This window comes from Gopherus evgoodei, chromosome 3 (genome assembly GCF_007399415.2).
Source record: "Gopherus evgoodei ecotype Sinaloan lineage chromosome 3, rGopEvg1_v1.p, whole genome shotgun sequence".
NCBI classification, from domain to species: Eukaryota; Metazoa; Chordata; order Testudines; family Testudinidae; genus Gopherus; species Gopherus evgoodei.
In genome coordinates this window covers 85,933,511-86,005,599 of record NC_044324.1, presented here as the reverse complement: position 1 = coordinate 86,005,599, position 72,089 = coordinate 85,933,511, and the positions used below count along the sequence as shown (strand labels likewise).

The 72,089-nt window shown below is 43.0% G+C and overlaps 1 protein-coding gene across 1 annotated transcript; it reads left to right on the top strand.

Moving 5' to 3' along the window:
• Nucleotides 1–16,731: 16,731 nt before the first annotated feature.
• On the top strand, nucleotides 16,732–69,088 carry MCHR2 (melanin concentrating hormone receptor 2). The gene is made up of 5 exons (XM_030554225.1): nucleotides 16,732–16,913; nucleotides 30,885–31,094; nucleotides 62,193–62,387; nucleotides 66,379–66,498; nucleotides 68,762–69,088. The coding sequence occupies exons 1-5, from the start codon at nucleotides 16,732–16,734 to the stop codon at nucleotides 69,084–69,086; spliced, it is 1,032 nt and encodes a 343-aa protein (XP_030410085.1). The 3' UTR covers nucleotides 69,087–69,088.
• The last annotated feature ends 3,001 nt before the right edge of the window (nucleotides 69,089–72,089 follow it).

Genomic DNA, 72,089 nt, shown 5'->3' with positions numbered 1-72,089 from the left:
AAAGCACTGGACACAGGAGACATGGGCTTAGCCTCAGGTTTACCAGGAACCTGTTCTGTGAGCTTGAGTAAGTTGTATGTTAACCTCTCTCTACCTCAGTTTTCTCATCAATAAAATAAGGATATTTGCTAGCCCTTGTAAAAGTGCTTTGAGATCTCCTGCAGAAAAGTGCTATAAGTATTAATATTATTCCCATTTTGTCCTCTAGACAGGTATCTAATTGCAGTGGATTTCTGAATTTTGCACATTTTCTATAGCTTTTTTCAGATGAGGTACCATGAACTAGTAGATACATGACCTCTACATTACATGGAATTCTAAACAAATGTCCCAGGAACAGATTGTTTTCTCTCTCTTCCTCTCTCCCTTGAGATCTAAAATGAATTAAAACATATGGATAAAACATTGCTTGTAGAATTCATTGTTTTATTGATTGGGCTACACAAGGTAGATCAACACTCGAAAAAATAATTTTAGAAGATGAATGGCTTCACATATGACCAGTCCCAGAGCTTTTATGATGCTGTGATGGGTTGGACCCCCTATCCCCCTTTCTGGGATGCCACCTGATGTACTTGGATTTCACTGAACCTCCCCTGCTCAATCAGCCTTGGTTCCCTGTCCCTGCTTTGCTGAATTAGGCTTTCCAGCCTCTTGCAGCACACACATACAGGTAGGGTTATGCCCTGCTGCAGACACAGACTCTCCTTTTGGGGAAAGAAAGCCAAAATAATACTGTCTTGTGCTGTATAGAAAAATCTATATAGCACAAGGTCATAAAAATCTGCCCTCTTCCTTCATGTGGAGAGAGATGTGCACACTTTTTGCCCTCCCCAGTTAAAAATTGTGTAAACTGGGTTTTATTACAAAGAAATAAGTGAATATGAGATAACAGACAGAACAAGGCAGATTACTTAGCAAATGAAACCAAACATACAAAATAAGCTAGTAGTACTAAAGAAATTGGTTACAAATAGTATTTCTCACTCTAGATATTTTTGCAGGCAGATTTCAGAAAGTCTTGAAAGGCAACCACACTGGTCTCCCTCTTGAGATCTCAGGTATTATTACTCACAAGCTAGATGCCTTTCCAGCTTGGGCTCAACCCTTCTCCCCCCAGTTCACATCTTGCTTCCAGATCTTTTTTTCCAGTGTCTCTTAGGCCCCTCCCCCATCTTCCCCTCTCTCGCAGAGCCGCAGTGCACCGTGCCTCCGGTGCCAGCGCTCTGGATGCTCCTGGGCAGCTCTGCAGCTCCTGCTGCTTTGAGCGGCATGGTAAGAGGGTGGGGCTGCAAGCTCCAGCAGGCTGTGCAGCATCCATACATGTTGCCCTGAGCAGCATGGTAAGGGGGCCAGGCTGGGGCTGGGAGGAGGGGTTGGATATGGGGCAGGGAGCAGTTGGAGGGGGCAGAGGTTCTGGGGGGACATGGGAGTTCCGAGAGTCTGTTGGGGTGGTGGTGGATGGAGGGGTCAGGGCAGTCAAGGGATAGGGAATGGGGTGAGTTGGGTCAGGGGACAAGGAGCAGGGGGGTATGATGGATTGCGGGTTCTGAGGGGGGCAGGATGTGGGTGGGGGTCAGATGGGGGGAGGGATAGGCTGTTTTGGGAGGCACAGCCTTCCCTACCCGGCCTCCAATACAATTTTGCAACCCCAATGTGCAGGGCCAAGCTTTAGGAAGTGCAGGGCCCGATTCGAACAGTTTCAATGGGGCCACAGCAAGGATGACAAAAAAAAGCGCATTAAAAAACACATGTGGGTCTTATACTCACCAGGCAGTGCTCAGAGTCTTCGGCACTGAAGGACCAGCGGCCGAAGTGCTGCCAAAGACCCGGTAGGGAACCAGTTGTTAAGATTTTGGCAGCTCATTACTGATCATAGCAATAGATAAATGCCACAAATAGCTCATCCATGCATGAATCAGCCCTTGGCAAGGTGGGGTCTAATAAGAGGGTGATATCTATTTGATTAAGGTGCCACAAACTCCTCATTCAATTTATATAAATTATAGGAGAAAGCAACTAATCTCCCTGCTCCCTCTTTCTAGCTGTAAATGTGTGATGTGTTATTGAAAGCAAATCAGTGTTAGGCCAAACTCTCCCATATAATACTCCCTTACAGCTATGAGTAGTCACTTACAATGGTAGGGAATATTTAAAAATATAACTATATCCTAGCTCTCAAATCTGTGGGCTAATTAAAAGCAAGCAGGAAGTCTGTTAACCAGGGGAATATTTGTATGTAAATATTAATAGGCTAATATTAAAAAACTGACAAAAAAAAATAGATAAAAACAGACAAACTATTAGGCAGTAACAATGAACTTTTTGCTCTAAGAAGACCCATAAACTCTTTAAGGGGCTCCACATTTAATTTAGACAAACCACTGATGGATCCAGGGCCGCCCAGAGGATTCAGGGGGCCTGGGGCAAAGCAATTTTGGGGACCCCTTCCATAAAAAAAATTGCAATACTATATTCTCGTGGGGGCCCCTGCAGGGCCCAGGCAAATTGCCCCCACTTGCTCCCTGCCAGAGGCAGCCCTGGGAAAAATAAACCTTCCGCATCTCGGCACAAATCCAGCTTTGAGAAAACTTCTTTACAAGGTATCGCTGGTTCTCAGCATCAGCTAGTGCTAAAAGGCACTAAAAGCTCATTAAAAGGGCTGGACAAATATTTTCCATCAAAACTTTTTCTGGATAGAAAAGTAGGGGTTTTTAAAAAGCAAAAAATAAACAATCACGGACAATGTCTGCTTTCCTTCAAAATTTGTTGTGGTTTTTTTAATTAAAAAGCTGAAATTAGTCTACCAAAACCTGAATATGGTTTGGGGTTTCAGAAGTGTGTGGCCAAATGTTTGCTGCTTGCTGTGTTTGATTGTTTAAAGAAATACTAAAAAATTCTGCTTAAAAAGATCCAAAACTTTTGAACCACCTCAGCTTGTGACCAAATGCCTGAGCTCATCCAGTCAGAGATTTTTCCAGGTTTCTCATACTCTGCTGGCTTTCTTGACTCATACCTGTCTCCTTAACTTTGGGTTCATTTAGGTTAGAACATAAGAACAGCCATACTGGGTCAAACCAAAGGTCCATCCAGCCCAGTATCCTGTCTACCGACAATGGCCAATGCCAAGTGCCCCAGAGGGAGTGAACCTACAGGTAATGATCAAGTGATCTCTCCCCTGCTATCCATCTCCACCCTCTGACAAACAGAGGCTAGGGACACCATTCGTTTCCCATCCTGGCTAATAGCCATTAATGGACTTAGCCTCCATGCATTTATCTGTTTCCTAGAGACTGGCTCCATGGGGTCCCTCACAAACTGGAGACGGTTACTGTGCGTTTGTCTTTAGAATAGCTTATGTACATACTCCACTAACTGAGCATTTGAGCTTGTTCCAGAATCTGGGATGAGTCTATGTTGTGAAAACTGACATGCTCAAAATAGCACATGCATGTGAATGGACACAGGGTGCTAAAATTAAATTAACCCAGGGGTTCTCAAACTGGGGGTCGGGACCCCTCAGGGGGTTACAAGGTTATTACTGGGGGTCGTGAGCTGTCAACCTCCACCTCAAACCCCGCTTTGCCTCCAGCATTTATAATAGTGTTAAATATACAAAAAAGTGTTTTCAATGTATGGAGGGGGAGTCGCACTCAGAGGTTTGCTATGTGAATGGGGTCACCAGGACAAAAAAGTTTGAGAACCACTGATTTAAATCCTCTGAAGCCTCAGGGAATGCCTGGGGCGGGGGGAAGGTGTCTCCCTTGGTAGGGTCAGGAAGGAGGTAGGTGGTGTAGGATATTTGCTCTTCTCATGTGATCCCTCCCCCAGTGGCTAATTTTAAATGAAGCTACTCTCCCCTGACATGAATCTACCTATGGCACTGAAATTAAATATAGACTATAATTTGGCATTTGAGAAGTAAAACAGATGGTAGCCCTAATGGAAAAGCTAACAGCTTGGCTCTTCTGCAAGCCTCAAACTGCTGAATGAGCTTTAGGGTAGGGAAGGCTGTGCCTCCCAAACAGCCTGGCCCTGTCCCCTATCTGGCCCCCCACCTTCCTGCCCCCCAACTGCCCACCCCCCTCAGAATCCCCGACCTATCCTGTTCCTTGCCCCTCACCATGCCCAAGAGACCCACCACCACCACCACTCTGGGACCCCACCCCTGCTCCCTGTCCCCTGACTGCCCTGACCCCTATTCACCCCCCCACTGAGTCCTGACAAACCCCCGGAATGCCCACAATCCAACCCCCCCATTCCCTGTCCCCTGACCGCCCCCCCCACCTCTGCCCCCTCCCTGTGCCCTGACTGTCCCCAGGACTTCCTGCCCCTTAGCCAACGCCCCCCGGCCCCTTACCCCTGGCGCCCCGCTCACCCGGAGCCTTAGCACGTCGTATCCAGCAGTGTCCCTGAACAGCCGTGCAGCATGGCTCCGGCGGGGCTCCTGAGTTCCGCCCCGCTCAGAACCACATGGTAAGGGGTGGGGCTGGGAGCTCAGGAGTCCCGCCGGAGCCACAGGGCACTGCTGTTCAGGGACGCTGCTGGATCCATTGAGGTTCCGGGTGAGCGTCAGAAGCAGGATGGGGCTAGGGCGGGAGCCTCGCCCATTCTCTTGGGGGCCTCTGCGGAGCCCGGGGCAAATTGCCCCACTTGCCCTCCCCTCTGCGCGGCCCTGATGGATCATTCTTTAACAATTTGGCTTGCAGACTCCAGAGAAATCCATGGCTCTGTTGTCTAACAAAGGACCCTGCTAGAGACTTCAGTTTCTTGCTCTTCAGGCTCTGTTTGAAGCTTAAACCACTCCACTTTTAGTCCTCTGAGTTGAAGCTACTCTGGATATGTCTACACTGCAATTAAAAACCTGCAGCCTGAGCCTGAATGCCTGCACTGTAGCCTGAGCCCTGTGAGCCTGTCAGTTGACACGGGCCAACTCTGGGTGTCTAACTGCAGTGTAGACATAACCTGTGACATAGGGTGACCAGACAGCAAATGTGAAAAATCAGGACAGGGGAGAGGGGTAATAGGCGCCTATATGAGAAAAAGACCCACAAATCGGTACTGTCTCTATAAAAATCAGGACATCTGGTCACCCTACTGTGACATTACAGGGTACAATCCAGACCACCAATGAGCTGTGTCACCCCTGCCCTTCAAAAGTGGGTTCCTCACAATTCTTGTTGCTGTAGCTGCCACCTGGCCTGCTCACAAATAGCCTTCCAGCATGCAAGTGACACTTGAGTATAGCTGCAGCCCACCAGCCGCAGATCAGTCACACTGTGGCTTCCACCAGCCTTTGTTTCCACTTGCAAGGTGACCCCAACATACTCCCAGACCCGGATTTTCCCCAAAAAAACATGTATTCTGCACTGTCCAGGCCTCTCCTACACAGTTCAGATATATTAACGTCTGTTTCCCTTCTAAGCAAATCAATACATATCAGTTTGCTACCATAAACTGAGTTTCCTACACAGTTCAGTTTAAAGACAACACTGGATTAGTTTTAATTAAAGAATCAAACAAATTTATTTAACTACAAGGAGATAAGTTTTACCTGAGTACAAATATACAGCATTAAAGTTGGAAATGGTTACAAGAGAAATAAGATACGTTTCACCATTAGGAAGCATTTTAACAAACTAGACTTGGTTCAAGATAAAATGCTAACTACATGCTCCCAGCAACAGGACTGACCAAACTTCAGGTCAGGATCTCTCTGTAAGTCAAATAGGCTGGTTTCTTTTGTTGTTTTAGGTGCAAGAGCAAGAGCTGGACAGGGAGAGATACCTTGGAGTGTTTTTGCCCCCCACTTTATAGTCCAGTTGCTATTTGAAATGCATTTTCCTGTGGGTCACCCCTAGATGAAGTTCATTCCTGATGTGAGGAAGGAGACAAGGCGTCTTTCTTGGTGAAAGAGGTTCCATGCTGCTGTTTGCTTAGATGTAGATCTGTTTGTTCCTGACCCCCTTTTTTGCCGAAGTATGGCCACTGAATAGGTGATGGCTCATCAATTTTGATGACACCTGGCTAAGGCATCAGCTTGTTCTTTGTCTGAGAAATTGGTTTACCCACACTTGTCTGGTAAACACATTTCAGACCTAATTTCAGCATATGGTCATCATGTTGATACACACATTTCATCATGATATTATTGACCAAGGAGTTATTTGCTTTGTACAAGGCATATTTTGTACACAGATTACTACAACAGTGTTTAGGGTGTGAAGATAGGTGTGCATCCTGTCACAGCCACACACACTATCAATGAAGTCCACAGCCCCAACTGACTTTACCTGACTCTTGCCAATGTCTTTCATTTCATTCTATTTTCCCCCATGATTTACAAAGGCATTTGAGACATATTCCATCACATTAAATCTTTAAAAGCTTGAAATTAAAGTAGTTTCCATAAAATTACCAACCTGAAATCCTGACTGACAGGTTTCATAGTCGTCAAGGTCAGAGTCATGAAAAATACATTGTCACTTGGCTCTAAGCCATACATGCAAGAACTCAAGAAATAAATGGGAATAGAGAAATGGGCTAGAAAATGTCTAACATCTGAGGAACCAGCACATTATGAAGGGGAAAGAGCATTGTAGAAATAAGTAAAGTGTGAATAGAATTTCCTTCAAATAAATAATTTAAACAGCAGCAGAGGGGGAAATTTCAGTGTTCAGAACAAAGAGTTAGTAATATTGCAAGTGTGTTCTGCTATAAGAGATTCCAGAGGACAACAAATAGTTTACTGCTTTTGTTTGCTCAATGAAGCTAATGTGTGCGTACTAATGAAATTAGCAATGAATGAAACAGAAAACAAAGGAATTGAAAGATTGCAGAGAGCCTAGCTTTGCAGCAAATGAACTCCTCAATTCTGTGTTTCAAACTAAAGTAGCAAATTCACTAGGAAAAAGTAGGATAAAGTAACATATCCAAGAAGGTTTGAGAAAAAAAAGCCACACCCACATAATCCTAAATGGCTTGCAGGTGTGTATGTCTGTTAGTTATATCTGTGACTTTTTCTCATGTTATAGTGAAAAAAGATCACAGAAAAAGATGCTGAACAAGGAACTTTTAGAATACGATATTATTCCTAAGACTATTCCTCCTCTCTCTCTCTCTGCTTCACTATAGAACTTCTGTCTAGAAATTTCCCCAATTCTTTCCTCCTCATTTCCTACAAAAAGAGTATAATATAAACAAACAGTACACAGAGCCCTGCAAATCTCCAACCCTCACAAGTTTTTTCTTCTGTCTTTATTAAAATTAGTATTTAATAATAAATTACAGATATTGTGAACCTCTTGTTCCTCAGACAGTCAAACAATCTCTGTTTGGGCATACTTTGTCTTGGCATTTGAAAGCCACCTAGACCAACATGGCCAGGTTTCTAGTCATCTCTATATAATTGGAGTGGTTAACTGTAGCTGCAAACTTTGGCTGATGCAGCTGTAGCCTCGGACAAATGGTAAGACATCAGCACTGGGAATTCTGTTCTATTTAGGTTTTTACATCGAGTGCATATAAAATTTCCACTTTTTCTACAATCGTTATCTATATGAATTCGCCTCCCCAAAGCTGCTCCTCTATATAATGGAAATGTCTTGATTCTGTTGAAAATGGAATCCTTCCATACCTTGGACATGAGGACAGGATTTGTCATTAAGAGTAAAAATTCAATGTCCCAATATTATCTTGGATTTTTGCGCTTTTTGACTCTTGCTGTACTTGCTTAAGTTTGGTCCTTTGCTAGTGTTTGTGTGGGACTGAGAAGTGGCATAGTCCTTGCCATACAATTCAAGTATCACTTGGAATAAAAAATTGTTTGTCCATTTTAGCAAAGCAGAAATTATGCAGTTTTGTCTTTGTAGCCGAATGCCAATTTATGTTATGACACCAGACATAGATGATTTGATTATGCATTAGTTTTATGACTCATCCAGCCATTTGTAAGGTAATGTATTGTCAGACTGAATATCCTAGATATGGAACAGAACTTTAGAATTTGAGATTACAAAGAGAAGCTGGCAAACTTGAACTCTTTGAAATCAGCTCTTTTTTTATTGTTGACTTTCTAATACAACACTTAGAATAATATGTCCTGAATGTTTTGGGGAAAAAACACATTAAAAATGTTGAGTTTTCCTGCTCTACTGTTGATGTTTATAAGAGTTTAGTGCTGTCAAAGGCAGATTAAAACAACTCTCTTTTCTGCTAACTTCTTTCAGGTACTGTAATTTTAGGTGTTACGTGTAACTACAGTAGATCCCAAATTGAGACAGAAATGTGATTTTGAAGTTGACTGTGTCCCTTTAAACATTCAGAGCTCAGTCTTGTACCACACTGGCATATAGAACCCCCAGTGATGTCAGTAGATGCACCAGACACACAAAATTCCCTTTTTAGTCAAGGGGAGTTGTTTAAATGGAATGGTTATAGGACTGAGAAATGTAGTTCAAATGAAAAACAAAACATTCTACTTTTTACAAAATTTCCTATCAACTGTAGCCCTCTAATATATTTAGCAGTAGTGCCTCTAATGTAGTTAATACACTTGAGTAATGTACAGTATATGAGCAAAATCTAAATGTTTTGTAATAGTCAATTTTTATTTAGCTTGACAGAGAGTGATGTTTAATGATTAGAGCAGGGGCTGGCTACATTTTATTCACAACATGGACAAGTTAATTAAGCTCTTTATCCCTCAGATCGCTTATCACTTATGTGTATAATATTTACTTATCTTCTGGGTTGTTACCTTGTGATCCTAGTCTGACTGTCTGTATCCATCTGTTGTCTCCTGTTTTGTACTTAAATAGTAAGCTCTTTGGGGCAGGAACTGTCTTTTTGTTCTGTGTTTGTATAGCACCCATATATAGTGGGGTCCTGGTCAATGACCAAGGCTCCTAGATACCATTGTACAAATAATAATTTGTAATTCATGTTTGAAAAAGTGCTCTGATAATTTTGAATTAAAGGCAGTATAGAGGGGTAAATAATTGTTACTTGTTCACATGAATGCTAGCAGTAGCAAGTGCACTATTCTGGTGTATCTTATTTATATAAAACATAAATAAATAGGAAAGGAAGCTTTTTATGTGCATTAGAAATGCTGCAAATGACTCTTAATTTTTAGATAATGTGTTTTAGAAATCTTTGTGCCTTTCAGTTTGATTAATTTGTGTGGTGTATGGCTCCTGGTTTTTGCAAGAAAACACCACCTGTGCATTTTCATTTAACGAGTGCCTGTCTCACATTTCATATAATGCTAATAGTACCAAGTCTTGGGCTTTTGGTGACAATGAATGGCAGTAAAACTCTTCCTCTTGAGAACTGGTAATAGAGTGCTTTTATTCTCCAAAACATAAAGGAATTATAAATTTCCAGTCAGAAACCTTTTGCCCTATCTTAGTGAGATAAAATATTTGATTATGCATGCGGTCTACACTAATGAGGTTTGGCATGAGCAATTCAAGTGTCACTGCCTCCTCCGACGAGAAAGTATCATTCTAATAATAAACCCAACTGAGTATAAATTCTTTAGCAAGTGGAAACATACTGCATAGGGGGATTTTTTGGTTGGTTGTTTATTTTATTGTAAATGTTTCTCACAATCTACAACAAACATTGGTTTCTCATTGCAGGCTTTTATTATAATTTATACGGCAGTACCACCTCGAGGCCCTAATCAGGACTGGGGCCCCATTGGACTAGGCACTGAACACACGTACAAGATGGCCTCTGCCCCGAAGAACTTGTAATCAACATACATGATGAGAGACACCGTACATCTATTATTGCATAGTTATTATGTCTTTGGCCCAGATCCCCAGACATATTTATGCTCTTAAATGCCATTGATTTCATTGAAAGTTAGGAACTTAAATGCCCTTGAGGACCTGGGACTTTGTTCTTATACTCTGAGGGCCAGATTCTCTGTCAGCCCTTGGCACTGCTCAGGCAGAGTAAAGGAGCCAGATGCAGCCAGACCTGGCCATTGAGATCCCACACACCTGTGAATGAGCTCTCAGGTGGCTCTGAGTTGATGTAGCCAGCACCTGTACCTCCAGCCCATCCCTCACTCACTCACTTCTGTCATTGGTGTTGTGCTGAGGACATGGCTGAAGCATGCTGCATTCTTGTTAAACTCAACTGGTGTACAGTCCTTTATGGATTGTTAGCAGCTGGCATAAATGAGCTCATTGGCTCTCAGCCTTTCCAGACTACAGTACCCATTTCAGGAGTTTGATTTGTCTTGCTTACTCTCAAGTTTCACCTCACTTAAACTACTTGCTTACAAAATCAGACATAAAAATACAGAAGTGTCACAGCGCACTATTACTGAAATATTGCTTACTCCTCATTTTTACCATATAATCTTAAAATATACCAATTGGTATATAAATATTGTACTTGCATTTCATTGTATAGAGCCGTTTAAACAAGTCATTGTATGAAATTTTAGTTTGTATTGACTTTGCTAGCACTTATGTAGCGTGTTGTAAAACTAGGCAAATATCTAGCTGCGTTGATGTACTCCCAGGAAGACCTCTGTGTACCTGCAGGAATACACCATACATAGGCACCAACTCCGTGGGTGCTCCGGGGCTGGAACACCTATAGGAAAAAATTAGTGGGTGCTTTGCACCTACTGGCAGCCAAGCTCCCTGCCTCCCCCCACCTCCACCTCCTCCCCTGAGTGCACTGCATCCCTGTTTCGCCCCCTAGCTCCCCAGCACTTGCCATCGCAAAACAGCTGTTTCATGGCATAACAAACTCCGGGAGCGAGTGGGAGGAACAGGAACGTGGCACACTCAGGGGAGGAGGCAGGGAACAAGGGGACTGGGGCAGGGATTTGGGGAAGGAGTCCAATGGGGCAGGGAGGAGGCGGAGTTGCGGATGGGGTTGGAATGGGGGCAGGGCATGGGCAGGAAGGGGTGGGGCAGGGGTAGATTTGGGGTGGGGCAGGGGCCAGAGGGAGGGTCAAGCACCCGCCGGCACCAGCAGAAGTTGGCACCTATGACACCTTACCCCTGGTTGAGTATTAGATTACCCCAGGATGATATAACCATTTCAGAGCCCAGATTAGTCTAGAAAATCAGAGAGCCATAATCAGACCCATGTCAGGTTCCACCCACCCACCCTCCTTCCAACTCAACTGCACCAAGCAGAAACCAGGCAAAGCAGAGAATCTGAGCTGAATGTCCAATTGAAAATGTCAGTGATAAGAGATCTAAGTGAGACTGAGCAGAGGTGATGCCAGCAACTCCTCAATCCTGATAGGATGATGTAAATGGCATAGCACAGCCCATGTAACTGCAGAGTACTATTTTTACATATATTGCCCCACAACTTAACAGCTTCCATTTGCTTCTGCCTTGCAGGGCTGGCTCCAGGCACCAGTGCAGCAAGCAGGTGCTTGGGAGGCCAATGGAAAGAGTCGGCACATCCGGCTCTTCGGCGGCAATTCAGCAGCGGGTCCCTCTCTCCTTCTTGGAGGGAAGGACCTGCTGCTGAATTGCCACCGAAGAATGAGGCAACGGTGGTACAGCTGCCACCCGAAGAGCTGCTGATCGCAGCTTCTTTTTTTTTTTCGCTGCTTGAGGCAGCAAAAACACTGGATTAGCCCTGCTGCCTTGCCAATAAGTGACTATATTTAGAGATAGAAGGTGGGCATAGCATGAAGGAGAAATAATTGTTCCATCCTAGAAAGACCTATGAGGTAACAGGAGAAATCAATTAAGCTACGTAAACAAAGAGGCAAGGGGCAGAAAAGGCACGAGAATGGTACTGCACTAAGGTGAATTCTGGCAAAACCTCTGGAACGAACTCTTTGTAAGCTACAGAAAAATATATATACCGAAGTCTAGCCTATTAATCACAAGCAATTAGACACACCTTGCCTATTACACTCAAATAATCATTAGACTTAATCTTGTCTGTCATATTACAATAAAATGGCCTTTTCTTCTGGAGTTAATTCTATACTTGTCTCTGTAGTGATATACCCCTGCCAGTACACTAGGAATTATGACTAAAATAGTACACATCAACAGCTCTTGAATAGCTACCTGACATCTTAAAACAAATATCCATATATTTCTAGAAGACAAGAGGGGTAATTAGTATCTTGTACAAGAGCATCAGCTTGGAAATAAAGATACGGGATACTCAGAAATAACAATACTGTCTCTTCTTATTGTGCTTTTTGAGTGATTTAGTTATATTTTGGTATGAGTCTTCATCTATTTGTGCTACTTAAAAATCACATTTCTAGGTCTTGGGTAAAGCTTTACCAACCTATTATCATAAACTACAAGAATTTTAATGCGTGAAATGCTTTAAGACAACAGAAAATCCCAAATCTGTTGACTTAATCAATCATCTAGGGACCAGATTCTACCACTCTTTTCACATTGCATGAAACAGATGTGTCTATACCTATACTACTGGGAACTGCTTTTCTAAATGCCAGATAAATTAATACTGTTTTTCCATCTCAACATGGCCGCTAAAATCAATGACTAAAGTGACATTCATCTGCCAAGCACCAAAGCATCCAATTTTCCTTGTACGCTTTCTACTGTTACATTTAAGATATCTGAACACATGACATTGAAAGAGAGAACAAGATGGATAACTGGTAACTTACAGAATAGGAAGACAGAGAAATCATGGCCACAATTTTCAAACTAGGAACCTAAACTTGGGCTGTTAATCTTAGATTTTATGTATCTAAATATTGGTCTGGACTTTTATTTTAAGTGGGAGGTCTGTCAGCATCTACAGATTTCAACCTGTAATGATCACACATGAATTGTGGGTGGGTTGCTTCCCCCTAAACATTAAAAAAACAGAAGGTAGATGAAAAGCAACATGATTTATTATTTTTTAAAATCTTATGATTTTAAGCCAATCATGTATTGTATTAATTTAGATGGAATATATGAGCTAAAGGTGTTAACATGACCATGACTGTCCAACATTAAACAGTATTAAACAAGATTTGGGATTTAGTATTCAGAAACTTCAGCCTGCTTAGTTCCACGGCGCACACACCATTAAAAATCCTTTTAACCTTTTATTAAAGATATATAAAAAATAAGGGAAAACAGTTTAAGTAATTGAAATCTAAAATATTAAACAAGGCTTTTATTTTAACATCTCTTGTTCCCTTTCTCTTTAGCTGGAGAGAGTTTTTCAAGTGAAAAAGACCATTGTTTAACAGTCATTTAGATGGTATCAAATTTGGCAATAGCTGTTCTTAATGGGGGAAAGAGGAAAGTTGAGATGGGCTGGAGAGGTCATTGCTGCTGCAGTTGTTAAAATTTGACCCCATTTCCTAAGACGACGAAACAAGACACAAACACAAGATGGAGAGGAAAGAACTGCAATGAGAAAATGCAGCTTCCGTGCCTGGTGGTTGACTTTTACTAGCAACTTCACTCCTAGACCTGGCAAACTTGTGCCAGCATTGGGCTATTTAGGGCACTGCTGTTAGCTGCCTCTTCCTGGTCACAGACTCACAGCAAAGTTGCAAAATACACAGTCTTGGCTGGCTAAGCCAGACTCATTTTAAACAGGAGGGAAAGGGGGAGAGAGATAGGAAAGAGAAGAAATAAGGTAGGGAAGGAAAAGGACACCTGGGGGGCAGACAGCCTCACATCCCAGCTGGAGTTCAAGATTTAGCAGAGACTGGTGGAGATGGTGATGTCATCTGTCTCCCTCTCTCTGGCTCAGTGTGGTCAGCACATACTTCAGGATTAGTATCGAGGAAGGCCTGGGATACCAGAATATGATGGGGGTAGCAGCAATGATGGTAAAATTCACTCCAGTAGACATTTTTTCCTCCCCAATGTTTCTTTAAGGACCCCAAAAGGGAGTGTGAGTGGAACAGTCCATCTCCTCATTATTTTGTCCACCAATTAGGTCTAGTTTCCAACACACCAATTTGGAGTCACTGGTTTCTGGTTCCACGCTTCTCTTGTTTACCAATGATGATCTTAATACAGTCCTTGAATTATATCAGTAGATCTTTTTGTATAATTTAGTCCATCTACATTTATTATCATAGCTTATGTGGATCTTATGAACTTTCACATCCTTTTTATGTAGTACTACCAACTTTAAGCATTTAAAAATCATGAATAAGCCCACTCCTAATCATGTGGTAATAATGTGGACTACAAATTTACCATAATGGTGAGCTCAGCTGTAAAAAGTATTTTATAGTGGAGACACAAAACTAGAATTAATGCAAAGAGAAAGTTGAAAAAAAACACACCAAACAATCATAAACTAGGAATTCAGAATTAGGATTGAAAGCTCAACATTAATTGTATCCCTCTTGTTCTTCTGCCTTTCAGATAAGGTTGTTCTTTGTAGCATTCTAAAGCATTTGTTAGATAATGTGATTTATAATTTCATACAAACCAGAATTTACTAAACCAGTGGATTACACTATCATACACCTACTGAGCAATTGATCAAATCTTCATAGTCTCGAAATCTGATGCTCTGATCAAGACTGGCTCTACAGTTTTTGCCGCCCCAAGCAGCGCGCAGAATTGCTGCTGCAGTCCGTGTGCCCTTAGGGCGGCAGGTGCGTTTCCACAGCGGCGGCAATTTGGCGGCAGCTTCTATGTTTAGCTGAAGCCACCACAGACATAACTAAACATAGAAGCTGCCGCCAAATTGCCACCACCATGGAAACGTGCCTGCCACCCTAAGGGCACATGGACTGCCCCGCTGTCTGTGGTGGCAATTCAGCGCGCTGCTTGGGGGCAAAACAGGGACTGCCGCCCCTTGCAGATTGCTGCCCTAAGCACCAGCTTGGAATGCTGGTGCCTGGAGCCAGCCCTGCTTCTGATGAACTTCTGCATTTCACACCTAGGCCTTCCCAGAAGTCAGGATTAGTTCAGGATGGTTTTCCAACTCAGGGACATCTATATTCCTTCCACACAGAGCTGTCAGGCAAAGGTCTCAGAGGCAGAATTGAACTCAGAAATATTTATGACACCACAGAATGGCTTCCATTTTGACAGTGGTATTTCTTAGAAGTTATTTCCCTGACTCTTCCCCTTCACTCCTCTGAGGCACCCTGAGAGACAAAGAGATAGCTTTTATCCCCTTACTGTGACTGGGACATCAGAGCTAGATCTTGTGTAGCTGCTTCTCGGCCACTTGCTCTGAGTGACCAGGTACTGCTGTTTATCCTCCATAAAGGAGTATGCCCTGATCCCAGTTTACAGTCTGTTGGCACAGATTGGACAGTTCAGAAGGGGACTCCTGCAGTCTAGTTTCAAAACAGCTACTCCTAGTTAAAAACCTCTCCTTGTTACCCTACAAAATCAGAAGGTTTACCCCACAGAACTCAGACCCACTCATTATTTTTACTTGCAATTGTGTTTGTGTTAAATGTGAGAGACTATGGATTGTGAATGAATTCAATGTGGTTTATTGTTAACATGTCTAATAATAATTAATAAGTTAGTAATACCTTGTCTCCAGCATTTCTCGCTGCTGGGATTTATTTATTTATTTAAAATGGAATTGTTCTGCTAGGTGTCTCCTTTAGGCTATAACTTTCCAAGGTTCATCCCCTGCACTCCCTCAGCGTGTGCAGCTGACAGCTTTGTGAGGACAGAATATAGATCTCTTCAGGCTGATCCTGTTTCAGTCTCTAAAACACCCTGAGGCAAACCCACTACACCAAACTTTGCAGAATTCAAGAATCCCCCATTCCCTCTGCACAAATCCTGCCAAACTCCCCAAGTACCTCAAAGCCACTATTCTCCTTTGAACCACATCAGACAGAACATACATTTTCTTTATAACCCTCTTTGCATTGTTTTCATATCATTTTTGACAACCTGCTCCCTTAAGCTAGAAGGCATCCTTACAAATATAATGTCCCTCTTCAGCAGCAAAAAACAGCCAAATTGCATCATTGTTTCTTAGCCCAGGCCACAGGCAGCAATCCATTTCACTTGTGAAATCACATTCCTCGTCTCTCAGTGAAATGGGAAATATCCCAGAATTTACATTCCAAGCACCAGAAAAAAAACAAATAAAAAAATCCACACATAATCTATGGAGAATCTGGCTAGACAAATTCTGACTGGAAAGATATACACTTTAAACAGTGAAAGCAATTAACCATTGGAATAGCTTACCATACATCTTCTAATTTTGGGATTCTCAATTTTTGGGTACACAAGGTGAGATAATATCTGGGGATTGCTTCTTGGAAGCACTAATCACCCTCAACACCAAATGAATTCCAACTGAGAGGCTGAGCACCTCTGAAAATCAGGCCCTGATTTGACTCAAGTGGGGCACTCAAAATTAGAGCTCCCTTTTGAAAATTTGGGCCTAAGTGACTTATTCAACATTTCATAAATCTGTGGGAGATCAAGAAATAGATGCTCAGGGGATTTCCATGTTGGAATGAATGCTGTGACCTAAACTGACCCATTAAAAAAGTTCTGTATATTTTAATATACATACAAAACATGTCCCAGATTTTTTTTTAAAGCAATACTATCTAAGTCTGTTGAGTTATTCATGAACTCAAACAACCACTTGGAAGATTTTATTCATGAAATTCAAACTGTAATTAAAAATCATGTATCTCAAGCTACTTGACTAATGAAACATTCAAATTGTAAGTCTATGAATAATTTATTTTCTGTTACTGTTACAGATTTAAGGCTCTAACATCTCTGAAGAATGAATGAAGTCCAGCCTTCCTGTTGGAATAGCACACCTGTCTTGTTCAACAAATCTTGGAGTGGAGGGCATTACTACCAAGTGATCAGTGCAGCAGAAACAATCATCCTTCCCTCTCTAATTGGGATTATCTGCTCTATGGGATTAGTTGGCAATATCCTCATTGTGTTCACTATAGTAAGGTATGGAATTTAGCATATGTGCTGCAACAGAGACTTACTGTTGTAAACAAATCATTTGAATACATTGAGGAATGGAATTGTCCAGCAAAGACTAGTACAATAAATGGCTACGTAGAGCATGAATTATTTTGATACACAGTTGTGTCTAACCAAATTTGGGCCATGAGTCAAGAAAGCACTTAAACATATGATTAGGTCCCTCTCTTCACAGGGAAGCACTTAAACACGTGCTTCACTTCAAGCACATGTTTATTGAGTTCAGTGGGACTTAAAAGCACACATGTAAGCTTTCTTCCTCAATAGGGATGCCTTTTTGAATTGAGAGTTTAGAAATTGATTCAGCTCCCACTGAATTCAGTAGCAAAATTCCCATTGACTCGGATAGCGTAGAGCCTTAAGCTTTATCAAAAAAATTTAATCACCTTCCCTCTCTGCTAACAATGCAGTTTGATCCAGTTAGCATCTTCTCTCCTGACTCAGAATGATTTAGAAGGATAATCCGTGCAAGAGATTTGCTACTCTGTGACATTCAGACAAAAAAATATAAATGCAAACATCTGACCCTTGCATACATACTATGTTTTCTTGCTCAGACATCCATATTGGAAGCCAAGTGACCTATTCTGAGACTTTTTAGAGTAATAATATTTTAAAAGTAATTCTATAAAAACAAAAACAAATGAAACATTCTCCATTTTCTATCTAGGTAAGCTTATTTTTTATATCAGACTGCTATCTACACTCTCCTGGTTAGTAGTAATGGCCTCCCAGAATTTCATCACTTTCCCCAGCATGACTCCCTATTCCCAGTAACAAGAACTTCTGTGCCAGCTGAGGATTCCCTTGCATCTTTAAGCTTGCTTTGCTATGATCTAGCAATGTCAAGCAGACTTCTTGGACCTCAGGATCTGGCCCAATCATCAGTTTTGTGCAACAAGAAAATAACTTTAATCTTCTGATTCTACCAACAGTTTTATAGTGAGACTCAACTGCATGATTTCACCACAGAATTGAAAGACATGTTTGATCAGAAGCTGATTTGATCTAAACACTTGTAATGCAAATTATAATAAACATGATAGACTAAGGCTAATACATGTCAGCATCAGCAAGATTTAATAAATGAACTCTGTCCATAGACACAGTTAACTTTAAAGGGGGAGATTTCCAATGACACAAAAAGGAATTAGACACCTAATAGCCTGTTCTGCCTTTGAAAATCTCCTTTTGATGCACTAAGACTAGGCTTCATTCACAAAGGAACTTAGGTGTGGTGACATTGACTGCATTTTAGGAACCTAGAAAATCACTGGGATTTATAAACCCTGAGTTTGGCACCTAGGCTCCCTATACAATGAATGGGGAGAGACAGGTGCCTCAGAATGAGAGTCACAGAAGCCAACAGGCTAGGTGGGGAGACATCTAAGCTAGCCAATAGGAGATGCCAATGTGAGGGGTATGTCCTAAGTCCTATCTCTACTATCCCTCAGGGGAGTATCCTAGTCACTGGCCAATAGGATATTCTGATGTGGGACTCAGTCTTTTCTGAGAAAGCTGGTCTACTATGAATAACTAAGGAAAGGCTCACTAGGCCAAAGAGAGAGGTGACTCTGTAGCCTGGCGATTAACACACCCAGGATATGGGAGAGCCAGTCCACCTGCTCCAATGACTTTAAATTATGTAGTCACAGTAGAAGAACTTCAGCAGGAGAGACTGAGGGATGCCAATAACAGAATGTCCCATAGCTCAGGGGTTAGAGCACTCTGAGAAATGGCAGTGCCTAGTTCAAATTCCTCCTGCCCCTCAGGCAGAGGGAGGATTTGAACTAGGGGTCTCCTGTGGCCCAGGTGAGTACCTTATCTCTGGGCTAAAAGTTATGAGGGAGGCCCTCCTCCCACCACTGTTTTGCATAAGTTCACCTATAGCAGCCTGTGACAAGATGCACTCACCACTGTGGCACCTCCTGCTGGTTGTTCTGGAGATTACCTCTGCTCACCAGTGCATCCTCATCTGCTGGTGTCTTGCTGCTATCACTTCTGCTCCAGGACCCACATCACTCCCAGGACTGTGATGTCTTCTTTAGGACACAGCATTGCAGCTGTGCTGCACTCTGTAATCCCCCCTTCCAGAGGACTGTCCTGCAGTCTGATGGTCCAGCCACTTCCTCAGTGGTGAGTGGTGGTGAAAGGGGGACTCAGGCCCCCCAGCTACTCCAGGTCCTGGCCCAGGGACCTTGTAAATGGTAGCCAGGTGCTGCGTCCCCTCCAACCTCTCAGTCTACTTCCCTGGGTAGCTTCCCCACAGCCCCAGCATCTTCTCCACCCTTATCTCAGAGCCTAAACTTGCCAGTCTTAGCAGTCATCCAGAAGCTTGCTCTCACTCCCCTGATTCTGCCCAGCACTGCTAAGTCCAGGGTGCTAGCTTTCTTCCTCCTCTAAGGCAGCCCACCCATGCACCCCCCCTCCCTCCTCTGGCTCTAGGAAACTACTGCCTCTGCTCTGCCCTACAGCTCTTCTTATATGGGCCTACTCAACCCTGATTAGCTGCTCCTCACAACCCCTCTCCTATTGGCTGCTTTCTGTGCAGCTTCCCCAGGGCTCCATTAATAGTTTACCGGCCAGTGTGGGGTGGATGCCCCATCACAGGACCCAATCCAATAAGCAAGCTCAGAGCATGCTTACCAGATTGAGCCCCTCAAGGTAAGTGGAGAAAAGCCTGGTCAGGGGCTGCATTGCGCATGCACAGGTCCCTAGGGAACTTAGACTGCAAAAATTTAGATGCCAAGTGAGGTTAGATGCCTACAGAGTTCAGCAGCAGCTGAGCAGAGGTTCTGTGAAGCCCAGTGGGGCCTGATTCTGGGACTTAGGCACCTGCAATGGCAGTTAAGTGCCAAAGTCCTTTTGTGAATCTAGCCCCAAATGTCTAATGCTCCCAATCTTTGTGGAGAAGACCAAGGAGTTTGTATGGGCTGGAAGTAAGGGGAATATGTCTGTGAAAATGAATGAATGGATATAAAGGAAGAGAATATTCACTGAGCTTTTAAAATTCATAATATAGTCTCTGAAATATTATAATAAAAGAAAACTAAAAAGGAACAAAAGGTTTTTTTTCCTTCTTGAAAGGCCTTTGTCTGGCATGAATAACAAGATGAGGCAGAAGAGAATAGAGACAGACAGTGACATTAAAAACTAAGTGTTGTAATTATTGACATTGAATGTGCTAGATAAGCAATCAGAAGAGATTGTAGAAAAATTTATATTTAAAGTTTGGCTCTACACTGCAACATGTGGTGGGAGGGATAGATCAGTGGTTTGAGCACTGCCCTACTAAACCCGGAGTTGTGAATTCAGCCCTTGAGGGGGCCACTTAGGAATCTGGGGCAAAATCAGTGCTTTGTCCTACAACTGAAGACAGAGGATTGGACTTAATAACCTTTCAGGGTCCCTTCCAGCTCTATGAGATAGGTCTATCTCCATACAGTGGGTTGTGGGTTTTTTTGGACTATATAAAATGTTCATCTTTTGCTGAAAAGATCTGCTTCCAATATGTGTCAGGTCATATCTTCTTTCTTTACTGAATACATTTTTTTTTACCATTTTTTCTTCAGTAAGCATCAAAGAGTCAACTGCTGAAATAGGTGGATTCTGTCCCTGCTATTATGTCATCAACAGGATTATTAACCAAGTTCCAGTTGCAGAATTTTTATTAATAGTGATACAAGATCCAGAAAGAATCTTGTATTTTCAGGTTGCAGTTTGAGCTTGCAGGGTTGGCAGTTAGAAAATACTAATTTTTACGAGCAAATAAAGCTGATTCAATCTGGACCCTATGATGGGACCTTATGATGTGATTTTTAAAAGCTCCTCAAAAATTCACTTTGGGCAAAATTCATCCATATGCAGAAGGTCAGGACTAAAGTCCCATTTAAGCCCTTCTAAATGGCTCATTGACCTTTTCCTGGTCTTCTGAAAATGAGTGGATTTCACCCATAGGGAAGGGAGAGTAGAGTTTCTCTATACTCAAGTACAAAGAAGCAATACAGAACATGCTAAGAAAGGTTGAGAGCCAATTTTTGATGGCACATGGGGCGGGCTGAGCTGCTTAGCCCGCCGCCGCTCTGGGGGGTCCCACCCCTGGTCCCACTCAGCACCCGCTGCTGGCCTGGGCAAAGGAACCCCAGGTTTCCAGTGGGCTGAGACCCTGGCTGGCAGGAGCCAGCAGCCGAAACCCCAGAGCGGCTGCAGGCTGAGCCGCTCAGCCCACCACCACTCTGGGGTTTCCACCGCCGGCTCCTGCCAACTGGGGTCCCACCACCGGTCCCACTCAGCGCCTGCTGTTGGCCTGGGGTTCCTTCCCCCAGGCTGGCAGTGGGCTGAGACCCCAGCTGGCAAGAGCCAAGGGTGGAAACCCCAGAGCGGCAGCAGGCTGAGCTTCTCAGCCTGTCGCCACTCTGGGGTTCCCGCTGCTGGCCCCTTGCCAGCTGGGGTCCCACTCAGCACCTGCTGCTGGCCTGGGTGAAGGAACCCCAGGCTGGAAGTGGGCTGTGATCCTGGGTGGCAAGAGCCAGTGGCCGAAACCCCAGAGCCGGGCGGGCTGTGTGCCGCTCTGGGGTTCCCACTGCTGGCCCTTTGCCAGCCAGGGTCCCACCGCCAGTCCCACTCAGTACCTGCTGCTGGCCTGGATGAAGGAACCCCAGGCTAGCAGTGGGCTGAAACTCCAGCTGACAGGAGCCAGCGGCCGAAATCCCAAAGTGGGGTGGGCTGAGCCACTCAGCCTGCAGCTGCTGTAGGGTTTCCACTGCTAGCCCCTTGCCAACCGGGTTCCTGCCACTGGTCCCACTCAGCGCCTGCTGCTGGTCTGGGTGAAGGAACCCCAGGCCGGCAGTGGGCTGAAACCCCTGCTGGCAGGAGCTGGCGGCTGAAACCCCAGAGCGGGGGCAGGTGGAGATGCTCAGCCCACTGCCGAAACCCCAGAGCTGGGCGGGCTGACCCTCTCAGCCCACCGCCACTCTGGGTTTCCAGGTGCTGGCCCCTTGCCAGCTGGGGTCCTGCCGCTGGTTCCACTCACCTTGCTTCCTGTTGGAGTTCCAGCGCAGGCCCCCTGCCAGACAGGGTCCAGGCCTCCGGCCTTGCTCAGCCCTACCAGCCGCCAGCTCCACTAACCTCAGCTGCCGATCTGGGGTTCTACACGGTTAGCAACTGATCATTCAGAAGCCTGTGTGCAGCTTAAAGTATCCAAATACATGCCACCAGACATTGGAAAACTCAGCAAGGAAAAGCAAGGGCAAGGATCACACTAAAGTAATAAGATCTGCATTTTAATTTAATTTTAAATAAAGCTTCTGAAACATTTTGAAAACCTTGTTTACTTTACATATAACAGTAGTTTGGTTATATATTATAGACTTATAGAGAGACCTTCTAAAAAATGTTAAAATGTATTACTGGCACGCGAAGCCTTAAATTAGAGTGTATACATGAAGACGCAGCACATCACTGCTGAAAGGTTGCCGACCCCTTGTATAGATCATCTGTCTGGTCTTTAAACTGAGAGGAGCCAATGACTGGGAGCAAATCCTTTTGAGATTCAAAACATCTGCTGAGATCTCAAGGTGCTAGTTAGTGCAGTCGCTTGGACTGGAATAGGATGAATATGTGACAGCACACAGTGCACTTTCCAGGTCCCCCAAAGTTGTTATTGAAATGACAATTAGTGTATGAATTATTGCAATATCAGTTCAAAGTACTATTTAACACTCCTTTTTGTAAGAGAATTGGGATCAGTCTTTCAAATCCTTTCCTCATTAGTATGACCGGGAGGAAGAGTGTTAGCTAGAAGACTGAACTAGCTAGAGAAATGACACATTTACAGAATCTGTAGAACTGAAATCTTGATTATTTAAGTTATCTCTCATGGAGCTATATGAATGTGTCAGTTATTGAACAGCAAATTGCTCATATGGCTTATCATGGTTTGGGGAAAAAGCTCTGATTGTCAATGTAATTTCTGTGGCCTTAGCAATTTCTGAAAGAGTTTTAAACTCAATAGAGGAAAAGGAAACATAACTGAAAAGAGAGAAAGAGAGTTTGCAATCAAATCTATAGGCTGCATTTTTTAGGGTGTTTCATTGATATAATGCCACTATATAAATCCATGGTACCCATGCATCTTGAATACTACATTAAGTTCTGGTCACCCCATGTCAAAAATGATATATTGGAATTGGAAAAGGTGCAGACAATGGCAACAAAAATTATTAGGGGTATGGAACAGCTTCCATATGAGGAGAGATTAAAAAGATTGGAACTGTACAGCTCAGAGAAGAGATGACTGAAGGAGGGCGTAATAGAGGCTGATAAAATCATGAATAATATGGAGAAAATGAATAGGGAAGTGTTATTTAGCCCTTCACATAACACAAGAATTAGGGATCAGCCAATGAAATTAATAGGCAGTAGATTTTAAACAAACAAAAGGAAATACTTCTTCATACAATGCCGTGTCAACCTGTGGAACTCATTGCCATGGGATGTTGTAAAGGCCAAATGTATAACTGGGTTCAAAAAAGAATTAGATAGAATCATAGAACCATAGGGTTAGAATGGACCACAAGAGTCATTTCCTCCAGGGCAGATTGGACCTGGAGGTTTTTCGCCTTCCTCTGCAGCATGGGGCACGGGTCACTTGCTGGAGGATTCTCTACAGCTTGAGGTTTTCAAACTACAATTTGAGGACTTCAATAACTCAGACATAGGCTAAGGGTTTGCTACAGGAATGGGTGGGTTAGATTCTGTGGCCTGCATTGTGCAGGGGGTGAGACTAGATGATCATAATGGTCCCTTCTGACCTTAAAGTCTATGAGTCTATGAGTCTATGATCAGAGGGGTAGCTGTGTTAGTCTGGATCTGTAAAAGCAGCAAAGAGTCCTGTGGCACCTTATAGACTAACAGACGTTTTGGAGCATGAGCTTTTGTGGGTGAATACCCACTTCGTTGGATGAGTCTATAAGTCATCTAATCTAACCACCTACCAAAATGCAGGATTTATTCCTAGAGGATAGGTCCATCAATGGCTATTAACTAAGATGATCAGGGACACAGTCCAATGCTGCAGGTGTTCCTAAACCTCTAACCGCCGGAAGCTGGGACTGGATGACAGGGGATGGATCACACGAAATTGCCCTGTTCTGTTCATTCCCTTTGAAGTATCTGGCATTGGGAACTATCAGAAGATAGGATCCTGGGCTAGATGGACCACTGGTCTGACCCAGTATGGCTGTTCTTATGTTCTTATGATAGGGGTAGAAATGGCGGTGTTGATGGATTATAAACAAAATTTCTTAAATAAAATATAGGTAAACTGTAACCAATACATTGGTATTAAAATGATTTAGGCAATAACGTGTATCAAATGGGTCTCCACTTCAGTATTGTGGCAGCTCTGACAAACTGCAGGACTTTTCAGTATCTCTAGAGAGCTGTGCAAAATTCAGCATGCCCCATCCTCTGGTCTCTAATTAAATATTTTTCTAATTAAATTCATAGATCCTTGTACCTTGCACATACAGCATGGAAGAAAGCATGTCGTCTTTCCCACCACAATTACTGTGTTCTCAGTATGAGGGGTTATCTTTGTCTTACACTCGGTCCCAGGCTTCAACCCTCTCTGACAATTCCATGTTGGCGCTAACAGCGGGGAGAGCCAAACAGAAACGGAGACGTATTTTCAAAACATCCAGAGAAAATATTTTCACTTGAAAGGTTCACATCTTTTAGTTTCATTTATTCAAGATCTCGTCTCTTGCTCTTTAGTTGCACTGCCTCTAATAGTACTTCAGTTGCCTTGGGATGCTTGCTACACATTCTTTGCTGATTATTGTAACATAAAATTTGACAGAGTAGAGAATTTGAGCTTCTAAATGTAAGTTCAGAAATGCCTGTCAGGCTCTCTCCCATTATTGTGCATGAAGCAGTGCACAAAAGCCCTACAACAAGGAAGAACCGAATTTCATCTTTCTGGTAAACATGTTTACATGCAACATACAAAAGATTTATTTTATCTGGAAAGTCTGAGTGTTTAAACATAATAGCACCACTGGATGCCTGAAGAGCAACAGGGGTTTTCTGGAGATCATCTAGGCTCTGTCAGCATAGACAAGGTTATAGGCTGTTTGTCTACAAACATGGGAGGAAAGAACAAACAAACACAAATAAGCATCTCCACAAGCTCCAATTATCAATGCCAGCAAACAAACATTATAGCTTTGTACCTCTGTTTTTTCCACATCACAGTCAGATGAGGTAGAAGCATACTTCATTATTTATTAGAGTCGTGTGAAACAACCATTTATGTCTAGCTGGCTCCATTGAACTCTCATTTGTGTCTTTGGAAATACTCTTATTTCATACATTTGAGGACTTAGTGGCTGCAGTACAAATAAGAAGAAACTTGGGACACTGTTTGTGTGGGTGTTATTAATATTATTTGGGTAATAAGCAGGAAGAACTGGAAGTGCTAATAAATAAATACAACTATGACATTGTTGGCATCACTGAAACTTGGTGGGATAATACACATGATTGGAATGTTGGTGTGGATGGGTATAGTTTGCTCAGGAAGGATAGATGGAAAAAAGGGAGGAGGTGTTGCCTTATATATTAAACATGTACACACTTGGACTGAGGTGGAGATGGACATAGGAGACGGAAGTGTTGAGAGGGTTAGGATAAAAGTGGTAAAAAACAAGGGTGATATCGTGCTAGTAATCTACTACAGGCCACCTAACCAGGTGGATGAGGGGATGAGGCTTTTTTTAAACAACTAACAAAATCATCCAAAACCCAAGATTTGGTGGTGATGGGGGACTTCAACTATCCAGATATATGTTGGGAAAATAACACCGCGGGGCACAGACTATCCAATAAGTTCCTGGACTGCATTGCAGACAACTTTTTATTTCAGAAGGTTGAAAAAGCTACTGGGGGGAAGCTGTTCTAGACTTGATTTTAATAAATAGAGAGGAACTCATTGAGAATTTGAAAGTAGAAGGAAGCTTGGGTGAAAGAGATCATGAAATCATAGAGTTTGCAATTCTAAGGAAGGGTAGAAGGGAGTACAGCAAAATAGAGACAATGGATTTCAGGAAGGCGGATTTTGGTAAGCTCAGAGAGCTAATAGGTAAGGTCCCATGGGAATCAAGACTGAGGGGAAAAACAACTGAGGAGAGTTGGCAGTTTTTCAAAGGGACACTATTAAGGGCCCAAAAGCAAGCTATTCTCATGGGTAGGAAAGATAGAAAATGTGGCAAAAGACCACCTTGGCTTAACCACGAGATCTTGCATGACCTACAAAATAAAAAGGAGTCATATAAAAAATGGAAACTAGATCAGATTACAAAGGATGAATATAGGCAAACAACACAGGAATGCAGGGGCAAAATTAGAAAGGCAAAGGCACAAAATGAGCTCAAACTAGCTATGGGAATAAAGGGAAACAAGAAGACTTTTTATCAATACATTAGAAGCAAGAGAAAGACCAAGGACAGGGTAGGCCCACTGCTCAGTGAGGAGGGAGAAACAGTAACAGGAAACTTGGAAATGGCAGAGATGCTTAATGACTTCTTTGTTTCGGTCTTCACTGAGAAGTCTGAAGGAATGTCTAACACAGTGAATGCTTATGGGAAGGGGGTAGGTTTAGAAGATAAAATAAAAAAAGAGTAAGTTAAAAATCATTTAGAAAAGTTAGATGCCTGCAAGTCACCAGGGCCTGATGAAATGCATCCTAGAATACTCATGGAGTTAATAGAGGAGGTATCTGAGCCTCTAGATATTAACTTTTGAAAGTCATGGGAGACGGGAGAGATTCCAGAAGACTTGAAAAGGGCAAATATAGTGCCCATCTATAAAAAGGGAAATAAAAACAACCCAGGAAGCTACAGACCAGTTAGTTTAACTTCTGTGCCAGGGAAGATAATGGAGCAAGTAATTAAAGAAATCATCTGCAAACATTTGGAAGGTGGTAAGGTGATAGGGAATAGCCAGCATGGATTTGTAAAGAACAAATCATGTCAAACCAATCTGATAGCTTTCTTTGATAGGATAACGAGTCTTGTGGATAAGGGAGAAGCGGTGGATGTTGTATACCTAGACTTTAGTATGGCATTTGATACGGTCTCGCATGATATCCTTATCGATAAACTAGGCAAATACAATTTAGATGGGGCTACTATAAGGTGAGTGCATAACTGGCTGGATAACCGTACTCAGAGAGTAGTTATTAATGGCTCCCAATCCTGCTGGAAAGGTATAACGAGTGGGGTTTCGCAGGGGTCTGTTTTGGGACTGGCTCTGTTCAATATCTTCATCAACGACTTAGATGTTGGCATAGAAAGTACGCTTATTAAGTTTGCAGATGATACCAAACTGGGAGGGATTGCAACTGCTTTGGAGGACAGGGTCAAAATTCAAAATGATCTGGACAAATTGGAGAAATGGTCTGAGGTAAACCGATGAAGTTCAATAAAGACAAATGCAAAGTGCTCCACTTAGGAAGGAACAATCAGTTTCACACATACAGAATGGGAAGAGACTGTCTAGGAAGGAGTATGGCAGAAAGAGATCTAGGGGTCATAGTGGACCACAAGCTAAATATGAGTCAACAGTATGATACTGTTGCAAAAAAAGCAGACGTGATTCTGGGATGCATTAACAGGTGTGTTGTAAACAAGACACAAGAAGTCATTCTTCCGCTCTACTCTGCGCTGGTTAGGCCTCAACTGGAGTATTGTGTTCAGTTCTGGGCACTGCATTTCAAGAAAGATGTGGAGAAATTGGAGAGGGTCCAGAGAAGAGCAATAAGAATGATTAAAGGTCTTGAGAACATGACCTATGAAGGAAGGCTGAAAGAATTGGGTTTATTTAGTTTGGAAAAGAGAAGACTGAGAGGGGCCATGATAATAGTTTTCAGGTATCTAAAAGAGTGTCATCAGGAGGAGGGAGAAAACTTGTTCACCTTAGCTTTTAATGATAGAACAAGAAGCAATGGGCTTAAACTGCAGCAAGGGAGATTTAGGTTGGACTTTAGGAGAAAGTTCCTAACTGTCATGGTAGTTAAACACTGAACTAAATTGCCTAGGGAGGTTGTGGAATCTCCATCTCTGGAAATACTTAAGAGTAGGTTAGATAAATGTCTATCAGGGATGGTCTAGATAGTATTTGGTCCTGCCATGAGGGCAGGGGACCAACGTCACACAAGAACTCTGTGGCAGAGACAGGAATAGAATCCAATTCTCCAAGGCAGTATTCAGCTGCCTTAACCAGGAGACAATCCTTTCTCTCCTCCAATCCTTTCCTGCCTCTTTCACTACACAACTTCCAACTGCTGCAATAAATAAGGCAGAGGTCTTAGAGACAACACCCTCCGTCAGTACATGACCCTGACTCACGCCTCGAAGCAGCAATACGGTGGAAAAATAATATGTGATCTTGTAATTATAGATTTCAGAGTAGCAGCCATGTTAGTCTGTATCTGCAAAAAGAACAGGAGTACTTGTGGCACCTTAGAGACTAACAAATTTATTTGAGCATAAGCTTTCATGGGCTACAGCCCACTTCTTCAGATGCATGGAATGGAACATATATTGAGGAGATATATATACAAATACAGAGAGCATGAAAAGGTGGGAGTTGCCCTACCAACTTTAAAAGGCCAATTAAGTAATGGAAAAAAAAAAACTTTTGAAGTGATAATCAAGATAGCCCAGTACAGACAGTTTGATAAGAAGTGTGAGAATACTTACAAGGGGAGATAGATTCAATGTTTGTCATGGCTCAGCCATTCCCAGACCCTAAAACACTCAAAAACCAGTAGGAGAACACTTAAACCTTTCTGGTCATTCAGTGACAGACCTGCGGGTGGCAATTTTGCAACAGAAAAGTTTCAAAAACAGACTCCAACAAGAAACTGCTGAGCTGGAATTGATATGCAAACTAGATACAATCACCTTAGGTTTAAAAAGGGACTGGGAATGGCTGAGCCATTACAAACATTGAATCTATCTCCCCTTGTAAATATTCTCACACTTCTTATCAAACTGTCTGTACTGGGCTATCTTGATTATCACTTCAGAAGGTTTTTTTTTTTCCCCCTTACTTAAATGGCCTTTTAGAGTTGGTAGGGCAACTCCCACCTTTTCATGCTCTCTGTATGTGTGTGTGTATATATATATCTCCTCAATATATGTTCCATTCCATGCATCTGAAGAAGTGGGCTGTAGCCCACAAAAGTTTATGCTCAAATACATTTGTTAGTATCTAAGGTGCCACAAGTACTCCTGTTCTTTTTGTAATTATAGACAGTATCATAATGTATTTGCATGTGGGGGTGAACAAAATAAGTTTATATAAGTAACCTTAATTCTGGTATTTTGCAACTTTTGAGTGCTTGACTCTGCAACCTTAATAATATTCTTTTAACACAGTTTAACATTTGTGTAATATATTTAAAAAATGCCAATATAGGTCACCAGCCATAGAATAAAGAAGCTATCATTGAAGATGAATACATTATATGATAATCCCTCTGGGAATGAGCAGGGACATCTTTGCTGGTTGATCCAGAAGAAGCTAAGGTACAGGAAAGGGCAACAAAAATGATTAGCGGTATGGAACAGCTTCCTTATGAGGAGACTGGGTCTTTTCAGCTTGGAAAAGAGGCAACTAAGGGAAGATCTGATGGAGATCTATAAAATCATGACTGGTGTGAAGAAAGTATTATTTACTCCTTCTCATAATGCAGGAACTAGGGATCACCAAATGAAATTAATAGGCAGCAGGTTTAAAACAAACTAAAGGAAGTATTTCTTCACACAATGCACAGTCAACCTGTGGAACTCTTTGCCAGAGGATGTTATGAAGGCCAAGATTATACAAGGGTTCAAAAAAGAACTAGATAAGTTCATGGGGTATAGGTCCATCAATGGCTATTAGCCAGAATGGGCAAAGGATGCAAAACCATGCTCTAAAGTGTCCCTAGCCTGTGTTTGCCAGAAGCTGGGAATGGGCGACAGGGGATGGATCACTTGATGATTACTTGTTCTGTTCATTCACTCTGGGGAACCTGGCATTGGTCATTGTTGGAAGACAGGATACTGGGCTGGATGGACCAGTGATCTGACACAGTATGTCCGTTCTTATGTTCTTATATAATGGGACATGGAAGGATGCATTTATGATAACTGACCAGTTGAAGCATTATGAGGGCATATGGTCAAAACAAACAATATAACTGTTTTAATTCAAAGTACCAAAATTCACTGTCCTCTTTCATTCCTCTAGTCCCCATTATTTCCATTCTCTCTTTTAGGTAAGCAAACAAACAAATCTTGCCATGTCTCACGTCCCCTTGCAGCCCTGTTAGCAAAGAAGATTCCTCTTATTCTCAGATATATAATTATACACTTTTCTGCATCTGAGGAGATATGTTCAACATTTGTAAGTCTGCTACTTGCTTCAAGTGTGCTGGCTTGCATGAAAAACATTTTGCTGAGGGGCTACTGAAACTCATTTTCACCTGTGACCTAAACTACAACTAGAACCCAGACCATCGGAGGTGGCCAATTAATGTTTTAGGGCCAGATTTGTAAAAGTGCTGAAAGCTGCAGAGAGGTGCCCAGCAGGATTTTCAGAATTGCCTCTTTAAAAATCTAGCCCTTGGTTCACTGCATCATCTAGTAACCAGGTCAGAGGGCCTGAGTTTCGCCTCTCACTTACCGTAGCTTTACCTCATGGTGCTCCATCAACTACAGTGGAAGTATTGAGAGTGGAGAATCAGGCCCAGAGATTTTTTAAATTTTTATAAATTTTGAAAGAGAAGTTTGGGCTACCCAGGTGGGCACTGAAAACTAAAGAGCATTAGCTCAGCAACATTGATGTTGACTATGTCAAGTAATCTGTTTTCCCCATTTATTTCAGGTCTAGAAAAAAAAACATTCCAGATATCTATATCTGCAATCTGGCTGTAGCAGATTTGGTTCATATCATTGGCATGCCCTTTCTCATTCATCAGTGGGCCCGTGGAGGAGAGTGGGTGTTTGGCAGCCCTCTGTGTACCATCATTACATCCTTAGACACATGCAATCAGTTTGCATGCAGCGCTATTATGACAGTCATGAGTTTGGACAGGTACGTGGTTTAATCTGAATATATCCTAATTCTGTACAACAAATGCAACACTATTTTAATGTCATGTTTAAAAAGAGCTTTTCACAAATCCATCTTTATTAATTCCTGAATAAGAAATGTTATCTTTTCTGCAGGTGTTAGTTTACAAACAGTATGAATACCCTTTTCTTGCTGTTTTAGGCCCCAGGTTAGCGATGTACTTGAACACATGCCTAATTTTAAGCATGGAAGCAATCTCATTAACTTCAGTGGAACTATCTCAGGGTTAAAGTTAAGCACATGCTTATGCAGCTTGCTGCATTGGGGGTGCAGATTATATTAATAATCAATTTCCCAAATAAACTATATATATTTTAATGATTATAGTGTAATAATAATAAAAATGGCTTCATGGTGAACTACAGAAGCCTTGATTTTAAAATAAAACAGTGACAAATAGTATATCTGTTTATATTATTTCTGAAAATAAATGGACAGGAAGGACAAGTGTACAGTGAACCTAGGATGCTTTTACAAGTGTAGTAGAAAGGTGAACAAAAAAAAAACACCACCAATTCAGGAATAGAAGGAAAGCATTAAGGAAATGTTAAAGAGAGATATGAGTTAGGATAAGAAGAGGTGAGGGGTAGAAAGATTGATTTGTAAGATGTTGCTATGAAAGGTGCCAACTAAAACCATGGGTGTGGATTATATCATCAGAGGAGAATAAAGAGAAGACTAAGGATAGAAATTTGAAGGCATATCAATGGAGAATAAAATAGAAAAATGAAATCTAGAAACAGCTTTAAAAGTAGGTAACTATATCCAGTTTTTCCTGGGATAGATAAGTGTATTAACATTAGACGTAGCAATTGAATGACAAGGAATTGAATAAAAAAAAAAGAGAAAATGATAATTGTCGCTCAAATCCAGTTTTTAAGGTAGGGATCTGGCAGAGCCGCCAACAGGGGGCACAAAAGCGACGTTAAAGCACTGCCGTGGCAAAGGCTCTGCTCAAAGCACAGCCGTATCAGCACTTTAATGTCATTACCTCTTTTGCGCCCCCTAGGCCACCGATGGGGTGGGGCAGGGTGAGGAGAGAGAAAGGAGCAACTGCCCTGTGGCTGGTGATTTAAAAGGGCCCGGGGCTCAGACTGCTGCTACTGCGGCAGCGGCTGGAGTCCTGGACTCTTTAAATCACAGCTGGAGCCCCGGGCAGTGCCGGCCAGGCAGCACAGATGGGCTGGCTGGAGGATGCTGATCCCCGGCCCTGCCCCTTCTACCTGAGGCCCCGCCCCTTGGACATAGAGCCAGCCCCCATAGTGGTAAGAGCTCAATTTTACTTTCACCCCTGACTTTATGGCCACTTCTAAACAAAGATAGGTTGAGCATGTTGGCTACCAAATCCTTATTTGTGTCTGTCACCTTGCTGGATAATATTATTTTCCCCAGAAATACTTCCCCTAGCAGTGGTCCTTCATGAGCTACATTAGAGAGCCATCCAATCGTAGCATTGATATCATAGCCTTTACACCTTGAAAAACAACTTTATATACGAGTGCTTCAAGAAGTGACATAAACAACTGCCTCTCCATGGTTAGCTGGAAATTGCACGGGCTGCCTAGCAGGGTTTGCCTTTCATTTACTTGATTTAATATTTAATAATAAATCATTTAAGCAAAACTCTAAAAACTACTTGGGTTGCTAATGCATACTGTCATTTACAACAAGGTTTCCCACAGTGACACTGATTGAGTGACCATAGCTAGCCCCCACTAGGACCCCGGTCACAAGGGCTTTAAGGGCTTGGCTACACTGGAGAGTTGCAGCGCTGATGGTGGGTTTACAGCACTGCAACTTAGTAACTGTCCACACCTGCAAGGCACATCCAGCGCTGCAACTCCCTGGCTGCAGCGCTGGCTGTACACCTGGTCTGCTTGGGGTGTAACGATTGCAGCGCTGGTGATGCAGCGCTGCTCGTCAAGTGTGGCCACCAAAAGCGCTGTTATTGGCCTCCAGGGTATTAGGAGGTATCCCAGAATTCCTGTCCACAACAAACCGGAAGAATGGCTGAACTCCGAGCTCCCGAGCTACTTATCTAAAAAATAAACACAGCTGCTCTTTGCTCCAGCGAGTGACGAGCGGAGGCAGGGGAATTGCTTTGGAATGTTCACAGCTGTTTGCTTGAGGAAAGAGAGGAGTCCGTGTTGAGCAGCTGCTTATGTGGTCTGAAGGCTATTTAGGAGTGCATAATTTGCATTTAGTGACTAAGAGAGGGGTGGGGGAAGGGCTCGAAACTTTTAAAATGATTGAAGGTTGGTGCTGTGTATCTTACAGTCCTTAGAACTTGCAAGGCAGGGAGCTGAGAACAGTGTCAGCTCCAAAAATCCACTCTCTCTGTCTCCCCCATGCTCCCTGTCACACTCCATCCCACCCCCCTGTTTTGAAAAGTATGTTGCAGCCACTTGAACACTGGGATAGCTGCCCACAATGCACCACTCCAACAGCGCTGCAAATGCTGCAAATGTGGCCACACTGCAGCGCTGGTAGCTGTCAGTGTGGTCACACTGCAGCGCTTTCCCTACACAGCTGTACGAAGACAGCTGTAACTCCCAGCGCTGTACAACTGTAAGTGTAGCCATACCTTGAGGCATTTGTGCTGCTTAATATAGATTAATGTTGATGTCACAAGCAAACTTTAAGTACATAAAACAAAGCTGGAGTCATGGCAGCAGAACTTTAGTCTGTTGCTAAAGGGACACATCCTCAGGAACAACTCACAGCTCCTGTCGTTCTAGTGGAGGAGGAGACACACATCAGAACTTATTCCAATGTCCTTTATATCAAAAGTAAATCCACTGAAGTCAGTGGAGTTACATCAGTTATGTACACAAGTTATGTTGACTCAGCTGCATCACAGAGAGATGTGAACAATCCACGCCCCTAAGGGAAACAGTTAAGATGACCCATCCCTCAGTGTAGACAGCACTATGTTGATGGAAGCAGCTGCTATAGCAGTTTAATTGAAGACATAGCCTTACTCTGTTCCCAGTCATGGCTGGCTCCAGACACCAGCGAAGGAAGCAGGTGCCTGAGGCGGCCAATAGAAAGGGGCAGCACTCCGTCCAGTACTGGGGCCGCATATCTAGGTCTTCAGCAGCACTTCAGCGGCGGGTCCTTCACTCCGTCTCTTCTTCTTCGGCGACACTTCAGCGGGAGCATCTTGTTTTTGTTTTTCGCTGGTTGGGGTGGCAAAAAAGCTGGAGCTGGCCCTGCTCCCAGTGAAGGAAGGGTCAAACCTCCAATTCACTGAAATATGAACAGGATCCAACATATACAATCTAAATCCATCAAGTAATAAACCAGGAATTGGGGACACTAAATTAGAATTGCAGATTCAATGACATTTGAGTAGTGGTAACAGAAAAGCATCTTGAAACTTCACATCACAGTTATGCCTGGTTAGTTTAATCCTTCTGATAACCAAGGGTTAGTGGCAAAATGAGTTCTTTCAGTTACATTCTTATCTCAATGGATTTGTTTTAAGATAATGAAATGAATTTTAACACGTTTTCTTTTGCAAAAGTCTGATTTGAAAATGTTTTAACACACCAGAGCATGATAGACAATATAAATCCCAGAGGTTAAATTCAGGTATCAAAACCTCATATAGTCATTCTCAATTTTTTTCTATCTGCCAGACAGAAATGTGCAGATAATCCAAAAACTACCACCCGCCTCTCCCTATGGGGGAAAAAGCCTCCTTGCTTTATGTTCTTATTAATATTCAAAAAATATATATTTTAGTAAATTAAAGGCGTCCATAAAACTAAAATATCCTAATCAAGAACTGAGCAAAACTAATCACTGTGAGCCTGACTCTACTTTTACATCAGTTTACACTGGTTCCACTCTACTGTCTTCAGTAGACTTATTCCTGATTTGCACTGGACTATGTGAGACTGGAATCAGGCCCTCTGTTACAAAACTGTTAGAGTTAGGCTTCAGCCATGGGTCTCAGATCCAGATGTCTGTGATCCTGCTAAAGTCAGCAGCAAAGCTCCTATAGATTTCACTGGATACAGCAGGATGAGACACTTTAGATTTAGATCTAAATTTGAGCTTCCCTAAAGTTTGGTGTTCACATTAAGGCCCATAATAGAGATAGCCCTGAGCCATGAAACTGAGTTTGTGATGTAAATACATATCCAAACATACCTAATGTTCAGTGGAACAAAAATTGGTCAAGTATTCCAGTTCAGGCAGATCTCTAATCTCTACATAAGAATGGCCATACTGGATCAGCCCAAAGGTCCATCTAGCCCAGTATCCTGTCTTCCGACAGTGGCCAGTGCCATGTGTTTAAGAGGGAATGAGCAGAACAGGCAACCATCAAGTGTTCCATCCCCTGTTGCTAAGCCAGTATTCCTGATGAAACTCTCCATTATACTCAGTTAGTTCACAGTTTGAGAGAAGGCAAGTTCAGCATCTTAAAATTATCTATTGTATAATAAATATATATTAAAAATTAAACACATCTAGGACTTAAAATGTTATAGTATAAGGGATACCAGATACTCCCCTCTGCAGAATGAAAGAACAGAAGTAAACATGGAGAAAAAAGGCAAAGGGGCTGTAAGCTGCGAGGCATATCTCCGCTACCTTAACACACTCAGAGCTGTCCGTGGCCTGCATGTGTGAATGTTCAGTGGAAATGGAGGAGAGAGGTATGCAGCCAGCTGCAGGAGGAGAATGCAGCTGCTCTAACATGCTGTGCTTTCTTCGGTAGGCATCTGAGAAGGTTCCCCATAAAACTGAAGGTAACATAGAAGTTTGCCACCTTGTTGAGGTTGGCAAGGGTTTCCACAGTTGAGGAGGGCTCTCTCCTCCAAAAGCTTTGGTGAAAGGGAGGAAGAATCTTGAGAATGACCTCTTCATTGCTCGTCCTGAAGTGGAGCTCAGCCAGAGATGTTGTACTGGGCAATGCATTCCTCTTCTCCCAGGATGGGACATCAGGGCTGTTCTGAGAAGACTCAGTTTGCCTATCCTAACACATCCTTCTCAGGAGCTCAACTGACAATACAATTAGATTAGATGGACTCTGGGTCCTTCTCTAGCACTGCACACTGAATGTGAATTGCAGACAAAACTGAAATCAGTGAGAAAAGCAGCACGCACAGACATACTACAGAAAGGAAAACTATGTTAAAGCCAAGGAAATGAGTAAATAATTCAGGCCAGATTCATTCTTGCTGCTACAGGAAGGGATAAGTTACACCTTCCTGCACCAGCCTGAACTCATGATCTTCAGGGTAAGTTTGATTCACATCAAGGAAAGGAACTGCTGATGCATACCCTGAGCCAAATCTAGCCACATGAGCATCATAGAATATCAGGGTTGAAAGGGACCTCAGGAGGTCATCTAGTCCAACTTCCTGCTCAAAGCAGGACCAATCCCCAACTAAATCATCCCAGCCAGGGCTTTGTCAAGCCAGGCCTTAAAAACCTCTAAGGATGGAGATTCCACCACCTCCCTAGGTAACCCATTCCAGTGCTTCATCACCCTCCTGGTGAAAACGCTTTTCCTAATATCCAACCTCCCTCACTGTAACTTGAGACCATTACTCCTTGTTCTGAGGATATACTCATGTCAGTCAATTTAGTGATTTCCTTTCTTGTGCTAGATTTCATTTTATCAGCTTTGGGTTCTGCACTGAGGAGTTCAAGGAATGAGAGCTAGAAAATTTAATGAATTTAGAAATACAGGGCAGGAGCAGTACCTTTACAGGCAAATTTCTATTACTAAAAATGCCTAAACATGTAATTAAGTGATCCAGAAGTAAAGTCATCATAAAACATTTAAAGCAATAAAAATAGCTAAGGGCCAGATTATGATATCCTTATTCATATCAAGTAGTTCATTGCCCCAGGATTAATCATATTGATATCAATGAGATTACTGTTGGCATAAGGTACTACTCAGTCTGAGTAAGGTATTACTATCTAAATAATTGTGAACCTGATTTGCCTGTTTAAATGTGCATTTAATCAACTTCAGGTCTTCTGGTATAGTGTATTTGGCTGATCTCTTTTTCTATAACTCAGATGGAAAAGCGATGGGCCAATCTCAAAAGCTTAGCATTGGCATTCCAGTCTGATAAGCACCCACAACTTTGGTGGCGTCTCTAAATCAGAGTTTACAAAACTGGGATGAGATTCATAGGAGAACAAGCATCTCCATAAGACTCTGTACTTCCAGTTTTGGTCCTGAAGATTCGTGGGCCCAAAATAAAGAGGATAGGGTTTGTACCTCATCTAAACTGGTTCCCCAGTTCTAAAAAGGCTCTAGAATAATCATACTGATATACTTTGCACTTATGTAGCACTTTTCATACAAAGATCTCAAAGCACTATACAAAAGGTGGATAAATATTATTAGTCCCATTTTACAAGTTGGGCACTTGAAACACAGAGAGGTTGTGTGTCTAAGGTCATATAGACTCAGCAGCAGAACTGAGATTAGACCAAGGTCTCCTTGCTCCCAGTCCATTGCTCAACCAGAAATCTCATTTTGCCCTAAGGCTGCCTTATGCCTCTCTGGTCAAGTAAAGAGACATTAAAGTGGATGTAAATATAATTTATTACACTTTAAAGCCCCTTTACACTGCCCTTTGTGCAAATAAAAATTCCCCTCCCCACCATGAATAAAATTGTATTAAGTGTTTAGACAGCAGACATTCACCTTTGAACTGCTTCAGAATTCTTCATCTTGGATTGAAAAAAAACCTTATGCTAAAATTAAGAAAATATAGTATAAGCTTTTTAAAAGCAATATCAGGGAGCGCTCAATTTGCAAATACATATTTTCTTCACTTTTTATTTTACCTTCACTCTTAAACTGAAACTCCATTCTCTATTCAAACATACAGTACATAGTAGAGAAAGGGTAGTGTATATTCATAGAGTTCAAAGTCAGAAAGGACCATTAGATCACCTAATCTGACCTCCTGTATATCACAGACTATTAAATTTCACTTTGTTGCCCCGTACTGAGCCCCGTACTGAGCCCCGTACTGTTGTGTTTGGCTAATGCGTATCTTCCAGAAAGGCATCCAGTCTTGATCTGAAGAACACAAAAGATGGAGAATCCACCATGTCCCTTGGGAGTTTGTTTGCAGCCTGAATCACTCTCACTACCATTTTCCTGTTTAAATTTGTCTGTCTTCACCTGCCAGCTATTGGAATTGTTATGGTGACAGGTTTCAGAGTGCTAGCCGTGTTAGTCTGTATCAGCAAAAACAAACTCCTTGTTGGTCTTGTTATGCTTTTCTCCACTAGATTTAAGAGTCCTTTAGTACTCAGTATTTTATCCCCATGAAAGTATTTATACACTGTAATCAAGTCAATCTTCTTTTTGATAAGCTAAAAAGGTTGCTAAACTTGCATTGCTCCTCTCTACAGTCTCAAGAATGCATTTCTTCCAAAGATGTTGCATTGGTTAAAGAAAATTACAAAGTAACAATCTGGAAGTTTACTATAGATGCACCTGCACATTATCGTCTTCTCTAAGTTAAAGCCACCTTAGAAGTAAAAGATTCATAGGCATTTACAAATCAAAGACTGTTGCATTAATTCAGTCTGTGGCGCAATGATGCTCTCCATCTCAGAATATACTGCAGTTGTTTCCAAAAATTTAGACTAGAGCATGTGTGTGATAAAAAAATTGATGACTGATAAAAAGAATAGAAATAATGTATTTTCTAAACAGGAATCACTTTCAAAACTCATTTATTATGATTATGTCATCATTATCTAGCACTACAGATGTACATCACACTGTGAAACAGGTAAAGTGTGTAAACAGATAAGACTGACTGTTACTAGATTTTCCCATTACTTTGAGATACGCTCATTTATTAGGGTTACTCTTCTTGGAGGGGTGGGTTCTGTAATTCTATCAATGTACTGCTTGTGTGACTTGTATTCTCATACGGAGCTCTACTTCTCCTTTCTGCAAGTTCCCTTCCAATGGAGCTATTCTGCAGGACCTACGTTCCCCGGGGCTGGGTCCTTCCAGCCCCAGAATCAGACTGACACACATACACACACACATTAACAGAGTCCATCTGAGAGGACTGGGTTAATCAGCACTCCCAAACTGACCCCTTAAATGTCCTGGATCCAGCAGGCTGGGTCAAACAGCACTTCCAAGCTGTCACCCTCATATGCCATGGGCACTGGATTGGAATAGAGTATGCCTGAGCAGGCTGGGTCGAGCAGCACTTCCAAGCTGCTACCCCCATATGCCCTAGGTTCAGCACATCCCTATCCCCATATTCATGTTACAATTGTTCTGGTAGTAACCCACTTGATGAGCAAACCCCACAGGATTTTGGGGCGCTGCAGAGATCTTTAGCTTAGGTACAAGGAGTGTTGCTGCAGACACACACACAGAGACACAGAGAGAGACACACACAGAGAAACAACCAGCTTAACCGTGAAAGTTAGTTATTGCCAGGTAATAACCATACAAGGGGAGCCAAACAAACAAAACAGTTATAATATTAAATCTAACTGAAATTTGATCACACAAGTCAGGTTTAGAAAACTGTAACTGATCACACAAGTCAGGGTCAGAAGGCTATGCCTAGAGAGAGAGAGTTAGGTTCTCACCACTTAGTAACGTTTGAATTAATTGGGGTTCTCAAGTGGTGGGAAATGAGTCAGACAGGCTGGATACTGTGCGCTGGTTCCCCAAGAACACAGAGCTGATAGGTAACAATTCCCCCCTTTGATGGGATGAATCAATTACTCTAAATGTCCATTCTTGAGAAAACTACATATGTTAAAGAGCAGCTTAGCTGTGACCAAGGCAGTGTTGGTTTTAGTGGGAATGGCTTCCACCCATTTGGAAAAGGGATCTACTATTACCAGGCAGTATTTATTTCCTCTACTGCTGGTGGGTAAAGGGCCTGTAACAGGGTGCAGATTCACCACAGCAGCACCTCCTGCTGGCTGGTTAGGGAATTAGCTCTTTCAGCAGAGCATCATCGATAGTGGTGTCTCTCCCACCATTACTGTCAGTCTCCACCATCCTCACAGTTGGATGCACATCACTCCCAGACCATGGCATGCACTTCTGGACATTGCCTTCCGGCTGTGCCTGCTCTGCTGGCTCTCCCCACCTTCCGGGGGACCGGCAGCTTCAGGTTCTATCACTCACCTCAGTGGCTCACTGCAGTCCTCAGCTTAGCCCCTTTTCTCCAAGGGCAAAGTGCCGTCTGGCTTAGCCACTCTCATCACTGGCAAGTGGAGGGGCCCGGCCCACCCGCTACTCTGGGCCCCGTCCCAGGAACCCTCTAGCAGCAGCCACTTACTGCCCTCCTCCAACTCTCTTCCACTGCCTCCTTCCCTGGGCCACTTCTCCATAGCCCCAGCACCTTCTCTGCCCCTATGTGTCAGGGCCCCAGTCTGGCAGCCATCAGCCTAGAGCTCTCCCAGCCTCTGCAGACCCTGTCCTGTCCTGTCCTGTCTTGGGTTCTTCCGTCTTTGCCCTCCGGGGAGACACTGCCTTTCTCGTTCCCCTGAAGCCTTCTTATAAGGCCAGGTCTGGCCCTGATTAGCTGCTTTCAAGCCTCCACTTGATTGGCTCCCAATAAGCCCTTTCAGGATTAGTGGGGACTCTGTGCAGCCTCTGTGCAGCCTCGCTGGCTTGCTTTAACCCTTTCCATGCCAGAGTGGGGCAGCTGCCCCACTACACAGCTTGTAATCTATCTGAATCCAGGACCATGGACCCTCTATTCTTTGGTGTCCCAATGCATTTTTTTGAACCTGGTGATCAGCATTAACCATGGCGCACTGCAGACGATTATGACACCTCTGATCTATATCTGCTTTCATGCCTGGCCACCACTCTGTATCTTTAACCCTATTTAAAATATCCTGTTTTTCTCTATGCCCTTGCTGATGCACAAATTGAATCAGGTCCTCCCGTACCCAGCTGGGGACTATCCAGTGCCCTTGACAACCTGCATCCACTACCCTCAAGACATCTGCAACCTTCTCAATCCTATATTTTTCTGTGGGATCTCTCCCCGTCTTGGCTAAGGACCAGATGTCTGTATCCCCATCTTGAAGGGTACTTAAGTCCTAGGTATCTATTCCTTTGCCTAAAGTTTTTCCTCTGGTAGTTACTGCCTCTATTTGTTCTACCTGGTCTGTGTCTCTAATGTGGTTACTAGTAGCAACAGCTTTGGCTAAGGCATCAGTTCTGTTCTAGAATGCTTCTTCAGAGTGATTTTTCTGATGCCCTTTTGTGTGAGTCACCCAGGTGTCTCCAGTTCTTTCCTTGATCAGATTTGCTGTTTATCTCCATTTGTCTGAATGAGAAATGAAGCGCCCATCTGCGGCTATCATTTCTCTATTCAACCAAAGGGGAAGCCACACAGTGATTGCTCTGGCTGTCCATTCAGTGTAAATAGTAACAGAAGTGTCCCAGGATTCATAAGCTAGGACAGCTCTAACTGCATCCACCTCAGCTGCTTGGGCAGAATGGGGGCGAGCTAGTCCTTGGACCATCTCTCAGTCATTTATGCGGATGGCTCCATACCCTGTTTGGCAATGACCCATATGGTAGAAACTTGAGTCATCTGTAAACCAAACTGCAAACCCCTTCTGTTTAGCATCTGCAAGCCTCGTGCCTCCCTTGACTGGCCATTCAAGGTGTTTTACAAGTGGGAGGGGGCAGGTATGCTCCTCTCCTTCTATAATTAGCCCATACAGGTCTGGTGAAATGGCTTGTTCTTTTTTAAACTTAATTCCTCAGTTTACTAAGGTGAGGATCCATTGAGCAATGCAGGGGTTAGCGACCTGGACGTCCTATATTTTCCCAATATGATGTACTTGAGTGTGGAATGCACCATCTGAACAGTGACCTTCGACCCTCTAATAATAAATTCCCAATGAGTGAGGTTCCAGACCAATGCAAGACACTCCTTTTCACTGGGGCTAAAGCCTTGCTCTGTTTGATCCAGGAGCCTCCAGACATGTGCAATGACTCTGAGCTTGTCGCATTGCCTTTGGTTGAGAGTAGCTCCGATGCTTGTATCTGCAGAGGTCAATTAGATCACAAAGGGCAGGGTAAGGTCAGGATAAACCAGGGCAGAAGCAATAGCCAAACCTTGTTTCAAGGTGGCCAGGGCAGTCTATTGGTCTGGTCCCCATTTCCAAATCCTGCGTTGTTTTTTTAAATAATTGATACAGAGGCTTGGCTTTGTCAGAGAACATTTCAATGAACTTTCTGGAGAAATTAAAAGTTCCTTAGAGAGCTCGCAGGGAGTGCGTGTCAGTGGAAGCAGGAAGCTTTCCTATAATTTCTACCCTTTGTTGATTGGGAATCCGGCCATCCTCCCCAAGACACACCCCCTGGTATTTCACTTGTTGCTCTACTAACTGAGCTTTTCTCTATTTACCTTAAATCGAGTTTCCTGCACTACAGTCAACACCTTCCGGGTGATTTCCCTGTTCATTTCCGAAGTGGGGGTGTGTATTAGGATGTCATCCACGTATGAAATTATGTGTGATTGGTGGTCAGGGTGCAAATGGTTCCGCTTTTAGTGACCTGGGCATGACAAATACTAGGGGAAGAATAGAAACCTTGAGGAGTCTGGCTGGTGGCATATTGTCATCCCCTATAGGTAAAAGCAAACTTATACCAACATGAAGGATGGAGAGATATAGCCATGAAAGCATTAGCCAAATCGATCACAGAGAACCATTTTGAGCCAGCTGCTACAATTTCTTTGTATTCAGCTCCTACATGGGCTGCTGCAAGGGTGGCCGCATTTAATGCATGGAAGTCTATTGTCATTCTGTAAATGACAATGTCTGCCTTAAGGACTGGCCATACTGATGAATTGCAGATACTTTGCATAGGCACAAGCACCCTTTGTTCCTAGAGGCAGTCTATAGTATTTTTAATGCCCTCCTCTGCTGCAGCTGGGTACTTATATTGCCTTTGAGGAGGGGGATCTTTTCCCTCAATCTAAACTTCAGCATTATGTTTTCCACACTCTGCCTTATTTTTAGTCCATACCGTGGAAAATTCTTGTACTCATGGATCACTAATGGAGATTAGGGTGGTTGTGGGTGCCTTTATAGCAGCACAACAATGCACAGCAGAGATCTCTGCAGTCCCCCCCCCCTTCTAAAGTCCATAACACACCGTTAGCTAGATCCACAGTTAGCTGAAATGTTCGGAAGAAAGGAACACCTAGGATTCCCTTCTCATTTCCCTCATGAGCACAGCATTCTACTGTCCCTGTAGTCGTCAATTTGCAAGGGAACATCCTACCAGAATTCCTGGATTTCTCCACCATACCCACTGAGTTGAACCTGTTTAGCGGTGGGTCTCCCTCCAGAGATCTAGAATGTTTACTGATGCTCCGGTGTCCACTAGCAATTGGGCTAACATCCCTGGGTTCCCCACTATAGCCTTCACAGTGGCTCTCCCTCATACATCACACTGAAGTCTTGCTATCAGCTGAGGAGGCCTATGGGGAACCGGGCACCCATACTGATCGGCCGACTCCCTCGAGAGCCTCCACTCAGAAGAGGGGGCAGGGATCTGGTTTTGACAGGAAGTGGGCATGGGGAACGCACTCTGTACCGGGCCGTGGGCTGAGGGGGGCCTCCCTGCATTAACTCTGTTCTCTGCATGATCTGAGACAAAGCATTAATCAAGATGCTGAGGGGCTGGTGATTATATTTTCCAATATCCTCCCTAAGTTCACCAGCTCCTTCCAAATCATGTTCCTAAGGATCTCCTTGGGTCGATGCTGCCCAGGGTTGTGGGGGGTAGGGGAATTATAATTGGGAGGGCGACTGACAGAGTGAGAACCTTTATTTGGAAATGTGATAGCCTGTATGGGCTCTGAGGTAGTCTTTTTGCTGATTTGTCTTTTTAAGGCACCAGTCTCTTGCAACAAATCCCCTGCTTGTTTGATTTTTGCCACTAGTTCATTCCAGGTTAGGTATTCTACATCCACAGCCCACATGGTCATTTTTGTCTGAGAATTTAGTCCTGCATAAGTGTTTTGTACTAACTCATATCCCTGATAATGGGAAGTATATTCCCATTCTCCTCTGTCTAGGGTAATGAATCAGAGAGAGCTGCCAGCACCTTCTTTGGAATTAGATAAGCTTTGGGGGCCTCTCCTTGTTTCTGCTCTTCCATTATATATAGTTTCTTGAGGGAAGAAGCAGGCAGTAATATTTTGAGAGCACTTATCCATTCCCCGGTCCTGCAGCAGTCCGCTTCCAAGAACCTACTATGCCTATTTCCAGAGCATCTGTATCACAAGGAAAGGCACATAACTGCGCCAACTGGATTAAGTCCAGGCCATCAACAGAGGGCTACATTTGCCAATTGCAAGCCAGCCATGCCATAGCAGTGTCACGGTTCGATGGCCCCACTCTCTGTGCAATAGCCTTGGCCTGACTAGGAGATCATCTTACTACGTCCGTGACCAGCTCCATTGTGGGAAGATCGGCTCTTGCAACTATGTGTTTAACTTCCCTTGTGGAAACGGGCAATATCATGCATGTGTGGCCAGTCTGGGTTGAATGGGGTTTTTGGGGTCAGCATGAGGGGGTATCTCTATTTTACCAGGGGGCTCCAAATCGCAATCCTCTCTCAACCTTACAGCTGCTACCACTCCCTTATGGGCGCTAAGGTGGGTATGCAATTTACTAATCTCTGCCTCACATTTCTGATGGCCTGCTGCTGCCTTGGCTGCCTTATTCTCATCTACAAGGAAGCGAGTTGCTGGTCTCGATTCTTCTAACAAATTTTTTTTTGTGTGTTAACTCTTTCCTATACTGTTCTGCATTCCTGCTGGCCTTGTCCCTCTTCTCTTGCATATTTCTGAGTAGGGTCACCATTTTAAGCTTTTCTGCTATAAATTCACACCTGTCTGTCTCACATTTGTTCAAATGCTGTTGTAACTGCTTTTTCTCCAGCTCCAGTTCATGCCTTCTCTTTACCATTTCAACCATCTCCAGACATGCACAAAATAATGCCTATGCAGCAGCCACATTGTCATAAACAGATAGCTAAGGGTTAATGTCTCTTTCACCTGAAACACCTGACCAGAGAACCAATCAGGAAACCGGATTTTTTCAACTTTGGGTGGAGGGAAGTGTGTCTCTGAGTCTTTTGTCTGTCTGCCTGCTGTCTCTGAGCTTTGGAGAAGTAGTTCTATTTTCTAGTCTTCTGTTTCTAAGTGTAAGGACAAAGAGATCAGATAGTAAGTTCTATGGTTTCTTTTCTTTGGTATTTGCATGAATATAAGTGCTGGAGTGCTTTGATTTGTATTCTTTTTGAATAAGGCTGTTTATTCAATATTCTTTTAAGCAATTGACCCTGTGTTGTATCATCTAAATACAGAGAGCACATTTGTATGTATTTTTCTTTCTTTTTATATAAAGCTTTCTTTTAAGACCTGTTGGAGTTTTTCTTTACTTCAGGAAAATTGAGTCTGTACTCACCAGGGAATTGGTGGGAGGAAGAAATCAAGGGGAGAGCTGTGTGTTGGATTGCTAGCCTGATTTTGCATTTCCTCTGGGTGAAGAGGAAAGGGCTTTTGTTCCAGGATTGGGAACGGAGAGGGGGAATCACTCTGTGTAGTTTCACAGAGCTTGTGTCTGTGTATCTCTCCAGGAGCACCTGGAGGGGGGAAGGGAAACAGGATTATTTCCCTTTGTTGTGAGACTCAAGGGATTTGGGTCTTGGGGTCCCCAGGGAAGGTTTTTCAGTGGGACCAGAGTGCCCCAAAACACTCTAATTTTTTGGGTGGTGGCAGCAAGTACCAGGTCCAAGCTGGTAACTAAGCTTGGAGGTTTTCATGCTAACCCCCATATTTTGGACGCTAAGGTCCAGATCTGGGAATAAGGTTATAACATGGTGGCAGTAGGTGGGATCTAGACAGAATCCAGAAGCCAGTAGGAATATTATATTTTTCTTTTCTCTGCTAAGGGCTTTTTAGCAGAGAGAAACAGTTTGGTTTTAAAAGGGAAACAGAGAGAATTTTTTTTTCTGCTCTCTCTAGCAGTTTGTGGTTTGCATGTTAAGCGAGAAGACTGTTGAGGGTCTTTTGTCATGCAATAGCCCTCCCATTAGGGGGCAAGTACCAGCACTTATATGCATGCAAATAAAGTGGTTTTTCTGGTTTCCCTTCATTGAACATTAGCTACAGAGAGAAAGGGAAAAAAGCACTGTTGCTAGGCAGACTTCAGGAGGCAACAGAGATCCTGCAGTTCAGAAGATAAACACCGGAGGGCACCCCAACACAAGAAAACAGGAACCATGACTTCTAAGGCAAAGATTGACGCCGAAGAACAAATCAAAGAAGCTGAACACAGGCGACAGATGGAGATGAAAGAAAAGGAAGAAAGCATCAAACAGGCAGCCCAAGAGGCAGCACACAAAAGAAAACTAGAAGAAGAAGAGGTAGCCTACCGAAGGAAACAAGCAGAAGATGAGTTGGCCCACAGAAGGAAGCAAGAAGAAGAAGAGTTGGCCCACCGCCGAGAAATGGAAAAACAACAAAAAGAGAATGAAGAAAAGGAAAAACAGAGAAAACATGAACTGGACTTGGCAAAAGCTGGGCTGCATGTGCCAGCCAACCCTAACAACCCGGCGCCAATTATTGCTCCACAGCACAGGAAATTTCCCACCTACAAGGCAGGTGATGACACCGAGGCCTTCCTGGAAAATTTTGAAAGAGCTTGTCTTGGGTACAACATCCCCGAAGACCAGTACATGGTAGAATTAAGGCCACAACTCAGTGGACCTTTAGCAGAGGTGGCAGCTGAAATGCCTAAGCTGCAAATGAACGACTATAAACTTTTTCAAACCAAGGCCAGATACAGGATGGGGATAACCCCAGATCATGCCCGTCGGCGCTTCAGAACCCAAAAATGGAAACCAGAGGTGTCATTTCCCAAACACGCCTACTACATTGCAAAAAACTATGAGGCCTGGTTAACAGGAAACAACATTCAAACCTTGGAAGAAGTGAACCTCCTCATACAAATGGAGCAGTTCTTGGATGGTGTTCCTGAAGACATCACACGGTACATACAAGATAGAAATCCCAAAACTATCGCTGAGGCGGGGGAGATTGGAGCCAAATGGATGGAACTGGCAGAAAGCAAAAAAGCTACTGTCAAGGGGAACGATTACCCCAGGGGGCACACAGACCATAAACCCTACAACCGAGGACAGCCAAAGACCCTACATACCACCCAAGTAAAGCCACAGATACCCTACTCTTCAACCTCACCAGTCTCCAGTAACTCACCTCGGCCCAGTGACCCATCAGATGGAAGATGCTTTAAGTGTAATGAACTGGGACATATCAAGGCCAACTGTCCCAAGAACACCATGCGAGTGCAATTCATTACACCACCATCACCCCAAAGATCCCCAGGCCCAGATGCCTCTCAAATACCCTTGGAGCGAAGGGAAAATTTGAGAGTGGGCGGAAAGAAGGTTACTGCGTGGAGAGACACGGGGGCACAAGTGTCAGCTATCCACCAATCCTTCGTTGACCCCAAATTCATCAACCCAAAGGCCAAAGTTACAATTTACCCCTTCATGTCACAAGCTGTAGACTTGCCTACAGCTCAACTGCCTGTCCAGTACAAAGGCTGGTCAGGAATGTGGACTTTTGCAGTCTATGACAATTATCCTATCCCCATGCTACTGGGGGAAGACTTGGCCAACCAGGTGAGGCGGGCCAAGAGAGTGGGAATGGTTACCCGTAGCCAAACCAGGCAAGCTTCCAGACCCATTCCTGTTCCTGAGCCGTCCACAGAGGCCCCGTCTGTGTTACCAGAGACCCAGACAGAGGTAGTGGACCCGGATTCCATGCCTACCACTGAAACAGCCACAGCATCTCCAGTCCCAGGCCCGGAACTGGAACAGCAACCAGCACCAGCAAGTGCAACCACATCTTCAAACTCAACGCCAGAGGGCGCCAGCGAGCCAGAACTGGCAGAAGCACACGACAGCCATACCCAAAAGGCTCAGCCAGAGCCTGAAATACCCTCAGGTGCACCAGCGGAGAGTGGTTCACCAGCAACGGAAACAACCCCATCACCTACATCGCTTCCAGAGGGACCAAGCCCAAGTCCACAGTCTGAGAAAGAACTGGTGACCCCAGCCTCAAGGGAACAGTTCCAGACTGAGCAGGAAGCAGATGACAGCCTTCAGAAAGCTTGGGCGGCGGCACGGAGCACCCCACCGCCTCTCAGCTCTTCTAATCGATCCCGGTTTGTTATAGACCAAGGACTTTTATACAAGGAAATTCTTTCTGGTGGACACCGGGAAGAATGGCAGCCGCAAAAACAGTTGGTGGTTCCCACTAAGTACCGGGGGAAGCTCTTAAGCTTAGCCCATGATCATCCCAGTGGCCATGCTGGGGTGAACAGAACCAAGGACCGGTTGGGGAAGTCCTTCCACTGGGAGGGGATGGGCAAGGATGTTGCCAAGTATGTCCAGTCTTGTGAGGTATGCCAAAGAGTGGGTAAGCCTCAAGACCAGGTCAGGGCCCCTCTCCAGCCACTCCCCATAACTGAGGTCCCATTTCAGCGAGTAGCTGTGCATATTCTGGGCCCTTTCCCAAAAAAGACGCCCAGAGGAAAGCAATACGTACTGACTTTAGTGGACTTTGCTACCCGATGGCCAGAAGCAGTAGCTCTAGGCAACACCAGGGCTAACACTGTGTGCCTGGCCCTAACAGACATCTTTGCCAGGGTAGGTTGGCCCTCCGACATCCTTACAGATTCAGGGTCTAATTTCCTGGCAGGGACCATGGAAAAACTGTGGGAAACTCATGGAGTGAATCACTTGGTTGCCACCCCGTACCACCATCAAACCAATGGCCTGGTGGAAAGGTTCAATGGAACTTTGGGGGCCATGATACGAAAATTCATCAATGAATTCTCCAATAATTGGGACCTAGTGTTGCAGCAGTTGCTGTTTGCCTACAGGGCTGTACCACATCCCAGTTTAGGGTTTTCACCATTTGAACTTGTGTATGGTCACGAGGTTAAGGGGCCATTACAGTTGGTGAAGCAGCAATGGGAGGGGTTTACGCCTTCTCCAGAAACTAACATTCTGGACTTTGTAAGCAACCTACAAAGCACCCTCCGACACTCTTTAGCCCTTGCTAGAGAGAACCTAAAGGATGCTCAAGAAGAGCAAAAGGCCTGGTATGACAGACATGCCAGAGAACGTTCCTTCAAGGTAGGAGACCAGGTTATGGTCTTGAAGGCGCAACAGGCCCATAAGATGGAAGCATCATGGGAAGGGCCATTCACGGTCCAAGAGCGCCTGGGAACTGTGAACTACCTCATAGCATTTCCCAATTCCTCACTAAAGCCTAAAGTGTACCATGTTAATTCTCTCAAGCCTTTCTATTCCAGAGACTTACAGGTTTGTCAGTTTACAGTCCAGGGAGATGATGCTGAGTGGCCTGACGGTGTCTACTACGACGGGAAAAAAGACGGTGGCGTGGAAGAGGTGAACCTCTCAACCACCCTGGAACGTCTGCAGCGGCAACAAATCAAGGAGCTGTGCACTAGCTTCGCCCCATTGTTCTCAGCCACCCCAGGACGGACTGAACGGGCATACCACTCCATTGATACAGGTAATGCTCACCCAATCAGAACCCCACCCTACCGAGTGTCTCCTCATGCCCAAGCTGCTATAGAACGGGAGATCCAGAACATGCTACAGATGGGTATAATCCGCTCATCTACCAGTGCATGGGCATCTCCAGTGGTTCTAGTACCCAAACCAGATGGGGAAATACGCTTTTGCGTGGACTACCGTAAGCTAAATGCGGTAACTCGTCCGGACAACTATCCAATGCCACGCACTGATGAGCTATTGGAGAAGTTGGGACGTGCCCAGTTCATCTCTACAATAGACTTAACCAAGGGGTACTGGCAAGTACCGCTAGATGAACCTGCCAAGGAGAGGTCAGCATTCGTCACCCATGCGGGGGTGTATGAATTCAATGTCCTTCCTTTCGGCCTTCGAAATGCACCCGCCACCTTCCAGAGGCTGGTAGACGGTCTACTAGCTGGACTGGGAGAATTTGCAGTTGCCTACCTCGATGATGTGGCCATTTTTTCAGACTCCTGGCCCGAACACCTACTCCACCTGGAAAAGGTCTTTGAGCGCATCAGGCAGGCAGGACTAACTGTTAAGGCCAAAAAGTGTCAAATAGGCCAAAACAGAGTGACTTACCTGGGGCACCAGGTGGGTCGAGGAACCATAAACCCCCTACAGGCCAAGGTGGATGCTATCCAAAAGTGGCCTGTCCCAAGGTCAAAGAAACAGGTCCAATCCTTCTTAGGCTTGGCCGGATACTACAGGCGATTTGTACCACACTACAGCCAAATCGCTGCCCCATTGACCGACCTAACCAAAAAGACCCAGCCAAATGCCGTTAAGTGGACTAATGAGTGTCAAAAAGCCTTTACCCAGCTTAAGGCGATGCTCATGTCTGACCCTGTGCTCAGGGCCCCGGACTTTGACAAGCCATTCCTAGTAACCACAGATGCATCTGAGCGTGGTATAGGAGCAGTGCTCATGCAGGAAGCAACAGATCACAACTTCCATCCTGTCGTGTTTCTCAGCAAGAAACTGTCTGAGAGGGAAAGTCACTGGTCAGTCAGTGAAAAGGAATGCTATGCCATTGTGTACGCCCTGGAAAAGCTACGCCCATATGTTTGGGGACGGCGGTTCAAACTACAAACTGACCATGCTGCACTCAAGTGGCTTCATACTGCCAAGGGGAACAACAAGAAACTTCTTCGTTGGAGTTTAGCTCTCCAAGATTTTGATTTTGACATTCAACACATCACAGGAGCTTCTAACAAAGTTGCTGATGCACTCTCCCGTGAGAGTTTCCCAGAATCCAGTAGTTAAAAAGTGTTCTTAACATGTAAAGTCTGTTAGTTATATACTTAGTAGTATATGTAAAGGTGCATGTGTTGTATTAATCTGTTTATTTTCAAGTTCTAGAAGGAAATTGCCGCCAGTGAGCTTCCCCACTGTCTGCAATTTGGGGGGCGTGTCATAAACAGATAGCTAAGGGTTAATGTCTCTTTCACCTGAAACACCTGACCAGAGAACCAATCAGGAAACCGGATTTTTTCAACTTTGGGTGGAGGGAAGTGTGTCTCTGAGTCTTTTGTCTGTCTGCCTGCTGTCTCTGAGCTTTGGAGAAGTAGTTCTATTTTCTAGTCTTCTGTTTCTAAGTGTAAGGACAAAGAGATCAGATAGTAAGTTCTATGGTTTCTTTTCTTTGGTATTTGCATGAATATAAGTGCTGGAGTGCTTTGATTTGTATTCTTTTTGAATAAGGCTGTTTATTCAATATTCTTTTAAGCAATTGACCCTGTGTTGTATCATCTAAATACAGAGAGCACATTTGTATGTATTTTTCTTTCTTTTTATATAAAGCTTTCTTTTAAGACCTGTTGGAGTTTTTCTTTACTTCAGGAAAATTGAGTCTGTACTCACCAGGGAATTGGTGGGAGGAAGAAATCAAGGGGAGAGCTGTGTGTTGGATTGCTAGCCTGATTTTGCATTTCCTCTGGGTGAAGAGGAAAGGGCTTTTGTTCCAGGATTGGGAACGGAGAGGGGGGAATCACTCTGTGTAGTTTCACAGAGCTTGTGTCTGTGTATCTCTCCAGGAGCACCTGGAGGGGGGAAGGGAAACAGGATTATTTCCCTTTGTTGTGAGACTCAAGGGATTTGGGTCTTGGGGTCCCCAGGGAAGGTTTTTCAGTGGGACCAGAGTGCCCCAAAACACTCTAATTTTTTGGGTGGTGGCAGCAAGTACCAGGTCCAAGCTGGTAACTAAGCTTGGAGGTTTTCATGCTAACCCCCATATTTTGGACGCTAAGGTCCAGATCTGGGAATAAGGTTATAACACACATCCTTTGCACTACCCCGTGGCATAATGGTTGTGAAATATTATTCAAAGCTCAGACTCACTTCAACCAGGGGATTCTCACTCTTAAAGCACTCAGTTTCCCAGGGGCATTTCCCCTTCTTCATTAACCATCTCTCTAACCTGTTGCTTTTCTCCTATCTCAAGTGAGCAGACAACGGGGGGTTTTTTCAGCGAACTCTACTTCCCTTATCTCACTAATGGGCTCTACCAAAAGCCCTTTCATGCAGTCATAGTATTGCTCTAAAATTTTTACTTTTAAGACACAGCTCTTAAAAACTTATTGCTCAGTCCTATAGTTATTCTAAGCATGATTCTTAACTGAAATGTCACCAAATATTCTATGAGAGGGGGACCTCGCTAAAGGAGCTTAGTCTGAAAAAGGAAGAGATAGTTTGCGCAGCTCCGTGCCTCAATTTCGCCACTCCGCTCTGCAGCAGCTACCCAACAAGGGCCACATCATTAGGGTCATGTGATGCCCATGTTCCTCTACCAATTAGTTACCAGATTTGCCCATTAGTTTGGGGTATGCACATTTCTTAGGGTTACTCTTCTTGGTGGGGGGTTCCATAATTCTATCAATGTACTGTTTGTGTCACTCATGTTCTCATATGGAGCTCTACTTCTCACTTCTTCGAATTCCCTCCCAGTGGAGCTATCTTGCAGGACCTAGGTTCCCCAGGGCTGGGTTCTTCCAGCCCCAGAATCAGATGGACACACACACACACACGCACACGCACACACACACACACACACACTAACAGAGTGCATCTGAGAGGACTAGGTTAATCAGCTCTCCAAGCTGATCCCTTATGTGTCCTGGACTCGGTAGGCTGGATCAAGCAGCACTTCCAAGCTGTCACCCTCATATGCCCTTGAACTCAGTAGGCTGGGTCAAACAGCACTTCCAAGCTGTCACCCCCATATGCCATGGGCACCGCACTGGAATAGAGTATGCCTGAGCAGGCTGGGTTGAGCAGCACTTCCAAGCTGCCACCCTCATGTGCCCCAGGTTCAGCAAGTAGTAACCCACTTGATGAGCAAAACCCACAGGATTTTGGGGCACTGCAGAGATCTTTAGCTTAGGTACAAGGAGCATTGCTGCAGAGACAGAGAAATAGAGAGAAAAAACAACCAGCTTACCCATGAAAGTTATTTATTGCCAGATAATAACCATAGGTAAGCCAACAAACAAAACAGTTATAATATTAAATCTAACTTTAAATTTGATTACAAAAGTCAGGTTTAGAAAACTGTAACCAATCATGCAATTCAGGGTCAGAAGGCTATACCTAGAGAGAGAGAGAGAGAGAGGTTCTCACCACTCCATGAAGCTTGAATTGATCTGGGGTCCCAGGTGGTGGTGGTAGCTGAGGGTCTGGAGTGCTGGAGACAGGCAGAGCCCCCAGCACAATCAATCAGAAGAAGATGAAGTCCCAGTGGAACTGATGCAGATGTTGGATCCAGGCATTAGAACCCTTATTTGAGCGTGGGTAGGGGGGTTTGTAGGGAAACAATAATGGTTCAAGGGAGAACACTAGACTTGTTTATGGGTAAACTGATGGCTCAAGGGAGTATTCCAAAGTTGTTTTGTTCAGGCTAGACAATAGGAACTGATCATTCCTATGGGTGGTGTTCCTTCCAGGGAGCTCACAATGCAATAAGGCAGCTTCAGTATTTTGGATACCAATAAAGGATTCACTACTAGAATTGGTCTGATAACTACTGAGCTGGGTGTGTGCAGATGTGGGTTCATTAACATCTGGAGCAGAGATTCCCCCATCATGCAGTGCTTCCCTGCTTTTCTGGTCCCAGAGTTCAGTGTGGTTCTTGCCTTGGAATCTCTGTTCTCCATTCTGTATGCTAATGGAAATGCCTACCTGTCCTGTATTTGATGCAAATGAGGCTAGGGGAGTTTCCTTAATCCTGTCACCCTTGTCTGGGGGCGGGGTTAGGTGTGTCTCCCACTGCCTTTTCATTGCTTTTTGTACGTCTTTCTTCTGACCAGCTTTGGTTCAAGCAGAGGCTGTGGTGAGGGGCGGTGGGGGAGGAAGGTCTTTTGTGAGTCAGGCTGAGTACTGAGCCTTGGTTCCCCAAGAACACAGAGCTAATAGGTAACATGACCCAAAGAGTAAAAAGCTAAAGGTTATCATTGACAGAGTACAGGAAAATATGAAGGAAATAAAATGAAGCGTGTGCTATATATCTTGAGTGTTTTGAAGGATAGCTGGAGGGTGATATCTTAGAAATATTAAAATAGGTGATCTTGATGGTTTTACAGTAGTTTGTGGAAAGAGGAAAGTATGAATGCTGGTGAACATTAAATGTACTAAGCATGCCATTAAATGGTGCTTGGGAGAAAAGGTCCCAAGAAAACACTAAATTGCTCCTCTCTTCAACAAAGCTTGCAAAATAAAACAAATCTGGAGTTTGTTGGCCAAATCATTTTGCAGATACAATGGGCCCCAAAAAGTTACACAATCACTTTATAGTACAGATACATTTCAGGATAGATACATTTTGAATACACTGTCATTAAATTACAGAAACCTTTTCCAAAAGAGAAAATGGGCACTTTTTGAAATTCACGTATCTTCACAACTCCTTATCTGATTTTTTACAAACTTCCCAGAAAAATTCTACCCAGGGTTTAGCGGCAGCAGGTAAAATAGCAACGGGGTCTGGCTTCTTCGGGGAAAATTTGAGCAATGCAGAAGTCAGAAAACCAGACATGACATAAAGTTATTTCCAACCTTGGCTATGAAGTGGGAAGCACCACTCCATTATATAACAGGTCTCACCTTGTTTCAGCCCCGTTAAAGACTCTCAGGCACTTAACAAACTTACGAAATATATGATCGCAAATACAAATAAATTCAAATACTGACTACTTGATAGCACTGCTTTAATCTAGACAACACTGAGATCCTATGACTGATGGCAGCTGTGGTATATTATGCTGTACAGTTCTATGTGAAATACTGTGAAGAAAAGAGAATTGTACTGGTCTTTTTGTAGTTGTATATTCAGTGCTTGAAGTAGATTGAAGCAGGGAGGGGAAGTTCTTTCCACTCCAGCCAAAGAGAAGCAGGAGCTGAGGAGGAGCACTGAGATCTTCTAATGAAAAGCACTATATAAGTATTAGTATTATTAGTACTGTTATAATGCAAGTCAGCAGAAGAGGGAAAGCAGCACTTTACTCTGCTCCCCCATACTTTAAACTCCTCGATATATTTAAATTCTACACTGATTTGCTCTGATTTGCAACCATTCCGAGATTTTTCATACTGTCAATCATCCCTTGTTTATGCCAGATTCTAGAAATGCCTTTGCAGCTTCTATTAAAAAAACAGTTATTTTGAACGTATTTTTGTGTGAAAGCAGCTTAGTTGCTGCCACACAAAAATACTTGAAATAATAAAAGCAAATTTAAATAAAAATGAGTAAATAGGACTCTGTATTTGTGTTCAGAGAATGGGTGACATGCCAATCTCAATTACAGTGTATAAATCCAGAGTAATTCCAAGGTTATAAGCATAGTTTCAATAGGTAAAATAGAGTTAGTAACAATTTGCACTAATGTGACTGACATCAGAATCTGATTCTGTGAGCCAGTAGATTAGATTAATACAGATAGATCTGCCCAAATTAGGGCAAGTCAGTGCCAACTGCATTGTAAATGTGGAGCATTTCAAACAATCCTTGATGGATAACCTGTCTCCTCTCATACCCAGATCACTCAAACAGCCTGTTATTTCTGTCTCCAGCATTGTGACTGTGAGACCATGATTAATAGTAATTATGGGGAAAACAACCACCATAATTTTTGTTATATGTCATATTCTGCCAGATTCCGGTGAAAAAGAGCTTGGTTTGTTACACAACTTGAAAAATGAAAGAATGGGTTTTGTAGCCATAGGCATGACTGAAAAGGAAATCAGTCAGCTGAAACATGAATCTTCATTGCTCTGAAGTAAAGTAAATGATATACTGTTTATGGGATGGATCAGTGTTCTGAGGTGGTACAGAGAAGCCACTTTCTAGATGGCTGGCTGGGGTGCTCAGCTCAAATGCTCAGGGTCAAACTGATTGCCCAGTGGGGTGCATCTTGAGAGATTTTCTCCTTCCTCGGCACATGGGACGTGGTTTGCCTGCTAGGATCATCTCACCAACCAATTCCCTGCCGTTGCAGGGTCCTTTAACATTGGTGGCACCTCAGCCTTTTCTGTTCTCTCCCAGTGGAATACAAGAGATTAAATTCCTGAGGATTTGAAATGCTGAAATCACTGGCTCAATATAAGGGTATCTGGATGAAATGTAATGGTATCTGATATGCAGGTGATCAAGCTACATGATCTCATGGTACCTTGTGGTCTTAAACTTTATGAAACTATGACTCTCTGAAAGTTTAAGATACTTTTATATCTAGTTCACATAAAATGTAAAGATGAATTACCTCTCTGTGTACTTTCCTTGTCCTATCACTATAGTGTATGAGTGTCTAGTATAGGAAAGCTGTTACTACATGGTTAACCACAGTTTCAAATCATTTATAGTTAAATTTGGACAGGCGCATTTCAGCTCATTTAGTCCATCCACCTGTATTATTGAGTGATAGTGGGAGACAGTGCTAGTAATCTTAAGTTTTTATAGCATCTACAGTATTAGATTCCATGAATTCACATATCAGGTTATTCCATTGTCTACTTAACCTCAAAAGCAGCAAAGAATCCTGTGGCACCTTATAGACTAACAGACGTTTTGGAGCATGAGCTTTCGTGGGTGAATACCCACTTCTTCAGATGCATGTGGTGGAAATTTCCAGGGGCAGGTATATATATGCTAGCAAGCAAGCTAGAGATAACGAGGTCAGTTCAAAGTTTCAACATGATCAATACTTCATCTGATAGTTGTTTAACTCAGCCTGTGCTCACAGTTATCCTGGTGAAGATCTCACTTGACTTTAGTAGAATTACTTTAGATTAGCCCCAGTGCAAGTGAAAGAAGAATTTTGTGCTCAGTTTGCAGAGACTGCTGTTAAAATCATACATATATGTGGCTTGATATATTTGTTTACTGGCAAAATTCTGCTGTTATATGTATTCATGTAAATCAGGAATAACTCCATTGAGAGGATAATCTGGTCCTTTATTTGTAGTAATTGTACTTAACTGAATATACAATATCTACATGACATTTTCCTTGTGAAACGGCATGTCAGAGATACTAGTTTTATGATAAAGAATGTTTATTGCATAAAGTAGTTGTGTTTCTGCTGTAGTTTCCCAGTTTAAAATTACTACAGTAGTTGTAAGCAGTGGTCAGCAACCAGTAGATCGAGATCAACGGGTCAGTCATGGAGTCTCTGCCAGTCGAATGCAATCTCCAGCCACTAAAACTCCGGCAGTGCAGTAGGGTTAAGACAGGCTCCTGCCCTGGCCCCGCGCCACTCCTGAAAGCAGCTGGCACATTCCTGCATGGCGGGTTTCAAGGGGGTCTCCATGCGCTGCTTCTGCCTGCAAGCACTGCCCCTGCAGCTCCCATTGGCCAGGAATCAGGAACTGCAGCCAATGGGAGATGTGGGGGCAGTGCTTGCAGGGATGGGCAGTGCATGAAGCCACTTGCCTCCCCCCACACGCCGGGGCCGCAGCACAGGAACGTGTCAATAGCGCAGGGAGTAGCATGGGGCCAGAGCATACAGGGAGCCTGTCTTAGCCCTGCTGCACTGCCCATGGTAAGCACTTCCTGGAGGGAATCTGCTCCCCTCACCTTCCCTCCCACACCCCAACCCCCAGTTCTGAGCACCCTCCCAAAGCCAGCACCCCATACTCCCTCCCACACCCTAACCCTCTGCCCTGAGACCCCTCCCAGAGCCCGCACCCCAAGCCCCTACCACACCCCAACCCCCCACCCCAGACCAGAGCCCTCTCCTGCACCCAAACTTCCTCTCAGAGCTCACATCCCTCACCGCCTCCTGCACCCCAACCCACTGTCCCAGGCTCAGCCCGGAGCCCCCTCCCACACTCCAAACCTCTGCCCCAGCCCAATTAAAGTGAGTAAGGATGGGGGAGAGTGAGGAACAGAGGCATGGGGGGATGGACTGAATGGGATGGGGCCTCAGGGAAGGGGCAGGGCAGATCCTGGGTTGCACTTAAATTCACAAAGTGATCTTGTGCTTAAAAAGGTCGGAGACCACTGCTTTAGAAAAAGGGGGAGGCATATCTGTTTGGCAGTATGTGAAAGCTTTCAGCCTTATAGCTGATACCGTACTGCCTGGTGTACCTCAATCTGAAGGACTGTCAATCCTGTCCATTCCATGAACACTAAAAATCAGTTACTACTAATAAAAACTCTATCAGCTTTTCACCAATTGTCACTTTTATTTTTGCTCTTTCAAGTGTCTTACTCTAGTAGGTGTCTTAAATAATATGACTTCAAATCATTAGGATGGAATCTTGCAGAGTGAAAAAAACCCTGTGATTTACTAACTTAGAAAATGATTTATAAGAATTGTTTTGCTTCTTGATACAGAGGTTTTTGTAGCAGCTAGCAAATACTGACTTCCCAATTTTCAGAAGGCTGCTGTGATTATGAATCCACTATTTCAGTCTTCTTAAAGAAATAGCAGCCAATCCAACTCCAATTCAATGTGAATTGAATCAGGCCCACAGTTCATTGTGTCTATCTAAAAAGTCTTTCCCAGTTCAGAATCCATTCAAGTAGAAAATGGGAATGGAGTATCTGGACAAAGAGTTATATTATTGAACTGCTTGGTAGAGCGGGGCTCATAGAGATCTTTTTCACCATTTTTTTAAGTGCCTGCTTTTTTTTTTTTGGTAAACTTTAAAATTCAGTGTTTTTCAGCTAGCTCTACTGTTTGGTATTGGTTTAAGAAATAGGACCAGAATTTCTTTCTGGGTTATACACCCTGTGCACCACTTCAGTGGCAAAACTGCCATAATGCCCAACAGAGCATTCCCTTGGTAAAGAGAACTCTGCTGGCACATCTGCACTGCGTCCCCTCTTCCTGGCATAGAGGATGTGTTGAGCGGGAGGAAGTGGTGGAGCTCTCCCACCATTCTCCACTGCAGGAAGTTTCGTTAAAGGACCTTAAACTAGTGATGGATCTTAGAGCAGGCTGGCTGCTGCTCTAAGTCTCATCAGGGCTGGGACTGGGTTCAGGATGAGGGAGCTCCCTGATGCCATCCTCCTCCCTCAGATGAGTGCTCCAGTGCAGGCGAGAATCTACCCTTGCATGTTAAATGCAGAGCTCTGGTACTTTTTGCGAGCACTGTCCAGCACATTTCCTAGGTTTGAAATCAAATATTTTAATTACTTGCTGTTTTTTCAAGGCATGCAGGGAGCTCTGAGACTACCTCATTGCTTTCATCATCTTCTCGTCTAGCCAGTTGCCCTAAAGCACTACTCTGCAGCCACTAGTGGCAAATACAGTCTCCTTCAATGCCATCATTAGTTCTATTTGACAAGTCAGTTGGTAAAGGGTAAGGACACCAGAGGTTCCCTTTTCCTGACTTAGAGCAAAGATACCACCTCTGTGACATAGCTGATCTCAATTAGAAATGGGAACTCTAAGGAATTATACCAAACCCAGCTCTTTTAATTGACAACACAATGGGCTGTATCCTCAGGCACAGTGTGGCTGCTTTGCACCTCACTGCTGGCATTTTGTGGCTGCAAAAACGTTCTGACCAGCACAGTGAGAATCATGTCAGTGCAAGGGCGATTCTGTTGGGTGATTCTAATGACAGAGCCATCATAGAAGTTTGTACACCATACACCCTCCCTGCAACATGCACAACAGGGAAAAGAAGGTAGATTGGCTGGGATGTAATTGTACAACACTGACCCTTAGCTATGTTTACATACCCTTGTGACTGTGACAAGACAGTACATACTATAGTATCTCTCAGGCTTATCTAATGAAGCACGAGGAAGACATGAAGAAAGCAGCACCAGATTCCAGGGCAGTGTATGTGGAAGCTTTACACCATCTTTGGAGACAATGCTCTGATTTGTATTCTGTGCATTTTGAACCTATTCATGATCTGCCCCATATTTCTTGGGCTCTGCCACTACAGTATGGAAAGATGCAGACAGAAAAGTAGAACTTAACTTTAATTGTTTTCAACAACAAAATGAAATTTCCTTTCATAGATTCCAAAATACCTGGGACCATGCTCCCCAGGAAATTATTTACAGGTTAACTTAGCTGTGATGTTAGTAATAATGTTATCACCCTCAAGCTCTGACCTTAACTGGAATGAAAAAGGATGTCAAATGCAATGTACTTAAATGTCTATCTTATACATTCCTGAGTAAACATATAAATGTTACATCTCTGCCATATAAATTGCTTCATTTAATCTTCTGGTTTTTAGCTCAAAGGAGAGACAACTTTAATCCACTTTGAGCTGACAGATGAAAATTCCCTTTACAAAATATGTAGGTCATGAAATTTCAATTGAATTTATATTGTAGCATTTGTAAACTAGGTTTACTTGTGAGTTAGTGAACTCGCTGAACAGTTCAGAATCTATTTCTTTGGCAGTAGTGATAGTAAATCTTTTAAATTCTACAGACGCAACTACAGCAGATTTGAGGGATCCTATTACTCAAATATGTCAGATTGGCCTTTAATTGTGTTGAAAAATGAAAGTCTTAGGTACACTGTTATATCTCCATGCCCTTCCAGGAAATAATTCAGTCTAAAGTCTTCCAGTACCATCATTTATTAAAACCCCCCATCACAGCAGTTAAAGGATATAGTTGTAACTGTGCCTCTGTGGGTCACAACTGAGACTACCAAGTTCAGGACAAACTGCTGAGAAATAGGGCAGACACACCCCAAAACTGGTGGTTATCCTCCCATAAGATATACCAAACCAGCAACAAAAGAAAACTTCTGTTTCACCACACTGGCTAATAAGAAGTCAGAAAAACTGTCTCCTTTAGACATTCCAGTCCTTATATCACCACAAAAAATCACTAGACTTACTGATGAGTGGTTATTTAAAAATAATTTCATCAAACAAAAGGATTATTCTGATCCCAAAGGACCAGCCACAAACCCAGGGCAATATATAAGTCAGATCTTATCCAATAATCACACTGTTCCCAATCCTTAAGTATCTAAAATCTAAAGGTTTATTTATAAAAGAAAGAAAGGTGAGAATTAAAATTGGTTAAAGGAATCAAATACATGGAATAATTGCAAAGTTCTTGGATCAGGCTTGCAGTAGTGATGGAATAAACTGCTGGCTTGTTAAGTCTCTGGTTGTTTCCAAATGATTGGAAGGTCCTCAGTCCCTTGGTTAGAATGCTCCCATTAGTATAAATCCATAGTTCAGAAGTTTGAGCAGGAAAGAGGCAAAACGGAGGTGTTCCCAGGGCCTTTTATAGCTTCTGCCATATGGAAGGAATCCCATTGTTCTCACTGTGGAAAATTACAGGTAACAAGATGGTGTTTGGAGTCACATGGGCAAGTCACATGTCAATGCATGATATGGCTTAGTCATAGCAGAAGCCATTACCCATCCTCCAGTTGGAAAGTTCACAGGAAAGTCCATTAAGTGTAAATAGGCATCTTCCATTGTGAATTAAGTGTTCTTTGATGGGCCAATAGTCCCTTCAAGATGTACAGGCTAAATACCTTGTGGATGTTAACTACAGGAGCAAACATGCATGCATACAGATAACATAATCATATTCAGCAAATCACAACTTTTCTATTGACACCTTACTTGACACACTTTGCGTAAGATTTTTTGCAATTGTATAACAGTGGTAGCAACAATGATCTACATAGTCATATTTTAATCAGATAATGACATACTGATAACCAAAGTTTAATGACTCATAACTGCAGTTGTGGACTGTTCAGAGCACTGCTTGAATAAACTGCAGATTCAAAGTGCTTTTTCCTCCTGTTTGTAGTATTATATGACTTTTAAAAAGCAGATTTCACTTTTGGCAATGTATATTTTATTTATTACTTTAGGGACAACTATCTAAACTTCCTAATTCATTTTATTTTTCCATAATATTGTTCTGTTACCTGTTTTTGCAGGTACTTGGCTCTTGTCCAACCATTTCGCCTCACTAACCTGAGAACAAGATCAAAAACTATTCGTGTTAATTTATGCCTGTGGGCAGCTTCACTGATCCTTGTGTTTCCTGTGTGGGTCTACTCCAAAGTAATCAAATTCAAAGACGGCTTAGAGAGTTGTGCTTTCGATCTAACGTCACCTGATGATGTACTTTGGTAAGATTCTAAAACTATATGTGCCAGGCCCTCAGCTGGTGAAAGAGTCTAAATAATAAGATCAGTGAATTAGAGTACCTCGTGATAAGGGAGGATATTGATATAATAGGCATCACAGAAACCTGGTGAACTGAGGACAATCAATGGGACCCAATCATTCAGGAGTACAAAATATATCAGAAGGACAGAACTGGTCATGCTGGGGAGTGGCACAATATGTGAAAGACAATGTAGAATCAAATAAAGCAAAAATCTTAAGTGAATTCACATGTTCTATAGAATCTGTATGGATAGTAATTTCTATCTAATAAGAATATAATATTAGGGATCTATTATTGACCACCTGACCAGGACAGTGATAGTGACAATGAAATGCTAAGGGAAATTAGAGAGGCTATCAAAATTAAGAGCCCAATAATAGTGGGGGATTTCAATTATCCCCATATTGACTGGGAACATGTCTCCTCAGGACGAAATGCAGAGACAAAATTTCTTGATACTTTAAATGACTGCTTCTTGGAGCAACTGGTATGGGAACCCACAAGGGGAGAGGCAACTCTCAATTTAGTCCTGCGTGGACTGCAGGAGCTGGTCTTAGAGGTAACTATAACAGGACCACTTGGAAATAGTGACCATAATATAATAACATTTAACATCCCTGTGGTGGGAAGAACACCCACCCAACACTGTGGCATTTAATTTCAGAAAGGGGAACTATGTAAAAATGAGGGGGTTAGTTAAACAGAAATGAAAAGGTACAGTGACTGAAGTGAAATCCCTGCAATCTACATGGACACTTTTCAAAGACACCATAATAGAGGCCCAGCTTAAATGTCTACCCCAAATTAAAAAACACAGTAAAAGCTAAAAGAGTTACCGTGGCTTAACAACCATGTAAAAGAAGCAGTGAGAGATAAAAAGGCATCTTTTAAAAAGTGGAAGTCAAATCCTAGTGAGGTAAATAGAAAGGAACATAAACACTGCCTAATTAAGTGTAAAAATGTAATAAGAAAAGCCAAAGAGGAGTTTGAAGAACGGCTAGCCCAAAACTCCAAAGGTAATAACAAAATGTTTTTTAAGTACATCAGAAGCAAGAAGCCTGCTAAACAACCAGTGGGGCCCCTTGACGATCAAGATACAAAAGGAGCGCTTAAAGACAATAAAGTAATTGCAGAAAAACTAAATGGATTCTTTGCTTCAGTCTTCATGGCTGAGGATGTTAGGGAGATTCCCAAACCTGAGCTGGCTTTTGTAGGTGACAGATCAGAGGAATTGTCACAGATTGAGGTGTCACTAGAGGAGATTTTGGAATTAATTGATATTTAACAGTGACAAGTCACCAGGACCAGATGGCATTCACCCAAGAGTTTTGAAAGAACTCAAATGTGAAGTTGCGGAACTATTAACTATGGTTTGTAACATCTCCTTTAAATTGGCTTCTGTACCCAATGACTGGAAGATAGCTAATGTAACGCCAATTTTTAAAAAGGGCTCTAGAGGTGATCCTGGCAATTACAGAGCAATAAGTCTAACGTCAGTACCGGGCAAATTAGTTGAAACAATAGTAAAGAATAAAATTGTCAGACACATAGAAGAACATAAATTGTTGGGCAAAAGTCAACATGGTTTCTGTAAAGGGAAATCATGTCTTACTAATCTATTAGAGTTCTTTGAAGGGGTCAACAAACATGTGGACAAGGGGGATCCTGTGGACATAGTGTACTTAGATTTCCATAAAACCTTTGACAAGGTCCCTCACCAAAGGCTCTTATGTAAATTAAGTTGTCATGGGATAAGAGGGAAGGTCCTTTCATGGATTGAGAACTGGTTAAAAGACAGGGAACAAAGGGTAGGAATAAATGATAAATTCTCAGAATGGAGAGAGGTAACAAGTAGTGTCCACCAAGGGTCAGTCCTAGGACCAATCCTATTCAACTTATTCATAAATGATCGGGAGAAAGGGGTAAAAAATGAGGTGGCAAAGTTTGCAGATGATACTAAACTGCTCAAGATAGTTAAGACCAAAGCAGACTGTGAAGAACTTCAAAAAGATCTCATGAAATTAATTGATTGGGCAACAAAATGGCAAATTAAATTTAATGTGGATAAATGTAAAGTAATGAACATTGGAAGAAATAACCCCAACTATACGTACAATATGATGGGGGATAATTTAGCTACAATGATTCAGGAAAAAGATCTTGGAGTCATCATGGATAGTTCTCTGAAGACATCCATGCGGTGTGCAGCAGCCGTCAAAAAAGCAAACAGGATGTTAGGAATCATTAAAAAGTGGATAGAAAATAAGACAGAGAGTCTCTTATTGCCCTTATATAAATCCATGGTACGCCCACATCTTGAATACTGCGTACAGATGTGGTCTCCTTATCTCAAAAAAGATATACTGGCATTAGAAAAGGTTCAGAGAAGAGCAACTAAAATGATTAGGGCTTTGGAACGGGTCCCATATGAGGAGAGCTTAAAGAGACTAGGACTTTTCAGCTTGGAAAAGAGGAGACTAATAAGGGGATATGATAGACGTATATAAAATCATGAGTGATGTAGAAAAAGTAAATAAGGAAAAGTTATTTACTTGTTCCCATAATACAAGAACTAGAGGCCACCAAATGAAATTAATGGGCAACAGGTTTAAAACAAATAAAAGGAAGTTCTTCACACAGCGCACAGTCAACTTGTGGAACTCCTTGCCTGAGGGAGTTGTGAAGGCTAGGACTAAAGCAGGGTTTAAAAGAGAATTAGATAAATTCTTGGAGGTTGAGTCCGTTAGTGGATATTAGCCAGGATGGGTAAGGAAAAGCGTCTCTAGCCTGTGTTTGTCAGAGGGTGGAGCTGGATGGCAGAAAAGAGATCACTTGATCATTGCCTGTTGGGTTCACTCAATGCCTGGAGCACCGGTCATTGGCCTCTGTCAGTAGACAGGATACTGGGCTAGATGGACCTTTGGTCTGACCCAGGACGGCCGTTTTTAAGTTCTTATGAGTAGCTCCAGTCACTTCAGCTCTGATTCACACCAGCTGAGGTTCAGGCCCAATTTGTCTGCAGCATTCCTGTCCCTGACATGAGGGAACAGAAGAATGAGCTGAACTTTGGTCTCCTACTTGGCAGTTCAGAGTGCTATCTTTACTAAAGTAGTCCTAGATATTATTATTAATATTGATGGCCTCAGCACAACTGAATGCAATGGAGCTCCACTGATGTGCAGCAGCTGAGGATATGGCCTGGAGTGCTTAGTCTCTGGCTGGAATTAGGTACCTTCATTTCCACATAGAGATCCCTTGGTGCACTGTCTGTTCAGACAGGCTATGCTCATTTGAGGCTATGGCCCATGAAAAAAATAACCTACATTCTCTGAAACACACATGGCCCTCCAGTGTCTGGCTGTGCCCAGATTCCTGCCTTATTTCTACAATTGTCTTTTTTTGGGGAGGAGGGCGGGGGGCAGGGAGGGGAATAAAAGAAGGTTTGGATTTTCAGATGTGCTTGGCATTAATAATAGTGCTAGGAACTAATGATACTAGAAATCAATGGAAATTTTACCATTGACTTCAATGACGGGCGAGTTAGGTCAACCCTGAGCACTTTTGAAAAAGTTGATACTCTACTGAGTTCATATTTGTATGTTTCATGTTCTTTCAGCATGATGCCCAAAGTACATGACCTTCTAACTGTACACTTCATATCTTGTCCTATAATTAAATCTCATCCAAAATGTTCAAAAGAGGCCTCTGATTTTGTGTTCCTCAGTTTTTGAGGGCCTAGCTTGAGTGTTTGGGGAGTTTATCCTCAGAAGTGCTGAACACTCACAGCTGCCCTTGACTTCAATTGTGGTTCCAAAAGTGAGGTCCCAGGAAACCCAAAATCAGAAGCCACTTTCTGAAAAATGTTGTCTATATATTTTTTTCCATTTCTGAGATTATTTATATGCATTATACAAACAAGCTGTCTGTTCTCTCTGCATTTTGTTTTCCAGGTACACGCTTTATCTGACTATCACAACTTTCTTTTTCCCATTACCACTGATATTCATTTGCTATATATTGATTTTATGTTACACATGGGAGATGTATCAGCAAAACAAGCAAGCAGGATGGTAACGTATGTTATATTCCAGATATGCTACTAGGGGTGGGAAGAACTTGTTTGCAGTGGGCCAGGTCCTGAAAGGCACTGTATACCCTTCACTCCCATGATGTCAGTGGGAGTTGAGGGTACTCAACACCTCAAACCAGATACACAGCACCTTGTAGTCTCAGGCCCATAATTGTGTTTGGTTTGGTGGACAAACACTTTTGCAGATACGAATGCTGTTGCATGAAGGTATGTGACAGAATTATTAATAGAAACTCTTTCAAAACATAATGAATTAAGGCTCATACATACATAGAGTTTAAACCCCTAAAGGCTTTAGATCATTTTGTCTAGCGTCCTTTATAACACAGGCCAAATTATTTCACCCAATTACATCTGTACTGAGTTTTGTCACCCTGCTGCTCCTGTACTGAGGTATGTCAGTATTTCCATTGCAAACCCCTATTTCAGGAGCTTATAAAATAACCCAAAAGAAACAGGTTCCTGGCTGCAATTATGCATACAGTTTTTTATCTCAAAAAAAAATTGCTTCTCCAAACTTTGACGGGAAATTGGTGTGGTTTTGTCTTTTGGTTGAAGCAGTTTTTTTTTAAATGTAATGATTTCAGGTGTTGACTGAGTTAGAACTCTTGATAGAGAGGACCAAATTCTTGATTAGAGATAGCTGAAAATTTGGGGGGAAGGGAAATAGGAAGTTCAGAAAATTTAAATTAAATTTTAAAAAATCTAAAATTTTCCATGGAAAATTTAACTGTTTGGCAGAAATTCAAATATTTTTTTAAAAAAGGTCAAAAATTGAAACATTTTGACCAAGACATTTCTGTTTGGAAATGCTGTGGGTGCCTTACAGGAGTAGTAGCTCAGGTTTCTCAAGTTCTCATTCTTCTTTATGGGCCAGGCAACCTGGTCAAACTACATCTCCCAAAATGCACCATGATCTTCTCTCAGAGAGAAGAGCTGGTGTATCATGAGATTCCTTGGTCATGATGCAGGATGGAAGATGTAGTCTGGCCAAGGAGCCAGCCCATAGAAGAGAGGGGGGATAAGAGACAACCAAACTACAACACCCATGAGGCTTTGCAGTAGCATTGCCAAATCCATATATTTTGGTTTTTGGACAAAATATTACAATTTTGGGGCATTCTGTTTTTCAAATTTTCCATAGAAAGCAGATTCTTTTAATGAAAAATGTGTTTAGTCAAAAACACAATTGTACATTACAAAAAAACAATTTCAACAGAAAATCTTCAACCAGCGCTAGTCATATCTCTCCTCAAGATCCCTTGTGTACATGGCAGGCACCACCATCTATTGCAGAGGATTCTTTCTCCCTATCCCTCTCCACTCCATTTGTCATGTCTTGCACTCCAGCAGCTGCAGAGGGGGGACAGTGTACATAGGTTTTTCAAAAATAGCCAACACCTGCATAGTAGATGGAAGTTTCCTTGCATCATTCCTGTCAACCCTCTTTAGGATCACATAAGGGCCAGCCATGATCTTCTGCCCTGTATGTTTCCCCAATTAAAACAATGCAGTCAGCAGTGGGGCCCCAATCTGCACAGTTCCAATGCTGGAAGGGGCAGATATTTGTTTACAATATTCTGAATGATAGCAAATTGTCATCAACCAGGCCTATTAAAAAAAACTTTCCCAGAGCCGCCCAGAGGATTCAGGGGGCCTGGGGCAGGGCCGGGTCTTCGGCGGCAATTCAGCTGCAGGTCCCTGTCGGAGGGAAGGACCCGCGGCCAAATTGCAGCCGAAGAATGAAGCAACAGCAGTAGAGCAGCTTAAGTGCCACCGATCACAGCTTTTTTTTTCCCCCCACCACTTGCGACGCTTGTACTCACCAGGCGGCACACCAAGGCTTCGGCAGCACTTCAGTGGCAGGTCCTTCACTTGCTCCGAGGCTTCGGCTGCACTGAAGGGCCGTCATCGAAGACCCAGAGGGAATGAAGGGCCTGCCGCCAAAAACCTGGAGCAGCTCGCAGGGCCCCTGCAGGGCCCAGGGCCTGGCGTAAATTGCCCAACTTGCCCTCCCCCGGGCGGCCCTGTTCTCAGTGCCACCTATACTAATGAACCCATAAGACCATATTGAGCCCTGACAGAAGCAGACACAACTCCCAAGGACTTCATTTTTATTTGTCATGTTGTGTCTCCTTCTGTCAGGACTAAATTTTGCCCAAAATACACTGTCTTCACTGATCTGTGCTTTCCTTTATATTATCTTCATTTAACAGTTACCAATCTTCACATTTGCGTTGCAGTTGCAATACCAGTATCCCAAGACAACGGGTCATGAGACTGACCAAGATGGTGCTGGTGCTGGTCGGTGTATTTGTTGTAAGTTCTGCTCCATACCACGTGATACAGCTCGTGAATCTTCAGATTTCTCAGCCATCACTGACATTCTATGTGAGCTATTACTTCTCCATCTGCCTCAGTTATGCCAGCAGCGGCATTAACCCTTTCCTTTACATACTACTTAGCGGGAACTTTCGGAAGCGTCTGACTCGGTGCACAAATGTCAAGCTCAAGATAACAGAACGTGAAGTTAACAACATAGAAAACACACTGAGGTCAAGCTTTTAAAAGGAGAGTCTATTCGATGAGAGAGATGTATTACATATATGTCTATTTTTATGGTTCAGCTGACAAGGCCTCATTCCCTTCTCATTTATAGTGCTGTAACTCAGGAGTGACTTAATCATAGTTAATGGACTTACATCAGTGTAAAGCTAGAGGGAAAGAAGAATCAGGCCCACTATTTGGATATTAGGGTAATTGGTGGAAGGATGCTGTGCAAAAGTATTCTTTGTTATTGTCCAGTTGCCTCCTTAATGGTGAATACTACAAGCATAAAGACCAAAATGAGCTTCTAAAAATGTGCAGTTCACTGGCAGTTACAGGATAGAAGGACTATCTGTGGCTGGTATGTTCAGACAAGTATTCAAAATCTGACGTTGCCATTAGCGACTAACCCATCATGTCCATGACATTGTGTGCGATCTCATGCATGTGATGGGTTAGTTACTTATAACAAGCCAAAAAGTACTAACTGCCAACAGGTCTGAAAGCAGCACTAGCAGCTATTGATTTTCAACGGTCATACCGTGGTCTCCCCTTGGGTCCCCGCTCCTGCAGCTATTAACAAACAAGGGAGAAACAAAGCAGAAGGAACTTGGAGAGGAAGGAGGGCAATGCTTTCAAATTCAGCTTTGTACATGTGCTTACAAACTATGAAATGAATGCACTGATATTTATATTAAATGTACATCTGAAAATAATAAACATATATTTGACAGCTGCATGTTTCAGGAATCACTGTTTGTTTCTTGTTTTCAAAACCACCACTTCCAAGATGGCCTTAAAAAGAGTACTCACTCCTTAAAGCACTCAAACCTGCTCCTGCTAGAGTCAATGACAAAAAATCCATTGACTTCAATAGGGGAAGAACTGAGCCTGACATTTCCGAACGTTGCCAGCATCTTAGCTGTTTGATTGCCTGATCAAATTAGCAAAACTTCCACTGAAGTATTGAAATCAATTAGAGTTTTGTCTGAATAAGCAGTGCATTGGAACCACGATTATACAACTTGGTTAAACAGAAAATACTTAATTTTTACTTTGGTAATACTGAAAACAAAGCCATGCTTAATCAATAGAACATTGCGCTAGGGCAGCTGTTCTCAAACTATGAGTCAGGATCCCAAACTGGGTCACACCCCCATTTTAATGGGATTGCCAGAACTGGCTTAGACCTGGCAGATTACAGACCTCCTACCCAGGTCTGAAGACCTTGGCCTTCAGTTTTGCCTCTCTGCCTGCCACCCATGGCAGTGGGGCTCAGGCTTCGTTTCCCTTCCTGGGGTTGTGCAGTAATTTTTGTTGTCAGAAGGGGGTCAGAGTGCAATGAAGTTTGAGAACCTCTGCGCTGGGAAATTATTAAAATAGGAAAAATGCTTTTTCCCAGGCCCCATTGTTCTAATTTTCAGTTGCTCAAAAGTGCAGAGTAAATGTTTATTCCTTTATTTACTATTTAGTGGAAATGTCTATAATAAAAATTAATAAAGGAATATAAACAATTTTTAAATTTTTATTCATTTTCTTTAACCACCCAGAGCTTCTGGATTTATCTAAAGTATTCCAGTCTACTGATACAAGCAATGAAACTAGTCTAATTATATGGTGAAAAAATCGTTACAACCCTATTTAATTTTAAATTACTCTGAAAAATGAAACCTTAGGTCCTGTAGGAAATTTGGTATTACTTCCAGCTGAAATAACTTTGAAGAGGGCATATATGGATCTGAAGAAAGAATCTGTCCATGTCTACAGGGGTAAATTGTAACAGGCAATGTAATTACTTTTGTTATACTAGTCACACTGAAACATGGGATAGAGGAGAGATGTATGTGAGACAGCCACCTTCTTGGCCAGCACACTGTGAATTGAATCAGGGACCTCCAGAGTTAAAAAACATGAGCTGCTACAGCTTGAGCTAAAGAGGCAAACCCCCTTAGCTGGGGGCTGTAACAGCTCATATCCTCTGCGAACTGGCACAGAATGGGACCTGTAAAGTGCACTCACCAATGGGTTATATGGGTATTTCCTACCAGTGATAAATAATTTTGGTGTAATTTCTCCAACGAGACTTTAAAATTTCAGAATACCTCCTTGAAGAAGACATTTATTTATAATTTTATTAGCAGCACTGCAGGTACTGACTATAGCTCTGTCTCCAAGTAATTTGCTTTCTAAATATGTACAAAACACTGTAATTAAAACACAGCTCCTTCTGTTAGGATCTATTAATAATATCCTGCAGCTACTGTATAACTCTGCACTGCAAATACTTTGTTTTATTCAAAGTTATGGTAATAGCTTTAGAGAAAAACTTTGATAGTTAAATTAGAATGTTCTGACTGAAAGGTTCCAAGATGCTCAGCTGACAAAAATAAAAATCAAGCTCTTTAGACTTGTTATGCAGTATGCACTCAAAGGCATTATGGACCTGATCCTATTCCCACTGAAGTAAATAGCAAAACTCTGGATCTTTATAGCACATGACTTACATGAGGTTATATTCATTATGATGCCAACAGTCATGTCATTGTCCAGACTAAGTTATTGCCAAGCAGTAGGTGGCAAGTTATTGGGTGCTTTTAAGCAGGGAACTGGAGAGTTCAGGAATTGGGTAATGGGAGATGTGGAGCAGTTCCCCTCTATAACTCCCATTCAGCAAAAGCACTTACATACACACTGAATTGTAAGTACGCAGGTAGTCCCAGTGACAGCGTGTGATAATGTGGTTAAGGGCTTTGCTGCATCAGGATGTCAAGTCATCCATCCAAATTCAGCCCAGCTCAATGGAGTCTGAAAGTCACCATCATCTTACAGGTGTTGGTGGGAGGGAGGGGAAGGTCTGTCTGTGTGAAATGGCGTGGTGGTCTCTGTCCAGTTCCCTGGGGACAAGTATTGACAAAACAAAATGTAACTGGCATCCTTGGGGGTGGTCTCAGCAGGAAGTGCAAGGATGAATGATTACAGAGCCTGAAGTGTTCTCACCATTAGAAGTAGTTCCTCTCAACACTG

Bases quoted from the DNA above. Each gene is read 5' to 3' on its own strand.
- MCHR2 (XM_030554225.1), top strand. From the start codon at position 16,732: ATGAATGAAGTCCAGCCTTCCTGTTGGAATAGCACACCTGTCTTGTTC. The intron at 16,914-30,884 runs GTATGGAATTTA...CATTTATTTCAG, and splicing joins ATTGTGTTCACTATAGTAAG to GTCTAGAAAAAAAAACATTC. The intron at 66,499-68,761 runs GTAACGTATGTT...TTTGCGTTGCAG, and splicing joins CAAAACAAGCAAGCAGGATG to TTGCAATACCAGTATCCCAA.